Raw genomic sequence first — 72,089 nt, 5'->3', positions numbered from 1 at the left:
CACGCAAATTCTGTCCTTTTTACGTTTTTATGTTAACTTTAATTTGAAAGTAGTTTCTATATTTACAATCAGAGACAGTTTAATTAAAAACAATAACTAGTTAATAATTGAAAATGAAATTAACCATTTAAATTACAGTTTGAAAAACAAAGTATTTCTTCTAACACACAACATTTTAAAGATCTGATCACCATATAATCTTTAGGGTTTAAGAAATGAATATAAAGAAATAAGTTAGGATTAAGACTTAGAGGAAACAAAGAAAAGATTGACATTAAAATAAGATTACAAACGTTTATCTCCAGGCACAAAAAAACGTAACCGTCGCATGTATGCTTAGCGTGTCATTCAGAGATGACTGGATCTATAATGTACTTGATATCAGTATGTGAAAGCAGAGGCAGAACTAACTCATTACAGATTTTCAATATAAATTTGGTATATCTTCAATAATTTTCATTCTTTTCTTATTTTTCTGTTTCACATGTCTCCAGATATGTAATATTTTTTTTCTTTCTTCTTATATTTTACTTTCTTTCTCCATCTTTCCCACAATCACACGACGCATGCCTATGAAGGTGCATCAGCTACGTATTTACAGTAAAATGAAAAGTAAACTGTAAAAAAGTATAATGTTACGCACTCACATTCACATACACAAACACAAAATATGTTTGAATTGTGGCTGATTATTTTTTACACTGTAAAAAATAATAATATTAACTTAAAACTTAAAACTGCTACCTTATCATTCCGTAAACTGAGTTATTACTTGGAAGTTAACAAAACTCCTTTTAGAACTCACTACTGGAAGTTCGGTTAACTCTAAATTGTACGGCAACACGATTGCTAACTTTATTTTTTAAAATAGTATTTGTTTAACATTGTATGAGTCCCTCATCACAATCTGAACATGCTTTATTTTTCTCTTTCTGTTTCTGTCAGTTGCTTTCAGAGGTTAAAGAGTCATAATCTTACATAATCTATCTGAATTAGACACACACATTGTCATAATCATGTCGTAATTAAAAGTGTTGACATTGCTATTAGTATCGTAAAGCATATTTATCATATACGAATATGGCTGAGAAATAAATCCACATTTACAAAACTTAGATCATGTGAGGGCGATGATTGGCGTTAATATTTATTATTTCTATTCTGTTTAATACAGTCAGAGACACATTCTACATTGGAACGCAAAGGGTCCGTTTTATTAAGGGCACATTAATGTACAATCAAATGCACCTCATAAAGTTTTTATTGAGAGACATAAAAACATTATGACTTTCGTCTCAATAAATACAACCGTATACAAATAGTACATCCTGTGTCAAACTTACAAGACCACCTTTACAAATAGAAGTCCTCGAGATAAAAGGAACACAGACAGTTTATAAAATATGAGAATGCGCAAGAAAACGCGCTTCGCTATTTTACAGCATGTTATTGCATTTATTTTACGAGGACTTACAACTCAGTACTCTATAAAATAGCCTACTTTACAAGGCCAGAGTGTATGGCATTTCGTAAGGAGTTCTTGTAAGATTTTACACTAAGCTGGGATAATTTGCCATGCAGACACCTACGTTGTGAGCGGACAGTGAAATAAATGGAAGGATTAATCTTCCCATGTTAAAAAAAAATAGTCCGGAGTCACGTCATGTGCGTGGCGCATTAAAAACATACAGTTTTTCAGAACAACAACGGAGTATCATTATATATGTTCTTGCAAATATACTACACTCCATGATTATGCTAGTGAAATAGTCAAAATTAAACATACCGTTATCAGCGGATTGATTTACTCGCTGTATTGGTAAATATGATCACGTGATTCATGTAACCAATCACTGAAGATGAAGCCAGCAAAAATACTATGATTGTTCAGAGGCAAGGTTTCCGTAACAGTGTAACCTTTTATATGGCTACGAAGGCACCCTAAAATGTCGACTAGTTCAACTCTTAGCAATTATTATGTGGACTCTATAATGGGACACGAGGCGGAGGACATGTATGGAACGCGTTACATGCAGAGCTCGCACTCCGTGTCAGCCAGGCCGTCAGGTGTGGGGGAAAACGCTGATTTTTCTTCCTGCAGCTTTGCTCCAAAGACAGCCGTGTTTCCCACGTCCTGGTCCTCGGTCCACCCGCCGTCCACGGCCGCAGTCTCCGGCATTTACCACCCCTATGTCCACCAGTCTCACATCGCCTGTTCAGACAGCAGATACGTTCGCTCCTGGGTAGATCCAATCTCCAACCATGTCTCTTTTTCCGGTTTTCACCCGAGCAGCCGACAATGCGGGACAAAGGCTGAAAGTTTGCCGTCGAAAAGGACCGAGAGCTCGATGTTCGAGGCAGAGGCTCCAGCAGCCCCCGACTACAGAAGGGGCGCCGCGTCCGAGTGCGCGGAGAAAGCCACCAAGGAAACCGCTGGCAGTGAAATTGCGAGTCAAAACGAGCCCAAAGACGAAAAACAACAACTTGACCCAAGTAAGTAAAAGAAATTGCCCAGTGATTTACAACCGTCAGAACTGTACGACCAGGGTGTGTAAAGCTGGAGGTTTTACTAACCAATAAAAGTGTCTGAACTCTTACCATGGGCCCAAAGAAATGTACGCGGTAGTAAACCGGGCATTTGGAACAAACTGTGATATCTGCATCCACATCATTTACGAAATAAAACAAAATAATTTATTTCGTGCAGTTGTAGCTACTTATGAGTACGTGCTAACTGTGTATCTGCTCTGGTACCATTTTATTTATTGTGTTCTTCCTCTTTTGCAGGCAACCCAGCAGCAAACTGGATCCATGCACGTTCAACGAGAAAGAAACGTTGTCCTTATACAAAATACCAGACACTTGAACTGGAGAAGGAATTTCTTTATAACATGTATTTGACGAGAGATCGCCGTTACGAAGTGGCACGAATTCTGAATCTGACCGAGAGGCAGGTTAAAATCTGGTTCCAGAACAGAAGAATGAAAATGAAAAAGATGAACAGAGAGAGGGGGAGTAAGGACCCTCAGTAAACAACAGTATGTGCGGGCTGATCGCTTTGCTGTAACGGTTCTCTCTGTAAATGTGTATTATGTTGATAATCAAGGTATTGGGGGCGTCTTTTGTGCGTGTGAGTATTTTTGTCAAAGTGTATTTGACCTATCTTAGATTGGAGGTGTAGCTTATAATGAGTCTTAACATAATTATAATTTGTGTGTTCTTAAAACAGATGTTCAGGATGTCTTTAGTCCAGAGCATTTACTCCGTCAACTACTGTGTACGCAGGCATTATGCATGCGATAATCTTAGTTACTTGCTTTTACATTTGGCAGTAATAGACTAATACATCTGAACAGTGTTCAGGGCATGGAAGGAATTGAATTGCTTGTTCCTGAAGCTTGGAAGCTTGAGGATAGCACACTTTCCCTCGCTGTCTACACCGTACATGTATTATTAATTAAGCAGGCTAAGCTACGTTGAAGTGACTTTGAAGTTTTCGAGACTTACCGCGTCGCTATTAGACATATTTAGGGCCTGAAAAGTCTTTGGGTATTAAGGTAATAGTCTAAGACCCAGGGCCCTCTGTTCTCAGCATCTTGTTAAGGTCTTTGTTCGCAGCAGTGACATGAAGAAAACCGTTTTTTGCAACACTACGTGGCATCATGAATGCATGTATCGATTTCTATAGAGGGCCAGTTCTTATTTAAATCCACAACAGTGTTAACCGTGCTGTAAATATCTAAATTAATTAAGTAAAATAATGTTTACATCATACAAACCTTCCCTGTTTTTTTCAATAACCTGTGCTTTTTTATTTCTAAAACCTGTTTCGTTTTTTCAGACAAATATTTGTACATGAAGTACAAGCGCAAAGCTATTTAATCTAGCTATTTATTATAACGTTTAATTGAGCTGAGAGCAGCATTCAGCGTTTATTGTTAGAGGAGCCTAATAAAATATTCACGATTGAGAAATTTGTTTTGTAGAGAACCCCAACTTATTTAAAACTTACTTTAGAATTACTTTAAAGCAGGAAGAAACTGGGTCCAATAAAGCCATAGAGATGGCTAGACGTCTGGTCTAAATGAGTTTATGGTCTAAGACAGTAATTGCACTCTGCTTTGAAAACATTCTAGTTGGGTGTTTGTGTCTGTTGCTGACAAACAAAAATGCAGACACTTTTCGACGGGGTGTCTGTCCGATAAATTATCTGTCGGTGAGACTGAAAAGAAAGCGACCCCCAACACACCGAAAGTCACGTTTATTCACCAAATACATTTCCACTCAGGGGCGAAAACACTTAACTTTGACTGTCGCTTAAAATTCCAGTTACTTACCATCAGCATTAAAAGCACGACTCATTTTTAGAACAGGGTTTGTGAAAGCGATCACTATATCAAAAAGCATGTGTTTATTCTAACTAGTAAAAATGCAATAAAATAATTACTGAAGTTTTTGTATGGAGAAGAATAATGTTCACATTACACTTGAAACAGCAACATCTGTGCTGACAGTTCCAAGTAAAACTTTTTGTTTGAAATCTGAATATACAAATCCATCTACAACAATAAAATGCGTGTCATTAAACCTTATCAATTAAAGGAAACTAGAGACAAAGTTTGAATTGTTGCCGCTAGAGGGCAATATAGTTCTTTTAAAACACAGGCTACTACCTTCATTGGGTATTGCAGGGCAAGCAAGCGTCTTAAAAGCTGCTGCTCAAACAATGTTATCACGTGTTTACTAAGTTATTATACACATCTATTCTACATCTTATGTACTACAACAAAATAAAACTAGGCAAGTTGAATGCAACTGTTAATGGCTTATATTTGGGATACTGAGCATGGTGTCTGTTCTGAGTTTTTAATAATTTTGTGATATTTCAAGGTAAATCCAATATAAATAACTAGGCCAGCAAATGCGCTATTATACATAGTGAAATGTCATTGCAAATGCAATGTGACTGGTTAGATTTAACTAAATAGATAGAGAGATAGATACATAGATCAGATGTTTGTTTTTTTGTTTTTTTAAATACAGTGACTGAGGCATGATAACGATCTTGCTCAAACTTAAAACGGGACATGTTTAATTTATTTTAACACATTTTGGTTTAAGTATGGCCGAGCTAATTGTTGGTCAATATTGTTCTGTCCTTTTTCTTTCATTTAATATACATGGCAATAACAACAAGAATGAGTAAATAGCCAAATAAAAATATGCCACAAATATCAAAAGCGTCAACATTTTCACAATGTCCCATTCACAACACACTGCAATGGTTACCTGGACTTTCTGCTGCTTCTATTGTTCCACTAAGAAGTTACTTTATGTTTCTCTTAAGCGAATTAGTGATTTTTATTGTGGAATAATTTCCAGGCTGCTATTATATTTAATAAGCAATTAATCTTGAATGTTGTTGCACAGCAGTGCAAAGCATGAGTAAAACTATAACTGTTATTTTCTGTATTGCTAAAACTTAGGTACAACGATGTATTTTATTTTATTCTTATATCTTATCTTTATCTTTATCTATTTTATCTTATTTTACAGTAAGTAGTTTTAAAATGTTGTATTCATTTTTAGATGGTTAGTGACTTGACTGAAGCAGTTAGGCTGAACCTTACTATCTAAAATCTAAAATATCAACAATTTTGTGAAAGCTCTTAAGCAATTAAAGGCCGTCTGTACAATATTACGTTTCTTTGCTCTATTTTTGAACTTGTCTGAATAAAAAGTTTAAGTCTAGTAACCCATACGTCTAAATAGTGAATTTGTATCTCATACAATTTCATATTCGTATCATATCGTTAACATTGACGTGTGAAATAATTAAAAATAATAATTCAATGTAAACCAAAAGCATAACGGTGTAATATTTCACTTTACTACTTCAAACAAAAGTTTGTCACTTTTTCGTATGTAAACATTTTGTAAAATGTAAATATTATTGTTCTGTGGTAATTTAACTATTCTGAACATTTGGAAGTTTCATACATTGACCATGTAAATTGAGTTGAAAATTATGCGTTGGTCCAATAAAGAGCAGTCTACTCTAGGCTAAATTTACGCCACTGTATATACCGTACATAAAAAAGCAAAATGTTGCCCATATTTGCATCAAGATGTCAGTGTAACTGAGGGCGAACGCTGCTGGTCATGCAGCCACCCTCTGCTCGGTGATCCTGGTGTTAGAGAAAATGTGTTTTAAGGTGTGCTTGAGTGCTGTAATTGCGAACAATTGCTCCCCTGGCTGTGGAGCAAATGCGCAACTACTGCAGCTCTCAGCATAACGACAGTCTTCGATCACATGCGACATGCGACATTCATAAGCAGCGGTGTGGCAGTACAAATGAGATTGTATTTGCCAAAGCAGTTCCCTCCCTATTTCCATAAGATGAAATGCTACTGCGTGGCGATGACGCTGGGCACTGTAGACCGTTCCCAGTCGTGCAGGAATCTTATCTTTCCAGGCAGGTCGCGGCACAGGGTGCGAGTTATCAGCCGGATTGGCGTGGAATTACGTGCCACATCCACCGCTCTAAATTTATACGAACACGATAAGTTAAGGAGACAGCAGCTCTTAACTGCGCGGCGAGAGGCCGGCCTGCTACAATACCCTGACTGTAAATCGTCCGGTGGCGATACTGGCGCAGCACCGGCGCGCCTAAATCAGAGTGCAGCTCCGTCTCACACACAGTCCCCTGCGTGAGACTTCAAGGTTGGTTGTCATTCAATCTGCTTTCAGATCACGCACGGGTGCACTGGAGCTCGCCTTGTTTTTGTAGATAGCAAGTAGTGAGCAGGCCTACAAGTAGACCCTTCCGCCCCTCCAAACTGAGGCATTTTGCATACATACTATTTTTTGAAATACGAATACGAGTGGAACTGAGTACATTGTTGTTGTTTCCTCAGAAACGTGTGGAGGAAGCAGAGACAGGCAGACATGTTGGTCTCGGCAGCTAAAGATGAGATTTAGGCTTCATAATTTCGTTTTTTCCATGCTGGAGAGAGAAATGAAAAGGAGAGGAATTCTCTTTCTCTCTCTCGCTCTCTCTCTCTGTCACACACAAACACACACATACTTCTTACAGCAGCAGTAGCAGTTCCATCATGAAACTTGTATATTGTATATATATATATATATATATATATATATATATATATATAGAGAGAGAGAGAGAGAGAGAGAGAGAGAGAGAGAGAGAGAGATAGATAGATAGATAGATAGAAATTATTTATCTATATATTTTCTATATAATTTGATCTGTTTACCATAGCTTCTATTATTAAAAGTTTAGAATACATTTTTCTCCAAAGTTTCTTTACCAAAGCTATGTTTATTCTATGTTACAAGAACAAGCAAGATATATATATATATATATATATATATATATATACACATACATACATATATACACAAAGGAAAGTTTTTGTTTGTTGTTTATGCTTCGAAATATGTTCAAATAAGAGCATAACAGCTTCACTTTCCTCCATCTCAGAATTTGTTTCTTTAAATACACTTTTATGTTAATTTCACATTTCTTCCTATGCAAAAACAGATAGCACAGCTTCAGCCATTATGTTTAAAAGCGAGAGGCTTTGCAGCAGCCCCGAATTCCTTTTTGTTAGAAGACAATTTACAGCTTGGTAATAGACCTTTTTATGGGCCTGTATCGTCTGTCATTGGATGCCACTGGTCATGTGCAGGAGGCAAGCGTCTTCATGGCCCCCTTTTCCTGATTTCTCAAGCGATTTTTTTTCCGCATTCTGCAGCTAAAGCGTCCTAACCCAAACACTTTTCTCTGCTCGCATATAGGTGTTTTATAATGATCGGACTTACAAAGTGAGCTATACTCGAAAAGGCAGCGAGGGCCTCTATAGCTGTAGAAGAATTAGTATGTGCTGTCAGACGCTCCATAGGTCCTGAATCTTGGTGTTGAATCTTTGTTGAATCTGCTGTTACACAACAACCAGAATGCTTCAGAAAAGCAGCAAACGGCGAGAAAAAACAGAGGACATGGATTATACAGCCGTGTTGGGTAAGTTTAAACTTCCAAAAATTCTATTCTTGTCTAGTCCACATTTAGACACACTTCATTTACTCTGAACCAAGAAATGCATACTATTCATAAAGATTACATTACATAAAGTCATTAATCCTTTATTCCTTACAGCAATTAGATTTACCTATTAAAACATATTTTCGATTGTTTCAATATAATGTTAGAACGAAACCACGAAGAACGAAAACAAACGATTTGCTTCTATTGCTTTTTTAAGAGTGGCAAACGTAACACAGAGGCTAGTATGTTATGGATCACAATTACTGTATAACTGGGTGTGGGTTTTAATATCAAAGGGTACTATTATTTCTACTATTATGATCCAATGTTTTGTTTCTATTCAACATGTAACATTCATTTGAAGACAAGTCTGTTGCATGTCACAGGACCAGAAGACATATAACCTAAATTGTGTACAGTTATTTTAGTACAGGTATTTTTTTTTAGTTATAATGAGATAAAGTGTTATTTAAGGAAAAATAATTACTGATATTATTCATATTATATGTTGATCATTGATACGTAACTAGTATAATATTAATATAAATAATATTAATAATACAAATAACAGTATTATTATTATTATTATTATTATTATTAATAATAATAATAATAATAATAATAATAATACACAAATTCACAATTTGTTGTAAAAATTACACAATGCCACTACTTGTTGTTGGGTTTTTTTTTCATTTCTCTCTTAGAACTAAAATAGATTTACTGTATAATTTCACTTTGTGTTTGTTTGGTCAGCTGTTTTAAGGCTTTTTATGTTTGTCAGTTGCTAAAATGTAATGGTTAATATTTGATGATTCAATTAGCATATTCTTAGTATAATCGTGAATATTTAGTTATACGCGTAGAATACTGAACTAGAGAATACTGTGCACTAGTTTAATAAATGCTTCACCATCAGTGAGAATGGTGCAGTTTTGTGGGCAGTTGTGAGCTGCCTAGAGATGGGGGCTGCGGAACAAAGACAGTATTTCACCACTGACTGACAGGCAGCTGCAAAAGTATTTACAGCCTTACTGCAATGCGGCAAAAGAAGGCGCATAATCGGAGGCCTGCTAGTTAGGGCACAGGCGCCAGCTATAAACCAACGTGCTTTCTTTCAAACACAAATCTCAAGTTGAAGGACTCGTATTTATTATTTTTACCTTTAAAGTGAATGTAGTGTAGTGGTTTTAACATTGGAAGCGTATTGCTTAACTGAATATATGAATTAACCTAATGTCTTGCTGTCACTATCTAGTAACCTATGCACAGGTTTATAAATAGTAACATACACACGGCTGTTGTAGGTCTATGCCAGTGTGATATACATCATATTTGTATTGACAATTTTAACCTGAAATGCAATGCAAACCTGCAAGAAGAAGGTTGTCATTTGTTGTAAATGTCGTAATCATCGCAATCAAGTGCCAACAACTGTTTTTTTTTTCATGATTTTGATTTTTGCAGAATGGCAACAGGTTATTGCAATGGTGAATACTGTACTTCAGTCTAAGTTATCAAACAACAGTTTGTCTTATTAGTGGGCTTACGTCATTCCTATGAATGAAGAAAATCATGTCTGCAGTTTGTCATGCGCAAAAGCCGTACAAGCAATACCCGTATTAGCCGTCAGACGGCACTGTTGTCCAACAGTCTGGGACTTGCAATGGCTGTTCTGCGTCGTTTGTTTCCGAGGTCATGTCTTTAGATTGTGGTTGGCTGGCGAAGGCATGTGACCGTGCTTAGCTTTTTCCCTCAAAGTACAAAAAGTAAAGGTAGCGATATTTATTTCGTAACAGTTAAAGGCAGCCAGTTGGCTATGTATTGATACTTAACAGCCACTAAGCAGAAAAATCAGTGATTGCAACAATGAAAGGTGGAGAATTTCGAAATACAGCCTAATTAATTTTAGGACTGCAGTTATATTGCTTTTAATTGGTAGACTGCATATATTTTAAATGTGCGTCTCTTTACTTAACCATGTTTGTAGCTATTATACACATGTCTGTTTTTGTAAAGATTTTTCGACTTTGCTTTAAAAGTTTTAATAATGAATGAAGTGATAGCTAAAATATTAAATAGCGAGTGTTGAAAGAGCTCTACACGTGATTCAGAAATGTGATTGTGTGATTGCATGTGGATGTCCTTCTGTCTTCATTTAAACTATTATGTAAAAAAGCAACTCTAAAATATCAACAGATATCATCAAGCCCATGTGGCTTTTGAGGGCAAGAAGTCGACATATGGGGATACAATGTGCAGTTCAAAGGTTCTCACGTTGGCTGCAGCCGATTCACACCAGGGTTGCGTTTTATTGCTTTATTGCCTTAAATTTACAGTGAGTAAAACACTCACAGAAGTTCACACGTCAAGCTTCCCAAACGCACCTCATTTGTTCCGGAGAAAGGGCTATGCGACGTAACAACCGAAATAACTGAATGAAAAAAACACATTTATTTATTTAATTATTTAGTCAAGGCAAGTCAAGTCAGATTTATTTGTATAGCGCTTTTTACAACTGTTGTCGTCACAAAGCAGCTTTACATAATTAGCAATTAATAAAAGACAGAGACAAAGAAGAAAGACGAAATAACGTAAGACATGAAAGACAAGAAATAATTTATTTATTGCCAAAAACGTGTAGTTAGTAGTAGTTTACTGTATAAAACAAAAACTTTCTACATTCTTCTGTAGTGAAACATTTTCCCCTCTGAGAGCAATGAATGCTTTTATTTCCTCTTGACATCAGTGTAATCGGCATTATTGAATAAGTGCAACTTCCAGGGTTATTTATGGCACCCGCGCGCTGTCATGAATGGCTGTGGGGAAGCACGTGATACCATTAAACTTTGTTTTATGGCCAGGGAGTTGACAAGCCAAAATATAATTCACATTGTATATTAGAAAGGCCTTGCAGTCGGTTTAGAATAGACCTCAGTGCCGGTGCGGATGCCTGAATTAGTCCTAGTTTTCTTGATCATGGATATAGTCGCTTTTCCGCGCGCTTTACGTGACCGACAGAGCTCTCGAGGTAAGTCAGTTTCCAATACGTGTCACTGAACTTGTGATGGGTTAAACTGGGTCATTCTGTTCGCTGTAGTTTCATGTCTGTATCTTGCAGTTTCCTGTCGGATTAAGCTACTCGTTCGTTGTGTGTTCTGGTGCGTTAACACTAGTTGTGTGGCTACCAAGCAAAAATAAACACGATGTAATGAAAGTGACGTAACGTGATTGTAATCCAGTAATTCGGTTTTGGTGCTACGTTGTGAGAGAAAATTATAATTGAGGGGATCACCAGGGATCCCTGTGTACCACCATTAGTTGAGATATATGAACACTTGGTTAATTTAATCTTGAAGAAAGAAAACACTGGATTGTTTTGTTTTATTTTGACTTGCAATAAATGGTGATCATGTGTATGGTTCACATTAGTCATGGTATGATATGAAATAGGTAGATTCGTTTTTTGTGTTCATATTTTGAAAAGGCTGTTTATGAAATTGTTGCTACTAGATTAAAATAAATACTTCAAATATAACCGAAACTGGTTAATATACCATGATAGTGACGAACAAAACGAAAATAAACGAAATTACTCACATTAAATCAACAAATGTTTGTTAATAAGCGATATATATTAGAAATATGTTTTTTTATTTTCTTTATTTTAATACGTATGCCCTCTAGCGCCCCCACTCCCAGAAAAGAAATATTTCGAGACAATGAAGTACATTTATTAAATAAATTAATACATTTATTATCATTATAATAAACATACATTGCAAAGTATTATTATTTATACACATGCAATTCATTTACTGAGTAAATACAGAATAGACCTGAATCATTGAAAATGACATGGAATTGCATTGCACATCTAAATACAAAAAATCTTTTAAAGAATGAGAATATGCCTTTTTCAGTAGCGACATTGCTGCATTCCAGTAATGGGGAATCAAATACTGCAGTGTTCATGTGTCAACAGATAAATAAAAGCATAAAACGCAATGCTTTTAAAACTTTATTTTAATTAATGGTGAAGCTTATATTTCAGTTTAGATATGGAATTAGTATTGCACACTTTTTTTTAAATAAAAAATGAAAAAGATAAAAGATATGTCGAAATGATAAAATTGCAACTCAAAACTAGCTACAGCATAGTTATAGATAATGTATGCCCTCTGAAATAGACAAAATTAAATTTTATTACAGTACGAATTTAGCCTATGTAAAGTAAAGTATGTAAAGTTTTTGTTAAAGACGTGTGGCTCCTGTTAAAGTTTAAGCCAGGGGTCACGACAAGCGGTGGCTTCTCTATTCTTTTGTTCATCAGTAACTCGGCTTTGACCCGCATGAACAAGTCGCGCGGCAGGGTGAACTGCAGGTCAAGCTGTCTAACATATATTAAAGTGAAAAGCGCTTTAAACAGTTCACCTCCATTTACTTATCTTCTTTGAATGTCTATAGACCCACAGAAATTAAGCCAAACTATTAGACTATTTGTTATATGAAACCTATTTATATTAATTCTGCTACGACATTTAATCTAGATGATTAAATTAGCATCATATTTTTATGCTGTTCGATATATACATATTTAGATCTTTGACAATATAGAATATTTTCACATCCTTATGCGAACACTGTCAATTCTAATATAAAACCGGTATCTTCATAAAAAATACACATAGTTACAGTGTTACCAAAAAACCCACACAAAATACTTTATTCGTTGTGCGATTCTGCAGTATTGTGGCGGGAAGGCACGAGGAGGTGGTTATGGAGAGGTCATGTAGAATTCATGAACTTTGATGTTCTTCCGATGCTGCTGTCGCTCCGCTCAAAAATAATGAAACTTTGTGATGTTTGTTGTAAATCATTTGGGTTGACCTTTCGGCCTTTGCCCGTTTACTTATGTGTCCAATCCATGCTGAGGAGTAGATAGTGGCTAAGTGAGGCCGTCTGATTTACTTTTGGCATAAAACGTAGCACTTGTGAGAAGAACAATTATTTATTCTCTTATTTATACATATTTCCTTCTAGTACATTATGATGCGTGGTACAATTGCTATAATTCATGGATAAATTAATAAAATTGATAAAATTACTGACAAACCCAGTGTATGTCCGTTACTTCTTGAGTTTATTATCGGGCCACGTTGAAGTCAGTGAAGAGGTCCTGAAAGGTAATGTTTTGTGATCAGTAATAATGACTTAAAAATAATAAAGCGTTAGCGGCGAAGTGTAGACCAAGTAGAAATCGGTCCCTTATATCCCGTCGTCTATATATACCCTGTAGAACCGAATTTGTGTGAAGAAATCACAATCACAGATTCGATTCTAGGGGAGTATATGGTCGATGCAAAAACTTCATTTTCTCATTCGTCCTTCGTTAAATATCACTTATTTTACCCATTTGACAAAAAAAAAACTTCGGATGCATGAGCATATGCTTTCTAGAATATATATATATATATATATATATATATATATATATATATATATATATATATATATGTGTGTGTGATGTGTAACTTAACCTTTTGAAGACACTATTTAATCAGAATATGCATAATATTAGATAGCATCGAGCACAAAATGTATATTGACCTTTAAAACGGCGTATGTCTTTAATCGCTATATCCTGATTTGATTGAAGCTCGGATATGTTCTAACTTCTGCCCCTACAAGAATATTGTGGTCATTACATAGTGGTTCAATAACACACTAGATATGAAAGTTAAAACTTTATCTCAATGTTACAACTTTGAATCTGGCAGTTTTTACATTGTGTCAGGTTTCATGACTAATGGACAAATAGAAATGTTCCAAAATGACTTGGAATAAAATATTTATTTACTGACTCCCACTACACTTATTACCCCTCCTGTGAAATTACCATTTTAGAGATACGAGGTTTTTGCCTGATAGCGACGATATGATTTCCCATATTTGTACACCCAGAGCCTCTCCACGTTTTACCTCCGCATTATTTGGAGTTTGATTGCTGATTGGCACCCAGCTTTGAGTGGGCCACAGCAATGAAAAGGACTGGAACGATGAGACTTCTGTAACTTTTCAATGACCTCTTCATCACAAAGACGGTCACCATCAATTGTCTGCTGGCTTTATTCGCTTCTTTTTGTGCCTGAAGTCGTTTTGTATCTTCTATTTGTTTACCATTCAGAATCCCTGGCTTGAGTTTGATTTACTATGGTTGAATATTAATCTTGCAGATGAAAATGGATATCTATAGTAATGTGCATCTTAGTGTTTCATATAATATGAATATCTTTATGCCTCGGGACTTCTAACGTGATAACAGCCTGAACAGACCTTTGTTAAAATGCTCTAATTCTATGTTGTTCCTATCTGCATATCACTGTGTGTATGCCTTATTGATGTTCCTCGATTGAATTTTGTATTATCATCAGTCTTAATTGTGATATTTTGCAAAGTTTGAAAAATTTGCTTCTAGGTGTGTATGGCTTCTTTTGCGTTAATAGGGTTCCTTCGTCTCGATTGGCCAATTCGGTCACATGGGTGTCCCAACTTTATTCAGTTGACAGCAAGTAGGAGGGCTTTATGGAGGGAGGAAAAAAAGACAACTCGAGAAAAATTAGTATTTTCTACCTTCAGAAATTAATGGCCATGAGTTCGTACATGGTAAACTCCAAGTATGTGGATCCAAAATTTCCTCCTTGTGAGGAATATTCGCAAAACAGTTATATACCTGAGCAGGGCACGGGCTACTACAGTCCATCGCAGGACAGTGATTTCCAGCATCCAGGGATCTACTCACGGTCAAACTACTCGGAGCAACCCTACAGTTGTAACACTGTTCAGGGCTCAACGGTCCAGCCGCGAGGTCATGTGCAGGAGCAAGCCAGCCACCCTAACTCCTTCCCCGCACAGACCGAACAGTGTTCCCCGGTCCAAATATCCGGGCCGAGGACTTGTGGCCAACAGCAAAACACAAAGAACCAGAACGGGATACAAAGCAAGCAACCTGCCATAGTTTATCCTTGGATGAAGAAAGTCCACGTGAATACGGGTAAGATTCACTCTCTTTCCTGTCTGTTTTCAGAGCAGTCAAACTCGGCGATATTTGGCACACTAAAATCGTTCAGTGAAATATTTATGGGTTCTTCTGAAGGGGCCGACAATTACACTAGTCATAAATTTTTATTGCTTAGGAAATAGGCCGCTGGCTGTATGGGCTGCCACTGCGCTGTTGAGGCGTCTTGGACTATCGAATTATATTATTTATTCATGAAAGCCATCGGAATGTCTCAGTGAACATGTGGACATGTAATTTAGAACTGAATTCAGTATTTTACATTTACAGCAAAACTGAATCGCGTACATAGGTATTAAGAAATAAGTACCTCATCTGGGAGTAGAGCTGTTTTCCTAACTGGGTTCACTTGCTCACCCAAGTGTGTTTTTGTCTTTTCCAGTGAACCCAGATTACACAGGAGGGGAACCCAAGCGCTCCCGGACAGCCTACACGAGACAGCAGGTTTTAGAACTGGAAAAGGAATTTCATTTTAATAGGTATCTAACCAGACGGCGCCGCATCGAAATCGCGCACACCTTGTGTCTCTCTGAGCGACAGATCAAAATCTGGTTTCAGAACCGGAGAATGAAATGGAAAAAAGACCACAAGCTACCCAACACGAAGGGGAGATCGACGTCGGCTGCAAACCAGCATGCAAAACACGTTCAGAAGGACAACCAGACAGATATCACAACTTTATAAGTGAAGTGGAAACACCGCTCCAAAAGTACAGATGAACTGTGTATAATAGACAATGCATCATTTGCCTTTGCATGGTCCAAAAACATTACTTTTTTGACACCAGTGCTATTTAATGCAAACCAGAAGCACACAACCATTACCAAACAGTGTGAGTGGATGCGATGAGAGGACTGAACGCTGAAATATCTTCATTTCCACCATTGTACGTATTAAAAGGATAGGAGGGCACCACAACATCTTTACATGCTACAATGAGGTATAGTAGATAGTAAAGCTTGCCAAAACTATATAAAGCACGGAGTTTTCGTAAAGCTGTCCTTTATTACATATTTTTGTGTAGGCAACATTCGGGAAACATTCTTTTCTTTACAAATGCATTACAACAGAGTTTAGACTTGGATGTGAATTTGTTAAATTATTTCCTTAAGGAAGAACAGATTTATCGCTAAGGCCTGTGAATTTATTAAATTACCTTATTACTTCACTACCTTAAACTAAATGAAGCAATGAAGCTCAAATATTGACAAATGTTTTAGCGATTTCAGTTTCTTATTTACGCTTAACGAAAATATATTTTTTACTAGAAAAACGGTTCGTGAGCATAATCATGTTTACTTAAGAACATATAAAAACCGTATAGAGACAAGAATTTAGGAACTGCCCTAAACGTCACAAAAGTCCTAATATGCACTGTGTTAAATTCATAGAAATGCTGTGTAAAATCTTTACATTTGTGAGGAAACCGCAAGTATGACGCAGGTATGAAATCAATTTCATTTAAAAGAAAAAATCCCACCGAGTTGACTATACTATTGGATGTGTTTACGGCTATAAATCTCACTTGACAGTTTTGTAAACAGTGTACAATTAAGAAGCTGAATATCTGTCTTCCAGATGTCATCTAAATAATAGTTCTTTTTATTATTTCACTTTACGTTTGCATTTTAGATAAACTTTTAGATCAGGAGTACTTTATTTATTACATTTCAGAATGATAATGCTGAAAATGTTGTGTTTATATTCTACGTGAATTTAAGTGATCGTTCCTTAAATCTATTAAGTTCGTTTATGAAAAGTGCGTTATTTTTATTCTATATATTTCTGTATTGTGTGCATATTTTCTACAAGCACATTTTCTATTAAATGAGTAAGAGAGACCATTAAAAAAGGTTTATTCACAAACCATTCACAAACCGCATACTCTGTTAAATTAATAAATGATGTATGCTGTGGGGGTGGGGGTGGTGTTAAACTTGTTGCCATTTTTACAATTGATTAAAAAGATATTTTGGCATAAGGAGTGGGGTCAGCTCTGAAATGTGAGTTGGGGTATTCACGTCGTGATTAAAGATCGAATGTTCTACTGTCATTGTGGTGTCTTTTGTCTTCTTGAACAAAACCCGTGAGGCGCTCACACATTGCGAAGACGTCTTCTGGCTGAAGCCTTCACGTTGAGAGCACTGAAAAGGTATTTTTACAGAAGTTCGACAAAAGCCTTTCGGGTAGGTTCATCCAGAGGACACAGTTTCTGTTGCATTCGGTGCTTTTCAGCCGCGAGCGCTGACCTCTACACCCCTGACCCACAAGACCTACAGGCCATTCTCAACCAGACGGTTTTAACATTCGGTTGCACCAGTATGGGAAACCAAGGAGCCAAAAGTTTTACAAAGGCAAATTAATAAATACATAAATTAATCAATTAACAAACAAATAAGTAAATAAGGCATTCTAGACCACGGGCACATGCAATCACACTACATATATACGTATTTCCTGTAGGAGCAGTAAATTTAGATAAAACTAGTAGGAGCCTAATTAAGAGAGAATAGGCCCAGACTTTTTTTTCCAGAATGCCGTGCAGTAGGATGCAGGTGTGTATCGAACACACAATAATCCGTTAATTTTATTTAAGGTAATTTTCTGTGCCTTTATGAAAGGTTTATGATGTCCATTGTTGTGTGGTGTTTTAGTTTCCCAGCCGGAGAATTCACCATCCCGGGAATGTTCATTCATTCAAAAATCATGTCTGATATCTTAGAAATGACTTCAAGGACAACTATGTGGAGCAAACATCTTCTCCTTTAAGCTATTAGAAAGTCTAGATAAAATTGCATTAAGCTTTATATATCATTTTAAACTTATAAGTTGTGGTCGATGAGTCTGTCCGTTCTCCCTTTTCTTTTTCACATTTTTACTTGTATATGTGTGTGTGACGGAGGTACGGATGTAGGGGGGAGTGGACACACGCACAGCAGGGGGAGAGAGAGAGAGCGAGAGAGAACGAGAGAGAGAAAGCGAGAGAGAGAGGATGAGAGAGCGAATATGAATACATATAACAAAACATACAACGATGAAAGTGGGTGAAGTCATATATTGGCACGAGTATGGATATCACCTTTGCATGGCTTCAGAAAAGTGGTAGCAAGGTCCAGAGTTGTTTGCTAATTTTTGTTAATTCTCCTGCTATAATGGCACATTTGTGCTATTTGTATTGTATAATTACACTTCTTATTGGAATAAGCACAAAGAAAAGTATCATTAACACGTAAGTTCAATATAGGTCGCTTAAAACCTACCCTAGACACGTTTTTGTATCCTATTGTTTTTTCTTAATCAACCAAATTAATGTTGTCCTTCAATGTTACCAAATGCATGATCTAAGATTAACAACTCATAAACCTGGCTAGTTCTGTAATGTATTTCTGAGTGTTGACCTACATGTGCGAACAGAAGAAATGGGAGCCATAGGCAGTTCCATTTGCAATGACACTGCGCCGACTAGCCCCGCCGCTCTCACAATGCTTCTCAAACGGCCATATTTGATTTCCAGCTGTTCGCAGAAAATGTCTTCGCCTAGCAAGACAGCCCGTTAAGATGTATTAAACTGCGCTGTCGACATCTGAAGATAGACTTTTTGTGACTATATGGTTCCGTTCTATATCTCTTTTTTTCTATTCGACCACGTGATTGTCTAAATAATTAATGCAGCACGTCCCCTAGAAACACGGCGTCGTCATTAATCGCGAGGACTCTATCAGACTTGAAAACTGAAGAGATCCAAGAAAATAATATCCAAACGGTCCGGTACCCTACGCAACAGTAGACTGCACGGTTGTATGGCATTTCAACCAATGGAAGCTTGGTAGGTAAACATTTACGATTATTTTTGAGTAAGGCGGTGGGTAAACATATATGTCAGAAATTTGATAAATAGCGCCCTTTGATAAGTGTGCGGAGCTTCTTCGAGGACAGCCTGAAGTTGGAATAAGCATGGTAATGACTTTGTAGAATACGTTAGGATCACATTCATGTCTAAACCTAAAAAAGCGACAGCTATTCAACTCTTGCGGTTTTACCATATAACAAATGCTGTAGACTGATTTAGAACACATTCATTTCAGTAGAATAATTGCATTTACGAATCAGAGATTTCAGAACAAGTACAGCAGTGTTGGGTTGTTATTTACACGGTGGTAAGGGCTTTATGCGAGGGCCTCTTAGTGATTTATAATCCGTCAAAGATGCAGCTCTGTCCGGTTGGACTGATGGCTATTTGTTGGGATGCGCTGTTGTGCGTTTGGTGAGATGACTGTAAGAGGGCTAAAACAAATGTATGAAACAGAAACATAACACTAAAATGTAGGAATTAAATGTTTATTCATATACAACAAGATTGTCTTTAAATGTTGATGTTAATATTTTCACAACAAAAGCCTTGAATTGAACAATTACACAAAACAGTTAAATGTGCACATTTATTTGTATTTGTGCTAATGTGCAATGATGAAGTTATTCTCAAAAGTAGTGCAAGTTGCTGGAGTGGAATGATGGAGATCGGCATCGTTGTAAATCATGCTCAGTAATTCCTGAAAGGGTGAGAGGCTGTTGGGGGCCGGGCGTGGACTGTAAATCTTTCACTTTTATTACCCCGTGAACATATGCTGCAAAGGGAGAGTACGCGCATTCTCTCCTCAGGACAAGCTCCCGCTCGGCCGCCTTCCCAACTCGGTCCATCTCCATCCCTCCTGCAGCTAATCCACCATCCAGCACAATTGCTGGAAGTAACGATATTATGGTAATAATAAACAACAACAACAACAATAATAAAAAATACTGATAAATAATGAATTTCAAAGTAATCATATAGGACATTACTAGACGAAATCTATGGTATACCCATGAGAAGAATAGTATAGAGTTTGTAATGATTGTGATGAATCTCCCCAGCTGACGGGGTCATACATTGCTGTCATTGTATGAGCTATAATCGTCAAACAATATTTCAATGCTTTCGAAATATAAAAATGTATAAAAAATTAAGAGCACAAATAGATTTATATATCGACAGAGAAAGCGCAAAACATCAAAGTCTGTAAAGATATAAATTATATTCTTATTTTCGTAACAAAATAGAACATCGATATTGTTATACACGTGAAAAACACCCTCAGCCGGCTAAAAGATTACAACGAACCCTCCCTACTATTATTTGTACTATTTTATATTGTTATGTCACAAAGAAATTGAATAGAAATGCCTTTTTATTTATGCATGTAAAAGTGGCATATATTATTATTATAACCATTCCAAGGGCAGTGAACCTAAATACTTATTGAAATGCATTTAAACCCTTAAATAGTAGTTCTAAAGAAAATGATGTAAATTTACAGTGGTGAGGAACTACTACAGGGAAGAAAAGTGCTCTTGCTTTTAATAAGCTTTTGTGAGGTAATGCCTGGTTGGAACAGGAGCCTCAATCAGGACAATCTGCTATCCAGATCACGTGAACAAATATGCTTGTATTTTAAGGCAGTGCCTTTATTTGTCATGATAAAGGTTTCCCAAAGCCCAATATCCTAATGTTGACTCAAACGATGATCCTGCTTCTGTAAACGTTCGCTTTTTGCAGGGGGAGGTTTGACTGCCAGCGATATTTCGTTTTTGGAATAAGGATACCTACTTGGCTTTTTATTGGTAGCTGAGTGAGTGGCTTCCATTCTTTCGGGAATACTGTCTGCATTGGTATATGGAAATGTCTGAAAAAGCGCAAGATCAGGTTTAGGACAGTACCGTGCACAGACAAAGGGTGAAGGATATATCCGAGGCACTGCAGGGAAAGATATTGAGACTGAGAAGCACGGCTGTATGATAAATTGATTCACAGGTAAGCAATTGCATGGCAAAACGCAACCTTTAAGCATGAGCTTTACATTACGGCAACAGAAGAAATATGATTTATTCCATTCAGAACAGCTGATATTTATTAATGTCGCTGCAGCTTTAACTAAGCACAACTTAAGGACATGTAAGAATTTCGTACAGTTAGTTTACACTTTTGAGCAACCATGAGCACTTTCCAAAGGTTAGCTAGGAAGATTGTCTGATTTATACTTTTGACGTTGGATTTTAGCTGATTTTGCGATTTGACACAAAAGAGACAAAATGCAAAGGGGAAAGAACTGGTGCAACTTCTTGTTTTGTCTCATAGCTAGCGGGATCGTAAATCACTTTAATTTGTTGTCTTATCCTCGGAGTAATGTTAGACGTGATATATAGGGTTTATGACATATGCATCGTTAAGTAGCAATGTTACCATATTCAAATGAATTAAATTGCTATATTTCAGATTGTGTTTTTGTTGCGATTACAGATTAAAAGAAAATAGTAATCCAAAAGATCATCGCAATGGAACAATACCCTCTTTCCAAAAACAGAGGAACGCGTCATTGTTTTTTCTTTAAAACAAAATAAATTCTACTTAATAAAAAAACACATTTTGTAGTAATTTATATATTTAAAATATATATATATAGTTTTTTTTTTACATTTTACTACTTTGCTATTATATAATATAGTTTTAATTGCGTAACTGAAATTTAAATGACCTACTCTTTCTACGTTTGTGTTCCTTTCTACGCTTTAATGCATTTACAGTGACTTCAAATACAAAATCAGAAGGTTCTGTGCTTTAGCTATGCATTATTCTTCTTTTTATCAACACGGTAGACGATTAGGAGTTCTTTTTTTTGCTTATCATCCAATAACACATGCATTTAATTCAGCTTTAAATGGTTTTAATGTAACATTTTTTCCATTTTTTCTTTTACAAGAGACTGTTTTAGCGAATCATAATCGCTGTCTTCCATAGCTTCAATGAACACACAAAACACTCTTACAACTCTCTGAAATAGCTTCACCCGTCCATTTTGTCTCCCGAAGGCTTTGTAAGGGCGCAGTGTTGCCCCTACTGCAACAGCAAGCCAAGTAAATATTAATGTGTAAATATTACTTTCATCATGTTAGTAACAAACAAAATGATACAAAACATAAAAAGAAAGCCGACAGACTCCTATTAATATTTTCGAAGTTGGACTTCTGAAGTCCATTATTTTAACTAACCATTGTGCCATTATGTGCACCAAACTTACCGTAACAATGCGTGGGCGAAAACATTGTAGCCTGAGAATGGCCGAGCTTGTTAAGTAATAAAGGTAGCAACATTTATCCCATTGAGGAAGACTTTGAACATGAAGAACCAGCTAAATTGCACCACTTTTTCAAAGCTGTTAGGAATATCTAAAGATGTTGCAGTCTGGGATAAAAAGCCGTAAGTAGTAGTATCCATTTCCCTCGATTTTTCTGCCCATGCCATATTTTCCCAGCGGGGCGAAGAGCAGCTCATGTCTTGTTTGGAGATCTAGCTTAGCTGAAGAGCTTAAATATGTCATCTTCACAAGCTCTTTCGGATTTAAAAACACCGGAGGAAAAGTTGTGTGCTGTGGATTGTATTGTGACTTACTTGAACCCCTTCCGCCCGTTGTTCATTAATCAGTGAGTTATTGTGAAGAAGCCAAAGGTCATCTAAAAGGCTTATGAGTGCTAAATATTTTGGCCAGCTCCTCTTTGTGTAGAATCGCTTATGTCAGGGTTTTCTACTTTTTTGTAAACCCCTGTTTTAACATACATTATAAATGCATCAACAAAAAGGAAAAATAAGGCGTAAAGAAAGCATACATTTATGTATATTTATTCATACAATAATGGATTAAATATTTATTATATTTAACATTTTAGCAATAAAAAATGTCAACAACAATGGAAGAACTCGTCCACGGACATTCTCAGAGAAAAATAAGGACAGTGGAGTGCGAAGCACGTAAATAGGCAACGAAAAATAGGATATGACATAAAAAAACGCCCTAGAAGCTTGCGAGTCTAGCGCTAACGAGCATCGTCCAGTAATAATGTGAAGTTTCGAATAGACATAGGTGATCAATGAATTGTTTTCATCCTGCAGGTCGTGGTCCAAACAATGAGGAGCGCTTGAGGGAGAAGACAGAACAGCGCGATACAGTCCGTGGTAAGTAATTCTATCCTTTTATTAATCATATAGTTCATGCGCAATTTAATATAACATATTACACATTTCTATAACGTACTGCATGCTTTGCATAAAAAACACTGTAGACGGCTGTCTGAACATCTGCTATAAACAGGTTTAACTATTTCCTCAGATTACTTAATAGAAATGGCATATAACGTATCGTTCATTTAAATGGCATTAATTGCCCACAATAGCATTTTCTCAACAATATAAAAAATTGTATTAAAATAGAACAAAACAAAACAAAAAGCATACACATCCCAAACGAGAGCAGAGGATACCAGCTTCAAACCGTCTTCTAGATTTTAGAGCAGATTCTCTTCATTTCTCCTCAAGTCCATTTCATTTTGGTAAAATTGCAATATAATGCAGCATCACTTTATTTCAAGACAACGATATCTTGTGTTCTGTGTGAACTGGACTAAAGTGGCTGGTTTTATAGTGGAGACCTCCTCGCTCTTACTATGGGAATATAGCAGAGTAGGACATTCTTTAACCCGGCCATCCACCTACGCTTTTACATCGGACTGTAGCCCGTCTTAAGGAGGTCTTGTGCTTTTCACTCCTGTGGTAGGCTTGGTTTAGCTGACCGGTCATAAATTTTGTGGGGGTCGACGATGACAGGTGCATTGATATGCAATGCGCAGAGCTTCAGGCCTTCTAATAACTACTGTATTGAGCTGTTCTGCCACAAGTTAGAGTCATTCTGCTGTTGGTCTGGAAAAAAAACACAATAAAATATGGCTTATGAAGAGAAGGAAGGCCTAGTTCAGCCTGTGCATGCTGAACTGTAACGCACGTTGTGCCTGAGCACGCCACGGGGCTGGAAGGAGCAGATTGCCCCCGAGCATTTGCCATGCATTTGTGGGGTTATTAGCATAGCTCAGTGACCCTCCCACCCACCATCACCCATTCTCACAACGCAAAACATCGGAGCAAAGCCGCGCGTTTATCATCAGTTATAAAAGTTACTTTCGAAAAGTAGAGCAAAATGCATCATTACTAAAGGGATTGGACAATATAACTAGGCACATAATTATACAACCAGACACGTATGATAACAATGATGCATTTAAGGTGAAACTTCAGTAGTGTTACTTTATATTGGAATTACAACCAAAGAACGCTCCTGAGATGTTTGGCTGACTTTGTCGTTATAATTTACAGCCTGGCCTTTGGGTGGTTCAGATAAAGTTCACATACAAAGAGTGTGACAGCAACAAACGGACGATATAAACACAGAAAAGCCTTGGTCCCTCAAAGAATGCAAGATGCAACAACACCAAAAAACGATATATGTCAAATTATGCAGATATTCTGAATATAATTAAAGATGATGTTGTATCACCTTACACCAGTCTATATCAAACCTAAAGCAGTTTTTAATTTCTGATTAACACATTTGTAACAATATCATTATTTAATTACTTTATACATCTTTTCACTTTCTTGTTTTATATCCTTAAATGAAAGTGTCAGTTGTTATTCATACCTAGTGTTAGGGCAATGAATCAGTAAAGAAAGGGATATTGTTCTGGTCAAAAGTGCTGATTCGCCTTCTGTCTCCTTTAGACTCGGCTCTATGGGGAACTTTCAGAACAAGTTAAAGTTTAACCTCTTTCTTGCATTCTCGCCTGAGGATCTGAAAACGAAAGGTTAAAGAGGTGGTAACAGCAACGGTCCGAGAAGCCTAATATACATCTGGAGCATTTATAGAAACGATCAGGTGCATAAATGCACTAGTACATCGAAACAAAAATGTATGAATGTGTTTTCTGTTTCCAGAGCACCGAGTAGGCCTCGACTGCAATTAATGGCTGTACGCGCGGATCCAAAAGAAACTAAATCAAAGCAATACGGCTTTCATTTTTTACAGGAACACAGCTTCTAACATTTCTGTTATGCATACCCCAGCTTAGTAGTTTAGGTGAAATTGTTCTCCCTCTGGTACTTTTGTCCAACATCGGATGATATCTCTAAGCTGAAAACTAAAGTATATTTTATTGCATGTATATTATGCGATTATACCGGAGCCCAGAACTCAGCATGTATAGTTTTAAGTTAAAATATCCCTAGTTATAAATGTTATAAATGTGCGTCTGTCTTTGCAGGTCAACGCAAAGAGAATCAGTGGGAAGCCCCAATCACGTGACAAAGGAGCCCATGCCATTGGACAAGGGATCAAAGGCCCTCATAGATTAAAATCTTCACAATGCAGAAAGCCACTTACTATGATAACGCTGGACTTTTTGGAGGCTACTCATACCCTAAGTCTGACTCCTACACATATGGGCCTGCACACCAGTCCTACACCACCTCCAGCATCGAAAATGACTATCAGGGCCCGATCTGCTCCATTCAAACTACCGCGGTCCGGCCGCCAGCGCACAAAAACAGTGACATAAATGGCAGCTGCATGCGACCAAGTGGCAGTCAGGGCAGCCAACCAGAGAGCGTCGGTGACCAGCAACAAGCGCCCCCTTTAGCAGCCACCTCGCCCAACTCAAACAGTACTACCACCCAGAAAAAGAAATCTCCCAGCAACAATGGCTCCAACACTGCCACTCCAGTCATCACCAAGCAGATATTTCCCTGGATGAAGGAGACTCGTCAAAACTCAAAACAAAAAAGCACCAACTGCACAGCTCCAGGTAGTTCGAGCCTTTTTGTGGATGATGACGTGTAGGCGTGTGTGTGTGTATGTGTGTGTCTGTGGTGGGGTGTTTGGGCAGAGGAAGGGACTACTCCAGTTCATTAATGATAGTGGCTCAGATTCGCCTTGAGCGTTCACCAGTCTTATATTGCTTTCGGTGGACTGGAGGAGTAGACTGCTTTGAAATAATTGCATCGACATATACGTATGACAGGGCTAATCCCGAGTAGTAAAATCATGGATATCACACCGTGATTTATATCTGATATAGACGGCACACAGTGTGATTGACACACTGACACACACACACACACACACACACACACACACACACACTATACATTTGCACTGACCTGAAAACGAATGTCAGCCACTAAACATGTTTATTATACGGTTTTAGGAGACACCTGCGATGACAAGAGTCCACCTGGACCGGCCTCCAAGCGGGTGCGTACTGCCTACACCAGCGCCCAGCTCGTGGAACTCGAGAAAGAGTTCCACTTTAACCGCTATCTGTGCCGTCCCCGAAGAGTAGAGATGGCTAATCTACTCAATCTCACAGAGCGCCAAATAAAGATCTGGTTTCAAAACAGAAGGATGAAATACAAAAAGGATCAGAAATCCAAAGGCATAATGCACTCCCCCCTAGGACACTCTCCGGACAGAAGCCCGCCGTTAAGTGGTCCCAATCACGTTGGATACTCTGGTCAGCTTCCAAATGTAAACAGTCTCAGCTACGACGCACCATCGCCGCCGTCCTTCGCCAAGCCCCAGCAAAACATGTACGGCCTGGCCGCCTACACGGCGCCATTGGGCGGCTGTATACCGCAGCAGAAAAGGTACCCGGGCACAGAGTACGATCACCACAGCATGCAAGGGAACGGAAGCTTTGCCAATGCCAATTTGCAAGGGAGCCCTGTGTACGTCGGGGGGAATTTCGTTGATTCTATGCCAGCTTCTGGCCCTATGTTCAACCTCGGCCATCTTCCTCATCCCTCATCCGCCAGTGTGGACTACAGCTGTGCGGCTCAGATCCCGGGCAACCACCATCACGGACCGTGTGACCCTCACCCCACATATACAGACCTCACCTCTCACCACGCTTCTCAGGGAAGGCTGCAGGAAGCGCCGAAGCTCACGCATTTGTAAGGATTCCATGTGTGTGCCCAAGCGAAGTGTCGCTTTTTATTACCTCACAAGCTTAAAAAAAAGTAATTTATATAACTACACTCCGAGAGAGACACACCGTATTACCCCTGTATTATTATTGATATTACTATTACTGCTATGACTGTAATTATTTTTAAGCTGTGGTCCATTTCTCTTGACTGTTGAAGATGCGCAAGAGCGTTTGTTGTAAGTCGTTCAGATCCCGAAAGAGCAGTGCGCAATATGAAGGGAATTTCATATCTTATTACTTGAAGGTAAGTCCTGTAGATTTTACAGTATTAGACACCCATCTTTATAGGGATGGAATTTGTAGGGAAAAAAAATCATTGCCATTGTTAATTCGTCTGTTAGTCATTGGTACCTATGGATCTGTTCACACTTAAAGTGTCACTATTATTTATTTTATTCTGAGAGTGTATGAAAAACATTTATCTCTATTGAGTATTTATTATTTGTCGGTTTTGTAACGAACATTATTTATCTTTTCCTGTGGACTATTTATATGGACTATTGTAGACTCTTTATGCAACAGAATTGAGCAGGCTGCGTGGGCTTCGTCATCACATACAAACAAAGTGACGATGGGTGACTGGTGTAGTTGTGTTTTGTTGTTTTTGTTTTTTGTTGAAGGGGACGCAGCTACATATGTTATGTTGTACTGCAAGCGAGAACAAGGCACTTGACACCTTTTTTTATGCTTATATGCTAGGCTATTTTAGAAACACCAGCACGTTATTTTCACATCTTTGCCCTCATCACCCATAACAAAAGTTATTTTGTAAGTGAACAGTCCACACCCAAATTAATGAAATGGTAACGATATGGAAATGTTATATTTTGTTGTGTTATACATTTTGTAAATAAAGTGCTTAAATTGAATGAGTGAGCTCATAACTGCGTTGCAATCATTAATCTAATAAACGTTGGAGGCTTATCGCCCTAAATTGATACGAATAAAGGCAAGAGGATAACAAACCAAACTGTATTTCTAATAATGGGTTATATTACCAGCTCCACACACTGAATATCTTATCGCCTGCAGGACTAAGACGCCATTTTGAAATTATATCCATAGTAAACAAAGAAAGCTGCTGCTTTGTGTTCACCACCATCCAATTCACGCGCTTGCGCGAATAACAATGGGCTAACAAACAGCACATATATACTATTATATAACCTATTGTAAGATCAATTTAGGATTACAGATTCAATACTATTACAAGTTAATGTTGATACAATTCATGTAAAAAAAAAAAAAAAACACCCTGATGTTACATGTCTCTGCTTCCATTCACAGTAACTGTAATATACACATGTGGCCCAGAAGTAATACACCCAGAGAGGCATTCTGATTGTTTGCTGTAACAATGATGTATTAATAAAGCCTATACACGTGCCAGCTTATTTAAGCTTTAAAATACAAGAAAAGAGAGACTCTTGGTTGCTTTTGATTACATTTAATCGTCATTTTATCTAATATCTCCACTCACGCAAATGTATTTTCTACATAAATGTTTTTTGTTTGTTTTTTTGTTTTGTTTTTTTACAAATTCACCTTATAATGTGATAATAAACAGCACTGAGGCCAGAAGCACTGCACATTACTAAGCTTTATAGGCATGGCAAGCCTTCTTTAACTGAATAGCTCGCTCGCCCGCTTCCCCCTAGCGAGACATTTCAAAGCTCATTAATCAAAAACTCGTCGCTTTCAGCCTCGCCACTGATTCCACCTCCTTATGAACAAAGCTTTTGCATTCCCAACTCTAGAAACACATTTCAAACTGCGAGAGGCCAAACTTTGTGCTGAGAAAAGAGGAACGTGACAGCATGCTGGCGGTACGACCAGAGTGGTGGACATTTCAAAGCTGCATGATGGTGATGAGAGGCGCAATGGTTTCCACCGCAGTGGGTAGGTAAACCACATTCACAACTCATGCAGACTGGTTAGAATAAGGATGCGTTATTTAAACGCTTGCTAGCAGGTTAGACGGTATAATTATGTATGATATACAGTTGTTAATGCGCATTCCCAATAGAATTAAACGGCCAAGTCAAACGGCCTATTACAATAACATATTAAACGGAGAATAAGAATTTAAGATGATGAATTAGTTCTTCAAAGAGGATTGTTTTCTAAAATTATGCACTTTTCAATTCTTATTCGTTTCTCACGGTTACCGTTTCGGTCCATGACCAGTAATGGCAGCCATTTTCCTCCATCATTATAATGAATTGGCGTTTCTGCTATTTGCTCGAAATTCCCTTCCTCAGATAACACAGGCTTAGAAAATTACCCTGCTAGCCATGTGGCATCAGGTTATTCCTGACAGACGAGTCTTTTTTCCGAGGAAAGACAATGTGATGATTACAAGGCATGCTCTATGTAAAATATACAGGGGTGCATATTTCACTAAAATGTGGTTTTAGGACGCCTGGTTTTGGTGTTCGGTACATTCATTGCTCTTGCAAGCACTTGAAATGAAATGTATATAGATATCGTGTTGATGGCTTACTGTGGATTAAAGTAAAGGGAACATCAATTGCATGTAATAAAGAAATCAGTTAGGCCTAAACGTTACATGTAAGATGCTTCAGTTTTATGTGGAATTATAGCTTCTCGCTGTTTAAACTAGACATAGTAATAGACAGCACAGCCTGACAAATGAATGAGATACGACGGACAAAACCCTCATTTCAATGAATCATGTATGCATTATACAGCCTTAATGTTCTCGTTACCATACTGTAGGGTTTTGTTGGTTATTTTTTTTTTTGTTTTTTTGTTTTTTACAGAAAAAATGGCCATAGTAGTGTAGGTATTTTTTAGTTTTGGCAAATAAAATATCTTCCTAAACAGAAGGTAGACTAAAGCAAATTTGTTTAGAGAGCGTCCTGAAATCCTGAAAAGAATCTTGAAACATTCCAGCCATTTAAGTCGTTAAAGTATTCCATCGCATTTGTCATGTCATTTTTACATAATAAAACTACCAAATGAAAGTAGCTCAGATGAATTAGATCAAATATAAGTGTCAGGGCTTGTCTATTGCATAATATTTATTATCATATAACTACTGAAATTTGTAACCGAGCCTCTATGGGAGGATTCTTGTGCGTTTAACTGAAATATAGGCTATGTGGATTTCCTTGTTCTTCAATGATCTGAAGACGAATGGGTCATATGAGGCGTAATGCGTCTCTTGCTAGCTTTAAAAAATGAATAATTGGATGATGGGAATGACGTCTCAGTACAGCATTATATGCATTTTCCGAATACAGATTCGTAGGAGCTTGTAAAGGATCCGGCCGGTTGATTGAGATCTAATTTAGATAAATAGAATGTACATAAATTCGGGTTCGTTCATTTTGCGGAATCCTTGTGTTTTCTTATAGCTTGGTTTTCCTCACTGTGACCATGATAATCTCCCTGCTGCTGAATTGGACAGATTCTCGTGGTTACGCGGGAGCACAAATGTCTTAGTTATAAAATAAACTGGTAGATTAAGGCAGGGTATTCACTGGTTTATCTTAAATGGAACTGCTTGGCCTGGAACCAGTTTGAAATCGTTGTAATATAATCACACGACCTAAATCCAGTAGCGTGCTACTGAAAAACAGTACAAGAAAGGTTACAGAAACAGTGCAAGGCTGAATCGGTTACTACAGCTGTTGGGAGTATGACGCAACTTTACATCATCAATCACTGATTGGACCCAGTTTTCCTCGACAGTGGTTTCTTAAGGGTACACGAAGTATCCATTTAATACCCAAAACTAGCAACGTAAACAACAAGCTTAGCCTGTCAGTGCAGATGTTATACTACTTATTTTAAATTGTGATGCGTCTAAGGGAGGCCATATGTGCGATATGCCCCCTCCCCTTTTTTTTTTTTTTTTTTTTTTTGGTGTATTATCCATGCATTATCCATTAATGCATACCACCCCCCCACCCCTCCCAAGACACGAGAGATAGTGGCAGTGAGTCAAATCAAAACAAAGCACAAAACAAAGTAACAACATGGCGTTACTTCTTGGTAATTACTACATTAAGTTAATTGCTTTTACGTTGACTTCGCAAAAGTCTGCCATTCACTTTCCTATTCATTCCAATGTTTACATGTAATAGTAAATGAACAAAGGGTCCCAAAAGTCCCATGCTGCTTTTAAAAACAGTGCGCAGGGTCTGCTCGCAGCCAGAAAGCAGAGTGCACATCCTTGCCTCTGATTGGGCAGCAGGACGGGGCCACGCCCCTTCACAGTGTGGACATTATTTACATGTAGAGTCTCGAAGTACAGTAAGTCATGAAGACAAGCAGCAGTGGCAATCATTCACCCTTTAAACTACCCGTCTCTAATAGATGCACCTCATGTCCTCGTGCTCAGCCTGTTACTCAGGCGCAGATTTGACTGTCAGAGCGAAAGTGTGTGAAGAGGAGCGCGAGGCTGAACCTCCACCGTCCCAGAGAGAACCTCGAAGAAGAGCAGCGCCTGCTCCTCTGGATCATGTTACGGAGATCCATTTAACGCCGGGTGTGCTGTGTGGGGTCTCAGGTCTGGGGGCTGAGCTGCACTGGCAAGGCTCGGCGCTCAGCTGTTCTGGACTCTGGGGATGCTGCGCAGACGCTGAGGACTCAGAGGTGCCTGAACAGTTCATGATCCCCGCGCGCTCAGGCAGCGAGCCCTTCTGTTTCCAGGAGAGCCGGAACATTGGGAAAACTTCATTCGCTTACGAGAGCTACCAAAGTTTTACAGTGTCTCAAAGGGGCTGTTTGAAAGACGCGTCTCGGTCAGAGGACTCTGGGGGTGTAGTTAGAAACACATTCGACTGGATGAGAGTTAAAAGAAATCAGACACAAAGTAAGTTTCACGAGAAGTCGAGAGCGAGATCTTCTATGTGGTTCAGTTGGTAAGCAAGTAGCCTACATGCAATGCAATGCTGTCTTATATATCACGTGCACGCTGCTTCTACTTTATTTGCCTTGTTTTACAGGTTGCTCTTTGGCTTGTGGATTAACCAGGACCGATGTCGTTACTGCGCGCACGAGTTTTACCACGCGGCAGCTCACCGAGCTGGAGAAAGAGTTTCACTACAACAAATACATCAGCAAGTTCAGAAGGGCCGAGATAGCGAGGAGCGTGTGCTTGAGCGAGACGCAAGTGAAGATCTGGTTCCAGAATAGACGGATGAAGCAGAAGAAGAGAGAGAAGGAATGCCTGATCCCTCTCTGCTCCAGCCCGGACTCCCCGCCTCGCGCGCTGGCGCCCAAAGAGTTCATATATGTTTGAACACTTTCACACATTTCTGCCTGCAAGACAGAATGTGTTCTCTCACTAACTCGCTTGCACTATGCACCATGTTGCACAAACATTGGTTAATATTGGTTGACTGCCTTAAGCTCTTATTGCCTTAATACTGTGCCTTTCTTGGTGCCGAGGCTGTCAATAGGATGTGCCTCATGTCACTTTGTGTGCCTTTGAATGTTATTTTAAACTCTGCTAACCTAAAATGATTTAATTCATTTACAGGGAGAATGTATGTTTTCTTTAAGGAAATTTGAAAAAGTTTGCTTTCAATATAACCTTAAATAATGGATAACAATGGCTTACAGAAAGAGTTTAAGCCTGTACATGAACTGAATCTTTACAGAATGTAGTCATAATAAATATAAAGAAAAGTGAGTCTGGCGTCATCATATTTATTGCCCATTGACTAATGCTGTCCAATATAAGATGATGGATGTGGATGGTAAGGATTATAATAATGTGTATAGATTTATTTATGCTCATTCTAATGCTTAACTCCATACACACACACCTATCTATGATCATACTGATCATATGACTAGTGAAATATACTAGGACCCTGATGGGCATAACATATTTACCTATAGAATAGGGAAATATGGGCTCTACAATATTACTCCTAGTCATTGCCACTCAATTTTATAAATGAAATTTATTTAAAAGCACATGTTAGGGGAAACAACTGACAAAAAAGGCCACTCACAAAAAAGTGAAAAAACAAACTAGGCATCATTCTTTTCCTAAGACATACAGTATACTGCAGTTGGTAAAGGGAATGATGTCTAATTTGTACATATATGTACAACATTCCTCTATATGGATCACTATTAGTGGCTAATGTTGAGTTGAGTGTGAGAGCATCAGGCTGTGCTAGGCTCAGCTGTCTAACAGAAGATAGCTGGCTAACAGAAGATAGCATCCTCTTGCACTTGTCAACCCAGCTAAAAATAATTACCTCACTGCAAGGATGAACAACTGAGCATGTGACCCAGAATACACACTTCTGGAATAATGTACAACACACAAACTTTTTTTGTTGCTGGACTGGATATGATTATTATGTACAAAACAGTATGAGTGTTTTTGTGGTGGCATTTTGTAATGATACCAGTATACCATAATCTATTTCCAATGAAGTTCACAAAAAAAAAGTTTTTGGTGTCAGTTTCCAAAGACTATTCTATAAAACAACCAGAAATAAAGGATTCTTCCTGGCACTAAAGCCTTCCCTGAACTACAACACAGAAAAAAAATCTCACAACTGTGAGACATTCTATACCAAAGGGTGCAATGAGAACGCACTGCAACTCAGTGGTAATCATTTTAATCTCTCATATCTACACCTCTGATCAGGGTGTGTGGAGAGTCTATTTAAACAAAATCATAAAGTTTGAAAAACTCCAATGATATAACAAGACTATTTTTCAGGTTTACCAAACACAGATAATCAGTCATGGGGGTTAATGCTGTTAAACCAAAACATTAATTATTTGATTCTTTCTTTAATGCAGGGCAAAATGGAATTCAAACATTTTATATAAAAAATAGAGCCAGTTTAATACTGTTTATTTTTACATCCTTTTATGACTTCATTCATAGAATTAAATGTGTATAGTTATGTTGTTTGTAATGGTTCCAATGTTGATGCCACAGAAAAGTATCAATGCACTTCTGAGTAGGATTACTGTGCACATGGGTAAGGTCAAGGTTACAGTCTTTAGTGTTTAACTGTTAGTATTTAGAGATTACATTTCAAATGCATTAGGCACATTGTGTAATAATATTGGTTTAAAAAAAACTGAAAAAAAAGAAAAGTAGGAGAGGGATTTTTCACTATACTGAATCTGGCAGTCCTATCATTTTCTTTGGAGATGCACAACACCTTCAGAATGTATTCAGCTCAGCAATAGTTGATGATTTATACTTATCATTAGGAGATTTAACCTAGCAAACGTGATGTGGTGGCTCCCCTCATATGAGGCTGCCCCATCCCTCTCTCGCCACCTCCTCCAAACTGACAGACAAACTGATCACGCGGGAAAGCTGCCATCAATTACTGCAGCAATGTCTATACCGCTCCACACACAAATACCTCACACATTCCCCTCTCCCTCACTCATATCCATATGGACATCCTTTATAGCATTTTCCCAGGGAAATTATGACGGAATAAAACGCATCTTCATTTATCTTCTCCTGCGCTGTGCCCTGTGATGAGAGAGATCCAGTCTCTTTGGGTTTTACAGTACATCATCATATTAGCCCTCCACCATAGTGAGAAATGGATTATTCTGGAAAATGAACTTGGCTTTACTATAAATTACAGCTATAGATTCTGAGAAATGTGTTATTTTGTTTAAAATAGTATCTAATATAATTAGGGCTCTAATTTATGTAAAGCTACAAGTGTGCCTATTACAGTAACAGGGTTTGGAATTTAATCTGTCCACAAGATAAAGAATGATTCCCTGTGCTTTTCATTTGTAATCCCAGACACGTTATTCCAGTAAAGCAGCCTGTGACCATTAGATATGAAAAATGGCTAGCGGACAGCTCCATTCACGAGTTTGGGTTTTAAAGTTAACAGTCCCTTCACGAATGTGAGTAAAAATGGGTAATTAAACAACTTATCATGAGCAAGAGACACCTTAAGCATATGAGAGTAGCTCTGTATAAACGCTCACCTGAAGAAATCTTCATCATGCTCACTGTCCTGGCCAGGTAGCTTCCAGCTTCTTGTTGCTGCATGACTTCAAATCACGTACACAGTCTAACACACTTAAATATGCTTACACTATATGGATACTATATTGGGACACTTGCTCATTCAATGTTTCTTCTGAAATGTATGAAAAAATGCTTTTAGAGCATTATTATTATTTTTATATAAAAATGTTACAGTGGTCATTCAGCAAGATCTTATAGTATAATATGCATATGCATAGAGTAAATGTTTAGACAGAACTGTATAATATATTTACAGTGTCATGTTGGATGGAGCACGGTACATTCTTAAGTGTTTAAGATAATTTATACAGTCAAATACACCTCAGCCACTTTTACACATTTTCACATTTCTAGCCCTCAAGTTCAGCCTTGAAATTTGTTTTATTTTAAATTACTTATGTAGTTTAAAAGAACCAAGCAAAAGGAATTTTCTCATTTAAGAAGAGTGTGAATGCCCCAGGAAATTATTGGAGAAGGCAAATTCTTTTATATAAACACTTTGCAGAGCTATAATTAAGAGGCTATGTATATTTAATAGAGAGAGAGAGAGAGAGAGAGAGAGAGAAAGAGAGATGCCGATTCTCCAAGCAACAGTAAAACATAGCCTAATGGCTACCCAAATGCCCACTGAAACTGACAGTTGTTTGTGTAAAGAGTATTGATGCGTCTGCGGATTACATACGACTCTAATCCACATTAAAACCTCCTGGTCTCTCCCAGGTCTTATACAGAGGGATCTTACCGAGACCAAGGGAGCTCATCATGGTGGGAGCTGAAGGGGTAATTAGTAGATGTGGGCAGAGTCCATTATGATCCATGTTACAGTCACAGAAAATGGCTGAGAAGTCCATACAGTTGCCTATACAGCATCCCAAGAGCGGGAACTGATTGCCTTCATTAAGAAACCTGAATCTCAGTGGACTCATACAATCAATGATAATACAAACATGTGCTTACACACACACACACACAACATAGATAGACATAGTTAGGGGGTAATGTGTTGTAATGGTGAAAAATAGCATGTATTTTTGAACATGGAGGTTGACTATGGTGGATTTGTGCAAGTATTTGTCAGGAGAATAGAAACCCACAGCCATAATTCATAATTCATGAATTCATAAGGATTGGGTACTTGCTCATTATCTGAACAAGTATCTTAAACGCTGCAGTATGGTAGTGCACAGATAATTTAATGATACAGCAAAATCTTTGGTAAGACTAATTGTCAAAAAAGAAAGAAAGAAACGAAAAAAAGGGTTGAGGGGAACGGTCTACTTCAGACAGAACAACAGGGATATTGATATGTAACTCAAATTCTGTAACCATTTGTTCAACAATATGGAAAATAATCCTTAGTGATGCCATGGTGACAAATTCACACAGTTTCAGCATGATGTATTTTAATTTTAAGTGTCCTTACACACAGATACAGATATGCAGACATTTGCTCCTATATACACACACACAGTCCTTTTGCAGGGTTAAATTATTCTGCTCAGTAGCAGCAGCCATTTGATTTCATTTGTAGTGTGTCTAGTGGGCAGCGGAGGTGAGAGCACCTTTGGCTGCTGAGGGACTGGAGCAGCACACATATCTAGTGTGTGGAGACACAGAATTGACAATGCATTTATCTTTGAATAATGTAAATGTCGGGAGACTGCAGCAGTGGCTGTGGAGGAGAGGCGAGTGCAGGCCGCGAGGGGGGGGGGTTGATGGTGGTGGTGGGCCTAGCCTGACAAGCTGCTTCCTGGCCCACATCCCCCCCCCCTCCCTACACTATTCCCCTGCTCGCCTGAGGCCTGCTGCACCTCCTCACAGCTCATTTCCACTGAACACCGACAGGGAATTCACACTGAGAATGCCGCCAAACCCTCCACTCACTTCTCTTCTTTTTTTTTTTACTCTCTCTTTTGCAGTCTCTTCATCCCTGTGCTGTATTTTGCCTTGCCCACTCTTTAAGGCAGAAACATGAACTCCAGCTGTATAAAACTAAAAAGTACAGAAAAAAAACTACAGCAACAGTATTGTAACGTTTGTTGCAATTAAAACCAGTTTGTTGTCTCTGTATACAATGATTACAATAAGTAGAATGTATTTCTGTGTGTATTGTGTGATCTATGCTCAACATAAGTCCACTTTGACTACTGACTTAGTTTTTACATTTTTGTCATTAAATGGAAACTCTCCAAATAACATGCTAATTCATCTAACATCGCCACTTACAAAGTACACGTTTTTCTTATTTATCAGAAAATATTGCTTTATTTTCACATGGAGGGTACCTGCATAGTCGCTATGCAGAATTTGGAAGGTTGAGGTCAATGCACCCTGCAAGTTACAGTAACACCACATAAGTGAAGGAATGTATTCCACAGTTCATTCCCATTTTGACCTTACTTTTCCTCCACACTGAACGGAAGTGCAGTTTGACATAATGCAAGCAGAAGTTCATGTAGTGTTGTACTTGTGTGCATATCGTTGTCTATGCCATCTTGTGTTTGTGGTTTGTGTGCCTGTGTGTGGCTGTTTTGTATTGTATGGTGTGAATAGTGAAATGGATGGCTGCTGGCAGGCAGACAGTGCTGCTCAGTGAGGCAAAGTGCCAGTAAATTGTTTGTCTTCTGCAGTGCAATCCTATAATTCTTCTGGGAGCAGATGACATTGTGCTTGCCAAAGAGAATAATGATAAATGGGCTGAAATCAAACAGGGAAATTTTGGGAAGCATCCTGAGCAGCAGGCATAATCTGAATGTGCTTCTCCACAGGCTGAGTCCCTGTAGCCACTCAGCTTTGTTCCTGCCTTAAAAGGTGTCTGACCTGTCTTTTGACACACTACCAGAGGACATAGACAATAGTGCAAACATTTACATTCCATATCTGTGCCATTAATCAGCATCCAGAACAATCTGTATTGTTTCCTGACAGGGGGTGCAGTTATACCCGTATAACACTATGTATTCTGTTCATCCTTCTCTTTCTTAGACACCGGAGGATGCTCTGGTTAACTATGTGAGGGGTTTGTTGACCCAACAGACAGAGCGTGTCTGTGTGTGAGAGTGAGAGGCCATCTGCTTGTTTCTGCCTACATTGTTCTACCTCGTTTTTGTGAGGGACTTGGGTAGCCTATTCCAACCTATAGAAAAAATAAAGGCTTCAAAAAAGAAACATTTTCTAAGCTTAAAGAACCACACAAAGGTTCTATACTAAATCAGAGCCAGGTTAAAGATCAGTTAGCTGATCTAATCAGACACTGTGCTAGATGTCTTCTAAATGACCCACATTTCTCTAGAACACATCCAAGAAAATAGGAGAGGCAGGTTGTAGACCATGCCATTAGAAGGATATGATCTGTTTCAAGACGAGTCATGTCTACTGGGGAGCAGTAACTCAGTGAGGTGTGTCCAGCAAGATCCCTAACACAGCAGGAGACGCCTCAGGCTCTACAGGGAGACAAGCACAATGCAGTCCATTTAACACACCACTGCAAGCATACAACCACAGACTGCAGATCTAAGCACACAAGAGAACCACTAAATAAATAAGTTTCTTAAAACGTAGTTGTTACAGATTTGGTGCAATGCAAAATGGCAATGAACAACGGAAGAGCAAATCTATTCAAGCTTACTGTACAATAATAAACAGTATAAAGTCCCAGACCCACACTAACTTAATTCAATTCCAGTAAGTATTCCTTGTGGACAAGGAAATTGTTTGCTGGTACATTAGAGTGCAAAACATATTTATTTATTTATTTTTGTGTGCGCTTATGTGCACAAAAAGGGATCAATACACAGGTTGTACTGCAAATAACTACACTGCTCTCTCTGTATTGCCCAGTTATATATGCAGTCTCATATCACAAAATATAGCACAGAAAAACATTACTGGTACAATGTAGTGTTAATATCTTAAACCCAGTGCTGAGCAGTATTGATCACCTTGTATCACATAATCACGACACCTGATATTTAAGTTTATATTTAAAAAGTTAAATGAACCTATGCTTTTTCCGTTACCACTGAAGCAATTTGTTTTTATAAGTCACATTTTCTTTCTGGCTTGTTTTTGGGCTATTTTAAAATGACACCAAAGGTGGGGCTTAAAGTATACAATATTAAAAGAAGAATGATAGCATGAAGGAAGAATATATTTTAAGCTTTTATGTAAATTATTCTATCCAATTAACCTGAAGCACCTAGTAAATGAGTAAAAACTGTCTTTCCCCACTGGTACTACCTGTTTACATTTTGTTTTATTTGGTTTACTGACCATCTCTGTATTTTTCCTTTCTCTGTATTACCAGAACTATTATACTGTGACCTTAATAACTTTAAACCCAGACATACTTTTTTTTGGATATTGTTTGATAATGACTATTCTGCCCAGTCCTCCTCAACAGTTTCAAATCCCCTGGAACAGCAGAACCGAAGCATGGAAAAATTCAGCACCTTGTCATGGACAAAGATCACCAACAGCACATTCATTAGAGGTATTCTGTTAGCCTTAGCCACAAGGTTTCACATGAAGCTGTTTATAAGGAGCATGTGTGCGAATGTGGTGCTCAGGAGGCTCGCAGAGTTCAAAGCTCATGCACATATGTATGTGCATGTGTATATCCTACGCACAAAACTGTCGTCTATTGTTCGCCATGCTGTGGTGTGTAGCCTCTGTGTGAGCCCTCACCTTATCTATAAACCACCCACTGATGGAGAGAAATCATTCACCCTGTGCATTCAATACAGCCTTCTGACCTGTCGACTGAACTTTGCCTCAATACAAAATACACTACACAGTTAAGCTAATAAAGTCCATCTATAAAATTCCCTTTTTTCCCATCTATAAAATTCCCATTTTTTCAATACACTTTGTGTTTGTGTACACAGTACAGTATTACCATAGACCAGAGTGCCTACCATAATTCATTAAGAACAGGCAAAGGCAAGGTCCCACAAGTTTGTCAGTGAGGTATCAGACATCAGCGTTGTTGTTTTTGAATAAAGTTCTGTTAGAAAGTTGTGAATGGGCTAATCTGTACAGTGTTGAGGGCAGCAGTGACAATACCACCACATCATCAACACAAATATGTCCAAATGTTTGTGGACACCCCTTTTGATGAATGCATTCAGCTACTTTAAGTTGCACCCATTTCTGACACACGTGTGAAAATGCACACACACAGCTTGTCTAGTCCCTGTAGAGAAGCACTTAGGGTAGGGGTAAAAAGCCCCCTGCCCTCAGCATTGAGCTGTGGAGCAGTGGAACTGTGTTCTCTGGAATGATGGTGCTCCATCTAACACTTTTGGGATGAGTTGGGGATGAGGTGGGGTGGTGATGATCCAACATCCAAGTCCTCACAGTAATGCTCTAAAATCTAGCAGAAAGCCTTCCCTGGATAGTGGAGACAGGATAAACATTTTGTTAGAACTGTGACCTCGAAAGAAACAATAAGTGAGCAGGAGTACCAATTATTTTGAACATATATGGTATAAGCAACCAACCCTGAATCCTGCAGAAAAAATGCTAGCTAAGCACCCTCTTATTTTCAAATTACAGTTGAATTTTCCACAGATCTGGCAAACACATAAGAAGCCTGTAGCTAAAAAAGGGTAAAAGAATATGATATATGTGAGATATGCAATTAGGATAGAAATAACTTTACCATCTTGTAAATTAGCTACTCATCAGTCATTAAAAACATGAATGGCAAAGTGTCAACAGTGACGCATTCCCTAACATATAACACTGCCTGTTGATTCAAGAATCTGTTCTGGCGTGTCTCTACACACCTGCCCCAGGACTCTTACAATGTTGTAATGGAATGGGAAGCCTCTTTTAAATCAACTTTATGCGTCTTATGAACGTAGAACATCTACAAAACATAGCTTGGGAGAGAAGAGCACAACCTAGCAAGGGAAAAAATTAACAGGCTTTTAAATGTACCAGATTTTGAAACATGCTTTTGGTCATCTACTCGTATCTGTGATTTTTAAGATCCATCAAATTCACTTTGAAGACCCTCTTTCCATTGTGTGTTTTTCCAATTACTGAGTTGTGTGTGTTACAGAAATTAAACCTAATTGAATCACTTTTTGGGTGATATCATTCTGAAGCAGTTAAACAACTCACAGTGAAATGATTAATCAAATGATTTAGCCCCTACCTAAATGTATCCATCTGCCAAATTCTCTCTTCAAACATGTCCTAACTGATCAAAAACAGTGTCGTTAATTGAAGGGACATTACGCATTCATAAGTGATCTCTGATGTGTGTGTTTCTTAGTAACCCTTAGTTACAGCCTTGCAGGGCCATTAAATTTGGATATACAGTATTCTCTAGCAGTCATACAGGGGACTCTCTGTCTAGAGTTAAATGGGAGTCTTATAGATTTTTAGAGACAGAGAAGAATGTGCAGTCTTATGTCTTGGTGCAAACAGAGACAGGACTGTATGTCTGGAGCGGAGCTGCAAGCCACTGGCAATATTGTCTCAGACCTTGTGCTGCTATATAAAAAGTCCTCGGACACAATTTAATTTCTGTCAGCACTAAGGCAGTACCAACACAATGGATTTCTTTTATGCTTTAGCTTCAGCATCTGAGCGGCTTTGTACAGCGGAACTGCATCACCATCCCTCTCCCATCTCCCGCTCTCCCTCCATCTCTCTTGCTCGCTCGCTCACTCACTCACTCATTTGTTCTCTTTTTCTCTCAAATAAAAGGACTGCATAAACACAAAAGCTCCAACATGCAGGTTTAAAGATAAACACAAGAAAAAAATTACGCACTGATGTAGAGATAATTCCATGTTGATTTGAGCAAAATGCAACTCTCCCTCTCTCCAGAGTGTAAGGTGGCAGATGTAAGTGTGTGGACTGTCATAGTTAGCTGTGTGCAGTAGTTTAGTGTACTGGGGCGAGTGTGTGGGGTTCAGAGCTGTGTGTGAGCAGCCCAGGCACTTCATCAATCACTCCTGACATGCTGCACCAAAAATCGATCCCACAATTTGTGTCCAAAACTGTATAATAACAGCCCACATCCCTCCCCTCAAGTCCTGCATTTACCACAGAATCCAAACGTGCTGCTGGAGACCGTAAGAAGAAATAGAGAGGAAAAAAAATCTCTGAAAGACGTCACAGAGAGAAATACTATATTTTTCCTCCTTAACAACCAAAAGTATATACTTTCACTAATGTGTAAGGAGCAGATAAATCTGAAATGCCAGTGTTTTATATTTGAGGGGGTTGAGGAGAGGGGAATAAAAGTGCTCTAGTTACAGTTGCAGATGTTATCAGTGCACTCCTTCATCTCTGTGAGTGCCTGTGCACTAAAAGCAGTGCTGCAGCCAACACGGCCCTCGCTATTGATCTGATTACAGCCTGATTAAGTAGAGTTTTACTCTGAGGTATTTTCTCTGCCTACAATAAGGTCAGTCTGCCTCTCTCTCCCTCTCCCTCTCTCTCCCAGCCATAAGTGATATTACAGGATGGAGCAATGCCTGGTTTCCATGGTTTTCAAAACAGCTTTCAGCAGTTTTGGGCCTGCTCATAGCAGCATGAAGAAGCTTGTCCTGTAGAAAGAATGTCAGCAGTATATATATATATATATATATCATTGTCATTCTCTTTTGTGCTCCTTTAAGGATTTTATCATTCAGAATTTCTGAATTTCCTCATGCTCCAGTTTTCAAAATCTGTAGCAGCTAAAATTCTTTCAGCCTTTGTAGTGGAACTCGCAACTCGGGTCTCTGTTTTTGAGATATTCTGCAGTCATCTTTCATGCACAGCTTGCTTAAGGTCTTGTTACAAATGTTCTCTAATGCTTCGGTCAGGCGCCTGCGAGGGCCATTCCAAAAGCTTCAGTTTGTCAGGTACACCACAATGGTGCTGAGGTATAGCTTAAAATGGTAGATCCACTTCAACCCACTCCATCACTTGCATCTTGCATTGTCTTGTTGGCATGTCAAGTCATTTTGTATAGTTATCTACCAATGGAAAAAAAAGGGATACGGTCCTTCAACACATCTACAGTTGTTGCTAAGCAACAGTGTATAACATTTACATTTGAGCAATTCAATTTTGATAGTCAATGTATTAATGCTAATGTCATTTTGGGCCAATTACAGCCCGTTATAGATTTGATAAATATTTGCACAGTTCAAACATCTGTTTTACAACAGCCAGTAAACTGGGGCAAAAGCTGTGCCCACATAAGCCACCATGACCGATCATGTTAAGATAATACCCCCCCCCACCCCCGAGCATAACATGACTTTTTATTCATAATAACAGTTCTTCTCTACCATCTTTTCTCTCTTTGATGATTGACAGCATCCCTCTTTCTTTCTCAGGCTACACCTTTCTGAAGCAGTGTGCATGAATGACTATGTATATTTAAGTGTTTGTTTGTATGGGTGTGTGCGTCTGTGTCTGTGTGTGTGTGTGTGTGTGTGTCTCTCCCCAATGTGTTTGGATCAGTGAAGCGGCTGGAGGTGAGTGTTGTCCCTGCATTTGTCTTAATTAATCTTTAATGAACCTCAATCCCCCTCCCCCTCTCGTAGTGAGTGTGGGCACATAAATGAAACATGAAGCTCAGCAGTATTAGTCTCAGTGTGTTCATTTGGGGCCAGCAGGACATACATCCTCCACCTCAGCCTGTCACACTCTCTTACTGCCCTTTTATTGCTCTGCCACACACTCCTATTTAATATTTCATAATGTGCTTATTCTCCCAGCACTCCTAATCAAGCATATTCAACACGACATGCATATTTCTGGCATATGCATGTGAGAATTGTGGATTTATTTCAGGAGGAACAGCACAATGGCAACCTCCAACATTAAGCTGTTACTCTTGTTTTAGAGGGAATAAAGTTTGAGAGTTGTAGAGTGTTATATTGGCACTGAGAGCAGGTCACCTCTACGCTTTAACAGACCTAATAAAGCGTGTTGTGCGTTTCTGTGCAGGGAGCGAGCCTCCCAGCGCGTGTCTGGCTGCTGGTGACCTATGAGAGCGCTGCTCAGTGTGGGAGCACAGAGCTGAGCGAGGGGGAAAAAAGCCTGCGGCGCTGTACAAGCGACTGAGATATGGCCAAATTCCTTGCAATGTTCCGGACGTTCCCCAGAGCCACTTCCACCCAGGTGTTCTTCTGCTTGTTCTCCCTCTCTCTCTCGCTCTCTCTGTCACACACATGCACTTTCTCTCCTTCAGTTTTCTCTCTTTCTTTCGAGTCAGTGAGGACTTGTGCCAGTTCTGTCAAGACTTTGTCACTGTGCTGGACTGTCACGTCTTACCAGATTCACTGCAATACACAGCAAAATCAATCACCAGCACTACTATACAGCAGGAGAGTGAAATTTATCAGTCAGTCAGCGACAATGCGCAGGAGCCAATCTATTAGTTACCTCACATCAGCAGATCCAAACATACCAGTCCCAACAACTTCTATCAATCATGCTCAAACCACAGCCTATATCAACAGAGACTTGGACCTCTATAAAAAGTTCCTGTTCCATTTTTATCAAACCTTTCTGAAAATAGGAGCCTATATTAGCTTTATAAGTTAGAAACATACAGGGAAGCTACACTTACAGTGCTCAAATGTAGTGTATAGTTCATCATCTTTTTTACACTTCTTCATGGTCAGAGTCCCGGGGGGTCCACAGCCCGAAATCATCAGGCACAATGCAAAAATATCAAACACACTTATTCACTCACGCCTATGACCAATTCTCCCATCATTAGGAGGTGGGAGGAAAACGGAGCATGCAAAGAAAACCCGCACAGACTGGAGCAAGGATTGAACTCACAACCTCTTTTTTTCTTACACGCACGCACACACACACACGCACACACACACACACACACACACACACACACACACACACACACACACACACACACACACGGGTGGCCTTGACAAGATGTAATTACTTTGTAATTATTTTCCATCCCTGATTTCAGCAGAGACCTGGACTCTGATAAAAGGTTCTGGTGCTAAGTTAACTTGCCTCAAAACTGTAATCCCCACACTACGAAAAAGAAGACTTTCTACAGTCTACATCAGCAGTGGCCTGAACTCACCTAGGATGTTGCCAGAATTGTAATACTACAGCAAGAAGCAAAAAAGTAAACTCTTCACAAGGAACCACACGCACACACGTCTTTTTCAGCTCCATGCACGCACTAGACTCAGAGAAAAGCAGAAAACATCATCCCTCGGCTAAAGGTTAAAATAAATAAATAAATAAAATAACTGAATGATAGATTATCTCCTGTAAGTAAAAGCTACCTGATGTAGCTGAGATATTCTAATGGAGTGAGACAGTTCTAGCTTGGTAGTACATCATGTCTCGCTGGTGGTGATTTATGGTCCTCTCTGTAGAATGTGATCTCTCTTATGGTATGTGGTCAGAGTGTGTGCTGTATCGTATGATGCTGCAGGTTCAGATGTGGGCTTATGGAGCGGCAGGAGAAAAAGAGGAGCTGGTTCCCCCATTGCAGTGCACAGGGGTCAGAGTGGGTGAGCTATTGAAGCCAGAGGCCCTACAGTAGGTGAAGCAGAGGACACGTCTCCAACCCTCTCTGCGTTTTGATAGCACTGTCAGGAGGCCTTCCATTCCGGGCAATGTGACAAAAAGGCAGCCACAGGGCCGAGGGGCTCCGTTTCAGCTCTTAGAGGTCCTGCAGGGAGGGAAAGACCGGAAAGAGAAAAAGACATAGAAGGAGTAAATGAGATAAAGAGAAGGGGAAAAACACAGATAGGAGGCTGGAATATGAACAGCATTTGTTTTGTATAGCAAGAAATAACTAGGGGGACAACAACGGGTTTCTTCATACCCTCAAGCAGTCGTTAGGTATTACCCCAGTATACAGTATCACAGATGAGGCATTGGTAGAGGGCGTAGCTCTGTATTAGAGTCTTTATTCTATGTCAGGCAGCATCAGTTACCTGGCATCTCACTTGTCCTGTGGTTTGTGAAGCTGTTCCCCTGCTGGCTAACAATCATGCACCAGCTTATGCCTTTAGTTAGCCTTCGATATTCGGAAGAATTGCTGTGTGACTGTTCAATATTTATTACATGATTAGTAAAATGTACTTCACTTTACCTGGCCGAAGTATATAAAATGTGACAGTTCACAATACTGCCATAATTCTCACCCTCGATACCACTGAACTGTTATGCAAACCCAGTCACAATACACTTATCCAAGTATACTGAAGGCATAACCAGTATTTGTTTAACACTGAGCAACTGCATGCATCACCTTGTTCACAACACCTTGTTCCTCAGGAAAACTGCATGTACAGTGTCTAGTCTTTTTAGACATTTCAGAAAGTATACATAATTGAAATGTAAGCATGGTGACTATACAGTAATGATCTGAGCCACCTTGCATTAATAATTGTCACTGGAGAAAATGAACATTTATGTTCCATTTATGGCCGTCTTTGGTCGGTCTGTGTGTGTGTATTAAGCGTAATCAGGTTATGAATTATTAAGTTTTACTATGTTATAAAAATATGAAGTTGCGGTCAGCCATTTTTTTGGTTCTGCTTGTTCTTTATAACGTCACAAATCACTGCTAAATGGATAGAAACAGAAAATTTCCAAAATTCCTTGAATTTGGGTAACACAATATTGGAGAAACCTACATTGCAATGTTTTGTTGTTCTGCTATACATATATTGCAATACTAGAAATTACTAAAAATACAGCAATTCTCACCAGATTTCACAAGAAGTCAATGAGCCAACATGTTGTGCTATTCACAACGCACTATGTATATTCAATTTTGGAGTAAAATAAAGGATATTGGGCAAAAATAAATCTGCCTCTGGTGGATTGGTCATAAAAAATGAGAACAATGTGGATTTTCCTTTTGCAGTAAAAATTTAAAATAAATAAATAATAGTTTGAAATTAAAATTAAGAAGGCTTTTTTCCACCTGAAGTTATATTATATATTACACTATATTATTATTACATAATAATAATAATAATAATACATATATATATATATATATATATATATATATATATATATATATATATATATACACACACACACACACACACACACATACATACATATATATACACATACACATATGTATTATATTATATTACAAATAATAAAAATATATTCCCTGTTCAGGGGGTATTCCTACCTTGTGCCCAGTGATTCCGGGTTGGCTCCAGTAACACTGGGCACAAGGCAGAAGCAAAAAAAAAAAAATGGATAGATGGACGGGTATTCTCAAGGTGTTTCTGTATCCAGCTTTACCCCCCACACAGAATACAAAAAAGTACTGAAAAGGCCAAGCAGATTTAGCTACACAGTGCAGTGGATCAATGTAATAGCGCAATAATAAAAGCATAAAACTGAGTTATTAGATGCCTGATTTTGTTTACATAGAGATAAAGCCCTTGAGAGTAGGTAAAAGATCCACCACCTTACCGTGTAGCTTAGGTTTGTTTTACCTTTAATTAGAATGTATTTTAGGATATTATAATCTCTGAGGCACCTTGTTTGCCAAACCTTGATTCAAACAATGTTATTACACTCTGCACACACAAACACACGCACACACAGACATGCTCACGCCGTGCGCGCATGCTCCCTCACAGTCTGAGTGCACACACAGGGGGAAATTATAATTAATCTGTTAATGACAGTTGGATCTGTCATTAGCTGGGGGAGTGTATAATAAATTGCGGTAATAAAAATTAAGATTGCATGCATCATTGGGGCCTTCCGAGGGTTTGTTTAATGTAGTTACAAAAATGCCAGCAGCTGATGTGTCCTCCACCACTGCACCCAGAGAACTCTCCATTACGCTTCTGACTTTACCCATCACTGCTCACGCTGGGCAGGGCACCACTCCTTACACCTTTCCTTCTCACAGTCTCTCTTTGCTTTCTTTGCAACTTCACTACTTTGACACTTACAATCTGGAATTCTCCTGGAAATAACTCTTAGAAACCAGGCATTGAACTAGAGGTCGCTTCCAGTAAAGCAGATTGGCTTCTAGCTTAAACATTAGATTCCATGGCTTCCTCCATGACACCACTGTCCATTCCTATGTTGCATTTTTTCAACTAGACTAGAGTTGGTGGGGTGGGGTGGGGTGGTCTTGGCCCTGAACGCCCTGGATTTTGTCAAAGATACTGCAACACATAGACCTTTGCGTGTTGATGGAAAATGGAGTTCTCAAATGGAACCCTCATGTTTCAAGCTGCAGAAGCCAAGTCAGGGTCAGTCATTACTGCAACCAGCAGGGCTGGAGCACTGACTGATTGGACATCATCATCCTAAAGTGCTTCAACACAGACAAATGAGCGCGAGCCAGGCCGGGGTTAAAGGAGCACAGGCTACATTGTCTCTTTTCCCCCGCCCGCAATCCGTACTTGAAAGATTAGCAGAGGGGCTGAGCTGTGCTCACACAGTACAGTGGGGAACTCTGGGAACTTCCTCTGCTTTGATGTTGTACAAAGGCTCTAGTGTGGGGTCTACGAGGCCCTTACACACACACACTTGCAGAACATAGCCTTCCACTCAAGCCCCTGAGCCATACAACAATAGTAAATTAGCATTGCATTTTAAAGGAATTATCATCTTGGCTTTTGTTAGTACACCCTGGAGAAGTGAGCTCATTGTGAGCACAGGACATGTGCCTTCACAATTGTGTAGCTTTCGGATTACAAGCAGATTAGCTGCTGTTAGCATCTCAATGAATCCTAACGGCTGTTCCTTTGATGTGACATTTAGCTGCCGGGGCAGTGAAGGAAAGAGAGCCTGCCAGAAGATCTAGAGGTACACCATGATTGCTTCTCCAACAGCAACATTTTTAGCTAGTGTGCATATTCTCTCCATGTAGACACAAGGAGCATATATATGGATACTGACTATTCAACCATAATACATTCTAAAAATGGTCAACCAAGATTAAATACTTGCACCAACAGAACATCAAGCATGGACAAAAGTTAAAGGGCCTTTCATTCTTGTCTTTGTAGTCCAGCCAGCTCAGTCTCTATTGTTGGTGTTCATTCCCATCTCTGGGAGAATGTTTGGAACACAGAGCTCTAGGTTCAGAGTTTGGAGTTCAGGCCTAGCCTACAGGCAAGGCTGCCGCACATGTATCCTGACACCACTTAACCCTGAAGGCTCCTCCAGGTCATGCTGCCACAACATTGCCCTCTGCATGACACTGGCCAGCGCTGCCCACAGCACAAAGACTGGCCTGTGGGTCTCAGACAGCTCGGGTCTCCCGCTCACACACTCGGCTCAATTACCAATTGCTCATATTTACCCATAAGCTGTGAAGTCATTACCGGCCAAACTGACCATAGCCTCAACCCTGCAGAGGTCATTTGCTGGACCAGACACTGGGGTCATCGCAAACTATGACTGGGCAAGATAGCCCCCATCAATCGTCAGTGTGATGGCCTCAGCCAATCAAAACAGGGGAGAGAGGCACCAGATGAGGAAAGATTATGATGAAGCTGGAGGTGTTGAAGTGAGTGTTTGTGAGTGGTCCATAATGAAAAGACATAAGGGCTAAGTGCATTAACTATCTCTGCAATAAATATTAAATAAATACAAATGTATGAACAAAAGAGTGCAGCCAAACATCAAACAGAGAAGAAATTAATAAACAAAAGAGGAAATAAATGAATGAGAAGTAAAGCACAACAAGTACAGATGCTTCCAGATAGGTGGAATGCATAATATAATTAAGCAACTAATATCATACCATGCTCTTTGGCATGTATACATATGCTGGGAAGGCCCGGTTAATCTTAAATTGGGGCACGGATGGCAGGATCGTCGGAACACAATTTTAAGTGACATCTGCATGTAGCTCTATAAGAAAGACATTACTAAAAAGTATAAAACCAAGAGTGTAAAAAGGTGTAAATCACATGCTATGGCCTCTACATTCATCAGATCCTAATCACATAAAACCCTATAGGAGGTACTGGACCATGTGGACAACACTCTCTACCACAATGGTTTCCAACCCTGCTCTTGCAGAGCTACCATCCTTTTTTAAGACTTAGATCCAACCTTAATCAATCCTACCTGATCCAATAATGGCTCTTTGGTTGACTAGGTGTGGTGTGTTAGAATTGGGTTAAAGTTGAACCCTGCCCTACCTTTCAGTTCTCCATAAAAAGGGTTGGAGACCAATGCTCTATCGGTGAAACAACAACTGAGGGACTATCTAAGAAGAGTGGTGTTCCATTCCTCCAGTACAGTTCAAGAGACTTGACTGAAGCTGCTCTGGTGGCTTCTGTGGTATCTCAACAAAGACATGTATGTATGTTCTTTCTTTTTTTCTTCTTTAATTTGTCACCTGTCTGTACATACATTAGGCAAACAGAAAAAATATGAGAAAGGCTCAGGGTACAACATACTAGCAGAGCTAGTGAGCAACACTAATTTATGTTTACTATAAATACACTGTATATAAAAAGTGCTTTGTTGTGCTATAACTCGGACTCTTTATATGTGGCTGAGGATTTAAAGGGGCAATAAAGGATAAGAAAGGGCTATGTGAGTACAGTGGTGTGTAATGAACTCTCAGAGGACAAACACACAGACAGAATGGGGTGGGGGGTAGGGGGGATGTGGGGTCCTTGGGATGCTCCAGTCAGGTTTCAGCCTCTTTTCCCCTTCTCACTCCATCTTGCTCTTTCTTCCCGCTTCAGTTTCCATGGTACCCACAACAATTATATCCCGCTTGTCTGGCAGTTGTGTTGCCCTATTCAAGTTTGTTTGCTATTTTCCTCTCTCCCTCTCTGTGGTGAGCTGTATTAATCATAATGGGGAGTGTTATTTATCACCTGCCGGCCCAGAGATGATCATTTTGGCACCACTGGGCAGGACAACAAAACACACGGAATTCAGAGAGGCGCATGTATACACACACAGACACACATGTACATAAAAAAAATCAGTGTGGACTTAAGTGTCCTTATTCAAAAACATAAATACGTGCATATTCAGTATATCATCCCTGTCTCATAAAAATCTCCCAAACGGCAACTTTACATGAAGTGGAAAAACATTGCAACTTTTAATGGATGTCAATGTGAAAGATTTTCTTTCAAGACATTTTGGAGCATTTTTATTGGTCATGGAATTTACATTGAAACAATGTAAAGGACATCTGCCAGACTCAATGGATGTCAAAAACTTGTGTGCTTTGTCATTTCTATACGGAAATGAATTAAAACTAACATTTTACACATGCTCTGCTTTGGAGGCTTTGCTTCCCTCTATATTTGTGGTGCTGTTTTTTCCAGAAATGCAGCCTAGGCTTTGGAACGCAGCTTTTATATATGTAAAGTGGAGAGGGCAAAAAATTAAACACCCTTTACTGCTGAGATAAACCGTTTCAGTAATACTGAACCTACTGGGATCTAATAGCAACAGCAAATTATAATCATCTTGTTATTAAACCACACAAACCGATTACTTAAACCTCACCTATAATCCTATCTAGGTGAATCTCTACTCTTTTTATTTTTACACATTTAGACAAAATATAATCATTCTTTTTAATTAGCGCTCGCAGGCACTCCATTAAAATTCTAATTTTCTGCCTGTGCCTCGATTGATCTGGTCAGGCTGCTGTGTAATATTGCGGGTGGTGTGTGTGGCGTGGCGTAGCGTGGCGCGCAGCTCCTGCAGTGTGTGGCTGCAGTGGGTGGTTTTGCGGTTTGCGGTGTGTGGGGCAGGCTGTGGAACTGATGAGGTGAGGAGCACGGCTCCCCAGCACCGCGCCACTAATCACGCCACTGTAGAAACTCATACATCACTCCGCTGCGCTGCTGCCAGTGCCACTCACACTCCGCCACATCACAGTCCGCACCGGACAAATGACGGCCAGACGCCTGCCTGTCTACACACAGATGGCTGTGCATCTTCACACAGAAAGAGCTGAGTCTGCCACTTTTACACTTGTTTCTACTCTCTCTCTCTCCTCCGCCTCTCCCATCCCCCACTCTCTTCCTCCTCCTGTTCCTCCTCGCTCCGTCAGTTCTCTCCTCCCTGGCTGCTCTTCTTGCCCTGCTCCTGCGCAGTAGGTGGAATAATGGGCGTGGGGATGGATGTGTAATAGTGCAGGAGAAAATGACTGGAGTTATTTGTTGGGTGGGTGACACACGCGGGGCATTGTCCTTACAATAATCATCAGCCCAGTGCCAGTCTGCACGACGAGAGCTGCCATCGCCACTTTACATCTCACACACACACACACAGAGAGAGAGAGAGAGAGAGAGAGAGAGAGAGAGAGAGAGAGAGAGAGAGAGAGAGAGATGTGGAGTGATGTGGAGAGTGATGATATGGGGAGAAAAAAGAAAGATAAAAACAGCATGAGCGAGATGGGTCGAAAATTGGAAGAAAGAGGGAAGGAGATATACACACACACACACACACACACACACACACACACACAACACAAATGTATGACACACACACAGATTCACACACACACACACACTATATGTACAGAGATATGGATAGTAAGAAAGATGGATGTGAATGTGAAGCATGTGAGAGCGAAAAGGCGAGCATGGAGAGAAAAGGAGTGAGAACAGAAAAAGAAAACAGGGCCATGGAGAACAGAGAGGGAGAGAGACAGACAAAAAAAGAGAGAAAGAGCACAGAGAAAACGAAGAGTGAATGGGGAGCAGGAGAGAAAGCAAAAGAGAATGATGAGAAAGAAAAGAGACAGAGATTGAGAATAGAGGACAGTGATAAGAAAGAGAAAGAGCAAACAAGTAAAAGGCAGATGATAAAGAGAGAGTGAGAGATACTGTATGTATATAAATAAAAAAAAGTGAGAGAGAAAACGAGGGAAAAAAGAATAGTGAGGGAGGGAGAGCAAGAAAGAAAAGGAGGACAGGCAGAGAGAACAAGAGAAAAAGAGAGGAAAATGGAGAGAGAAAGTGAATGCCATGAAAGGGGAATTGAGAGAGGAAAAGGAGAACAGCAAGAATGGCCAGAAAAAAATCTCCAGAAAGAAGAGAGAGAGAATGGAGAGAAAATGGAACGTGAGCAAAAATGTAGGTGATAGAGAGTGGAGCAAAAAAAGGAGAGGAGAGTGAGTGAGATTACAAGAGAAAGAAGAGACTGAGGCAGAACAGTGAGAGAGAACTGGATAAAGGGAGAGGAAGAGAGAGAGAATGGGAGAAAAAGAGAAAGAAGAGACTGAGCGAGAGAGTGTGAGAGCGATAGAGCGCTCAGCTGCAGCCGTCTCTGCACACACAAACCTTGTATGAGGCTGCCTATTGCTGCTTACAGTGAAGGCGCCTCTAGAAGCCATCCAACATCACAGCATTAGCCCACAACACACCGACACATCAGCAAAATCAATGAGATGCTGAAGACCTGCAGTAATGAAACTTCAGAAGCAGAGGGGCTAGAAAGTCAGGCTCTCAGTGTTATCAGTGTTAGCATTAGCGACGTGGGCAGGAGCATAAGTAATAGTGCACAGTGCATCTCAGGCTGCTCATTAAGCACAACACTGCACATTAGAACAATCATTGAATGGCCATCATGGGCGCAGTAACACTGCTTAATCTGAAAAACAACTCAGTGACCTTGTTAGCAGCCTGCCAAGAGCATGCTTACTACATGCGGTACAATCGCCCTGAACCGTTGATGCTGGTTTTATGCGGCTTGCTTTTCTTAACCATAGGGAAACAAAGACAAATGGTCTATGTCTCAATGCACACACACACCAGTCTACTGATACCATGAACACCACAAAAATGCAGTGCCTTGCAATAACCATCTTACAATGAAGTACAATGAAGTTGAAACCGGCAGAAAAAAAAAAAACTCATTTCTGACCTGTTACCACTATGGAAAATCATTCCAATGATGCACAGTAAGCTCATATATATTGGATATTTTCTACAGACTGAAGTTCCCTCAGCGCAATATGAAAAGTGGAGAGCGTCTCTGTGCTGGAGTGCATGTGTTCGGTTTGCTGTCTGATTGCGTCTTGTCTGAGTATGACAGGTAATTGTTGTAGGTCTCAAATGACAGAGAGCTTCAGGAGCAAGTCCCTGTCAGTCAGACTCACACATACACTCACACATGCGCACACACACACACGTACACACACACACACACACGTACACACAATCAACAGCATCGCCTCTGGCATCACATTAACAACCCACTCAAGCTGTCAACACAAAAATATACAGTGCACACGATCATTCAAACAATCGCAAAGCATTATTCATATCATAAACTTCAACATTTCATTCAATTTGATGCTATAGCAACACCACACAAAGAGAAAAACACAAACTACACATAAAAAAAAGGCAAACAAGAAAAAAGCACTAACTGAAAGCCTCTAATCAGATAGCAGGAACTGCAGTTTGGTTACATGCTTGGCTACGATTTCCAAATCGGTAATTTGATTAATTAGGCTACATTTCATAACCCTTCAGGTGTTGCGTTCCATTTGATCTCATTTTCCAGTTCAAAACAATTTCAGTGACACATGAGCCCATTTCATGATAAGTGGAGGGAGACACAAAAAAGCAATATGCAATCACAGAGGACACAATTTAGGAGGCGTTCTATAATGTACAGATATCCAAAAAGAAAAACTGTTTACATAGCTCTGCGATAGAAAAATGAATCATATATGCGATGAAGCATGGCTGATATGAGAGCTACACCTAAATGACCTGCGTGTGTGTTTAGTTTTGTTTACCCTCGCGAAGGCTCACTGCTGCCGCCGCCGCGGGTAAAGCTCATTTCAGCTGGCCAGCAGCCCGTGTAATGATACAGTGATGGCGTTCTAATTGGACGGTTTTATAATATGAGGTGTTGGGGCTGAACACAGTTAGATATGGGAAGTAACACAGGAATGCAGTCGGTTATGAATATACATGAAGCCCAGGCTCCATATGGAACACCTACAGATCAGGACAAGAGCCATAGATGCCATCCATATAGGAAATACAGAGCACAAACAGATTAGTAGATTACATTATCATTTCATTAAAATGCAAAGCAAGCAATACAGAGCTATGAGACCAGAATCAGACTAATAATAGGTGAAAACAGGCCACACACACACACACACACACACAAAACACTACCAGATTTTCTGAGATTACTCTTATGGTTCATGGAAAATCATTGCTAATTTAAATTAAGTTTAGGTTTTCTCCATTATTCAATCTGTTGTATGGAAAAGTGAGCTCTTCAACTTTCTCTAAAACCAAGCTGACATTGTCATGATGGTAGGAATAGTAACCAGGCATCTGAAAAGTTTAATGACTAACAGTTTTGTATTTTTATAAAAAAAAGTAATGTATTTTTTAAAATGGCAAAAGAAAACATATTTACCACTATTTTGTTTTTATCAACAGTGCACATCAAATTCAGAGGATGTGTAGATTCAGAACATGTGCAGATATCATCTCAGAAAGTCATCAAAATGATTATATGCTTTTCTGGTTCCCATCATCACTGTAAAGCACTGACTTAGCATGATTCACTACAGGTTACCATTTATTTAAAAATATTTTAAGGATATAATCTTAATTTTAGGTAAGTGTCAAATATTAGCATATACAAAATGTAACAAATTAGCATTTTAGTTAACCATAAGCATCCTCATGCAAGCGTGTAGACAACATATATCAAGACATTCATTTAAAAAATATGAAGATGAAAACGGTTGCATGAGGATGCTAGCTCTGTATGGGGCGACAGTACTTCATAAAGAAAGACATCAAAACATCACAAAGAAGAAACACAGGTTTGATCACAAATTCCAAATCACAAAATTACAGATTATAATGTAATATTTGTAAGAAAACAGTATTATATGTCGAAATCTGAAATCAAGTGCTCTCTGTGTGTCGACGTAGTATTATTACTTACTATACAGGGAGTAAGGAGGTACAGAAATAGGCATGCGTTGTGATGTCAGTATTGTTATAAAGCTCTGTTTCCCGTCTACACGACAAAGCTGAAAACAGAGTTTTCAATAATCTCCACCTTGGAGAGCAATTTCAAAAAGCTCAGTTTACAGAGACCAAAAATGGCATTTTTGTGTAAACGAATTCCAACACAGAAAAAAGCCTCCCTTTTTAACCGTATCTGGATGCGTTTTAACAGGGCCTTAATTTGTAGTTAGCTATAGGCTGAAATAAGAATAACTGGTGTTTAAGTTTAAAAATTACACTGTGTGGTAAACACATGCATGCCTTTCAAACCTGGTGCATTTTGTCTTCTGTACTTTTTTCTTCTGGGTGTTACTGGACCTTCTCACTGATGCTACAAACTAGCTGACACTCCTGTACATTCAGTTGACATCACTAAGCTATGTGAAAGTAAGGCTGGTACTGCAACTTCACACTACTTCAAAAACTATTCTTTAACATCTGACACCCACATTATTGCCTACTCCTGGATAATAGAGCCACTTTACTACTAAGTTTAAAAATGCTTGCTGGGCTAGCTAGCATGTGGCATTTCTTGAATATTTTTGATTTTAACAAAATATTAAGTGTACATTATTTTCACCCTACTCCAAACAACTTGAAAAAGTAAGGAAGTCTATGACACAAAATAAAATTGGAAAAAATTAGGAGGACACTGAAGAACATTACTTTAACAACTCAAATATATTCAAATATCATAATTCGAATATATTGATATTCACAGAGGTGTGTCTAAAGGGATATCGCGCAATACAACTGACCCCTTCTGGTGCCTTCCCAATGCCACTGAGCTACAGTACTGTAGTAATAAAACAATACCCAACACCATAGGATCGGAATGCTGCTTTGGGTATTGGGGTTCACCTCAATCATTGAATTCCAGCGTTTCAATCAGTGCCATTGCCACAGGTGTATAAAATCAAGCACTCAGCCATGCAGTCTGCTTTCACAAGGAGAGGGCTCAATGAATTCCAGCATGGTACTGTCAGGATGCCACCGCTGTCAGTTGGTGACATTCTTTCCCTCCTTGATATTTCACCATCTACCAACTGCAAGTGTTTAGAGACCACATGAACCACGCTGGAGGCTTGAGAATGGTAACTTTCTGATACGATCCTATCATTAAGGACATTGTATATCTTTTCTAAGCCATATTTACCACTATTTATTTCTGATAATCTTTCCTGATTTCCCTGACTGGTTCTTGGTCCTACTTGTGCCACCTAAACCCTGAGAGATCCAGGTAAAACATGTATGTAAGACAAAATGAAGTGTCTTTGGAAACTGACAGTTTTCAAAAATGCCATTGACTTTTCACCACAGAAATAAAATGGCTTAGGCCCTGTCCTCTGCTAATGACCACTACTGAATCTCGGAGGTCTACTGGACCTTCTGAAGGGGAATCCCGACTTTTGACTTAAGAAAACCAGCATAGAAAATCCAGCTTTGTGAAATCCACCCCCCAGTGGGTTCACAGCATAGGACTAGGATGAGTGAAATGAGTGATGTGAACACATACTTGCTCTCAATATAAAATCCCAGCAGAGGGAAAGATTTTCAAATGTAGATGAGTGAGCTGGACCAGCAGAGGAAGTGTGCAGCTTGAATGGCTGAACGCGTGCAGGGAAGCTAAGCAGCGTGTACGACTCAGATAAACACACATTATCAATGACAACAGAGGCACTGTGTCCAGATACTGAGAGATACTGTCATACAGCCAGGCAGGAGGCAACACACACAGACGGCATATTCCCACCTCAAGCTACTCCCTCATGCCTTCACTACAGGCAAAGGGAAGAGCTGGGCTCCATATTTCAAACCTTCACTACCGCATAGTGCCCTCGTTCTAGAAATCACTTTCACACCCCACTGTTCTTTTCACATCACTTACAAATTAATCACATCATCTCATGTGATGTCATTTACATGCACAGCTTTCAGCTCTTAATTTTAATTTTCTCTTCTTCGCTCTCTCTACCTCTCTCTCTTTCTCACACACACACACAGGCCACCGTTTCACAGGCCTGGCTGGAGTAAATTGTGTGAAATGGCAGGTTAAGAAACCCCCTCAGAATGGAGGCAGTGAAGGGCAGTAAGTCAGCAGCATGGCAGGGCAATTCCTATGAGCGCTATAATTAATGTATGCCTCCCAACCATGCAGCAACACACGCCTGGATACAGCTGAGAAACAAGCTCCTCTGTGACTTCTGTAACTGCTGTGCCGTAACATGGATTTATTTTTAGATTGCACGCAGATTTCGACATCCCCCGAAGGTTCTGGTAGAGTTTTGAGCTAAATTTGAATTATTAAAACAGAAAAAAAATGGAGCCGATGCAAATAACGGAAAGCGTATCAGAGGTACAGAGAAACAATGCAGTACAATTTGTGCTTATAGTTAATTACACAAACATGACTCTCGTATCATCTGCCGCCCTTAGACTCATCCCTCAGACTGGCAGGAGCCCAAGGAGCAGAAACAAACTTTCCCGACTGCTTTTAAGATGGATCACCTCCCATTTATTTAGACAAACATCAGCGTATGAATCGAGGTAATTCTTTTGATGTGCCCTTCCACAAGCCTCATCGGAGTTTTGCTCATGAATCAGCAGAACGAAAGGTGCCATGGCAGACTGTGGGCTGCAGAATGACATAAATCATGTAATTATGGTGTCAGTGTGGCGTTTAGCCTCCTCTCTGTTAGCGCTTGATGAGAGAGATAAAACCTCTTTTCATCTCTGCACTTAGCTCAAAGTGTTTATACAGGGAGATTCTTCCCTTAGAAAAAAAAAAAGAAAACACACACACATGCACACACACACACACCACTTTCTGATCATACCACTTTTCCCAAAGATATTCTGAAAAATGAATTGTTAGCATCCCAAACAGACCCAACAAAAATTAAGATCTGACTACCAGAAACCAACACAACTGAAAGGTATGTTGAGAAGCTCCACTTCAGCACTACAGTATTAATATTACTCATGTTTACCTTTAGGCCTGTTAATATAGCTCCTGTTGTTGACTGACAACAGGAACTTTCCACTCTTTAAGACAACACTTGACTTTTCAGGACATTTTTCATAGCTTCTTGCACATAATGAGCATATAAAAAGCACACAGGCTTATTGGGATAGGTAGTGACTGAAATGCGATAAATGCAGCCTGCTCAGACAGTATTCGAGGCAGGAAGGTCCCAAGTTTGTATAAAATGCTGCTTGCCAAGATACCTTCATCTTGCTGATTTGAGAATGCAACGTAGATGTATTCTTCACTGCCTTACATATCCCATGATCCTCTGAGTTAGCATTTTTTAAAATGTACGGTTCATTGGTTTTAAGAACTGCCCTTGAAAACGGACAGTCTAGTAATTTTGGTAGAGGCTAATAACGGCTAATAAAATCTAGAACAAAAGTTCTAGGAAATTTAACTTGATTCGATTTCATTTTTTTAAAGTTACAAATCAATACTTTACAATACTTAACATATTTATATCAATTAAACCCTAATAAAAACACACAGGCCCATGGAAGAGCCCTCTGCAATTTTGCTTTAGAACCAAGCCTCTTCCCGCTTTGGTTGACTTTGGTACGAGTGTGTGTGAGTGCGTGTGTGTGTAGGTTTGTGATTAAATGAATATGTGTGAACAGTAGTAGCTCCCCACTGTCAGACTAGACGCCTCAGCCTGTGTGTGAGTCCGCCAGCGATGGATCTCTCTGGGAGATAGAGAGAGCAGGAGTGCAAAGGTCTTCAGCAATACCCTTGAAAAGCATCTCTCCTGCTCTCCCACACACACTTTAACACACTCCAACAACACTGCACCACACTGGCGATGGGTTTAAATGGCTATAATTTCACCTCCTTAAAATAACAGTTTGAGAACTATTCAAGCTGGAAGGGGGGTGGGGGGTAGGGGAGGGGTTCCTGTAATGCAGTAAAGGATTTTGACTGGTTGATTCATACAGGATCAAACTCCTATACATAGGACAGACTGAAAAGGTCATGGCCCAGATATACTCGTTAAGCAGTAGCTGCAACACTCAGTTACAATAACAACACAATCTATAGCTGTGTCTACTGCCAGGCTTTATTACAGGATGGGATTTGGGCTTGTATACAGCTTTTCGATCACACATACAGGTTCCATGTAGCAAATGAGTTGTGGATTGTTTTCCTAAAGGAATGAATGTGGTGCAAAGGTTTGCACACCCTGATACAAATACGCTACTGTCACCAACCAACCACATGGAGTATACAACAACCACTTGGCAACACCTGAGCAACCATCTGAGACACCATAGCAATCACCTGAAATACCAAAGCAAGCACCTTGCCACACTATGACAATCACTTACCAACACCATATAACCTGGGGCACCATGGCAACACCATAGCAACCACCTAGGACACCATATTAACCACTTACCACAGAAAATCAACACCTTAGCAACCTCTAAGAAACACCATAGCAAAAACCTTTCAAAACCATAACAACTAACTTATAGAATCCTCTGACAAATCCAGTTCCAAAAGGGCTCATCATGCTAATGGAAAGAACAGAGCAAAAAAAAAAAAAAAAAAGAGAGAGAGAGAGAGAGATCAAATCAGAGAGACAAGAAGAGTCAGAAAGGGTTAGATGAAGTGAGGGAGATTGATGGAGATGGTAAGGAGAAAGAGGAGCAGTAGAGAAAGGTAGTAAAGAGGTGAGGGAGCGATGGAGAGACGGTGCGGTAGCAGGTGACCCCCTGCAGCACATCGTCACTAAGGTGCAGGAAGGAGAGGGAAACGCTCTAATGAAGATGGATCATGGTGATGTCTTTACTTTTCATTCTGTTAACAGCCAGCATATGGTTATATTACCACCACAGCTCACCTCCCCCCCCCACCCAACCGCCCGCAACACAGGCCCTCTCTGCCTACACACACACACACACCACATTCTGCTTGGCTTGTTTGTCTGCCTCAGTAATGTATGCTGGAGAAAATGTGCCAGTGTAGTAGTTCTGCCCTAACAGCCTTTCCCTGCGGGACACAAACACAGCCCTGCCCAGTTCCACACAACTAAGATGTGCGAGTGTGTGTGTTTCATGCAGAGCTGAGGGTCTCCAGTGACGTGATGTCCTCTATCAGGCCGAATGTCACTCTGTGCGCTTGCTGCTGCTCCATATCCCACCGGACTACATTGAGGGGGAAGAAACAACCCCTCCTTTCCGCCCCCCCCCGCTCTTGATCCGTTTCTTACTCCCCTCCCTCATTCCAGTGCCACCATGCTCTATGCAGTTTGAAATGCAATGTAATGAAGGTGATGCTCTGTTATAGGGTAGTTGTTTAATGTTTAATCTGTAGCCCAAGATGAGCATTTATCACACCTTGTTCTTCTTTCTCACTGATTGTAGCCTAAGAAGCATTAAGGCTGCAAAGAGACCAATTGATTAAGCAGGTGGAATCAAGTGTGCTTAGCGTGATTGGAGAGAAACCCAGCAGCCATTCAAAGTCCTTTGCATGGACGACGGTAGATTTCTGGTTTACAAGGTTGAACCATAGTAAGAAATGCAAAACTCATTTAAGCTCAAAGTTAAAGACGGATACAGACTTGAGTTTGTTTTGATTGTATTTCCTATTTTTTTCTAAAGCTTAAAGATACAGACAGAATGGAGCAGTGCAACTGGAAATCACGGGGGGCAATGTAGCCAACAGTTTAAGCAAAATATGGCCACTGCCACATGGACACGACAAGGAAGACAAAAGAAAAGAAACTTATAGTGGAACCTTTTATACTGTTTTTAGCCGTTTCATCGGCTGCCGCTTTTGTCTGTTTTTGTAATAAGTACTTCATCACGGACTCCTCCACTGTTGCTTGTTGTTGACAGAAACCTTCGACTTTGAATTGCCCACTAATGGCTGTATTGCTTTGCTTCACATCCATATCAACAGAAAGGATGCGCAGGAGTATGTGGGAAGTGACTGTCTTATTGTTTCTTAATTTCAGAACATAAAGGCATTATGTAAGTTTAAGAGTTTGCCTTATACAGAGACTTTGCCTCAAAATACTTGAGACAAACATAATTAGTTTTTTCTTTTTTAACATGCTGGGTGAACTAATATTCTACATTAAAACCATACCTATTTTTCTTATTTGTACTTACCAAAGAAGACTGCTCTAGACTATGCAACTGCTGAACTGCGTTGGTTCAACGCTGGTGCTGCATTATGCCTGTGCAAACAGCTTTTCTATATGGTACAGTGTATATTTTAGGACATCCTAAGACTATAGCATCAGGTTTCAGACATCAGACTAAACAGTTTCAGGTCTCGGGGGGGGGGGGGGGGGGGGGGGGGGGGTAAAGCTTGTGTGACATTCAGAATTCTGTTTTTCTTGGGATAACAGAGAATAGAAACTTTAATAAAACTGCATTTACTGTGCTCTGATCACTGTGCTTTTCCTTTAATCCAGGCTTGGGTACTATGATATTTCAGAAAACAAGCATGTTGCTATTATTATTATTAGTTGTAGTGGGAGACTCCTTAAGGGCTCTTCATAAGGGCAATTCTATGTAGAACAATCATAAATGAAAGAACCACTGGATTCTTTGATGCTTCTTTGTGTTGATGTTCTTTGAGAGTTCCTAAAGGGATATAGGCTGAAAACCTTATGTAGATGCTTCTATTTATAAAGTTTTGGAAAATTGTTTGTTTCAGCACCAAAGTCAAAGATCCCTTTTTAGCACTACGTTGAACCCATTTCTGCTTTCAAAAGTGAACCATTTTCTCAAGACTCATTTTAATGTCTGAGGCTTGAAAAACCCTCAGCCTCAAAAGTTGGTGTAAGCCCAACTGTCCTGGTTTAAAGCTAGTAAAGAGATGAGCTGTAGTCAAGCGAGTCACAGTGACCTGTCAGAGCAAGTGGCGTGTGCAAGTGTGTGACACATCTGATTGAAACCCTACCGGCCATGCCGCGCCAGCTGTTGCCGTGGTTTCAGTGACATCAGCCATCAGTTCTCACACCACAGGTTTTGTCTAGGGCTAAAAATAGCTAAGTGGCTATGTCAGCTAGGCCATGTGTTTACTCCTGCACCAGCTGAGACCAGCTACAAACGTTGTGCTAATACCAGTTGCTTTCAAATCTCAGCCCCAGCTCAAATCTTTGTCTCAGCTCTGCCCGACTACCAGCAGTTTACACAAATAAGTAATAAATAATGTCTTTTTGACATACCTGCAGGTTTAAAGCCCATATCATACAGTATATTGAGGCTGAGGTGCAGTAGCATTCAGTGTGGCTTGAGTGGCAGTGAGTGAGTGAGTCTGTGCGTCTCTAAAGCAGATAAGCTCTCAGCGATAGAGTCAGGGAGAGGGGAGGAGGTCAGCTTCATGACCTGGTCATGTCTGAGGTTCAACAGAACGACAGCAGCCCCAGGCTGACAGATTCACCCTCTTCTTCACCTCTGTAGGAGAGGCCTAAAAACACACACACACACACACAAAATCATGCGCGCGCGCGCGCACACACACACACACACACACACACACACACACACACACACACACACACACACACACACACACACACACACACACACACACACACAAAATCATGCGCACACACAGACCCACTGACAGGACTGAACTCTAGTTATAATAAACAGCACCATTGCTTACACCATCCAGGAAGGTATCGTAGCCTACACATAGGTTATTATAAATACACAATGAAATGATGCATCAAACCGACTGACATCACCACCACCAAGAGCGGTTAGTCTCTGTGTTAGATCTTGTATAAGGTTTCAAGTGATGCTTCAAACGGCAGACTGGTTTTGACAGACCCTGTGTTATACTGTCCCTCTGCTTAAATGTTTTAAACAGGCTCTTGTCGACCTAGCCTCTTCATTTTACCCTTGGGGAGGAATCTCCCATACCTTTTAAAAGGCGTTTAAAGACTTGTATATTAGCTCACATGAAATTTATTAGATGGCCCATTGGAGAATAGAAGACAAATGTTAAATTCAGCAGCAGAATATGTCCAGACATCACTGGGAGCTGAGGAAGTTACCATTTCCAAACTTTTATTTTTAAATACAGAGCAATTACAAAAATGCTAAGTTTAAAACTAACACATTCCAGATCAGTGTTACAGTGATGGGCAGGTCTAGCATTAGAAGGCCTACCCAAGGGCTCTTATTGGACAGCTTATAGTGTATTGTGTTTTGTTGGATTAACTGTCTCCACTGTCCAGGGAAGACTTTCTACTAGATTTTAAAGGACTGCTGTGATTGCTGTGGATGATTACCACCCCACCTCATCCCCAAATTATCCCTACATTTCTGGATTGAGCACAATCATTCCATTATGCATTAGGCATGATGCCAACAGATTCATAGTTTTATTCTATTGGCAGCAGTTTTCTACAGAGATAAGACAAGGACTGGGTTTGTGGAATTTCACATCTGTGTCAGCAATGAGTGCAGCTTAAAGTGTCCACAACATGATATGTCCACAAACATTTGGACATTTGACCTTTTCTATTGCTATTAAGCAAAACTCAAATGTCCACAAACATTTGGACATTTGACCTTTTCTATTGCTATTAAGCAAAACTCAATCGGCAGACCTTGCAACACTATCTTTTAGATGTCCATTAACACACTCTTAAAATAGGAATATTTAAGGGTTTAATAGAAGATTTGAATGACTAAGCAGGGTTATGTGAATGGTTAATGGGTTCCTCAAATTGGTAGGTGGTGCTATGTAACACAGAACAGTGTTCTACTGTCATGCTTTATAGAATCCTTTTTGCTTAGAGTGTAATTCATATAATAAAGCTTGCTCAGCTTGCTTTTGTTCAGAAGGACAGTAACCTAATGTGTTTGTAACAACCCACTGTGTGTGAGAGAGAGGAAAATATGCAAACAGGTGGGGCACAATGAGAGGCTGGCTGAAGGATGGAGCCAGAAATTGGCGTAGAGCGAAGAGAGGTTTGTTTGGAATGTCCCTGTATGTAGTGCATGAGATTTATAATTTTCATCGCCATCATATTTCCCATTAGTTACACTACTCCCTCCGCTCATCATTATCACCAGCTCTCTGGGGCAATGAGTGCAGAAATCTAGTTAATATAAAAAATTACTCATAATTTGCAGCTCAGAATGATGGAATTTAGGACGAATCCTGAATCGTTAATTAAAAATCAGACTAAGAGAAGAGTAAAGTAAGTAATCAAACGACTGCCTCCCTTTACATACAGTGTCTACATGTTTAGTAATATTCCTTTTTATCATACTCATTAAAGCTGTAGTCATACCATATGTAGCGTCCATTCAAGCTGTAGTTAACATTACTTCACATTGATGTATCATTATTATTTTGAGTTTAAGATCACCTTCTAATTTCCTGACACCCATCCCAGACCACTGCAAGGTGTTAGGGTAAGCGTGGGAAAGCAGAGGGTTAACAACGGGCTGAGTGGAGCTGAACTGCGAGCAGCAGTGCGACCGGCCCCTGCGGGTCATGGCACCAGGCTCCCTCAGCGAGCAGCGCTGCTTCGCCGGACAAATAATGGCAGGAAGACCGAGCCTCCACTAAATCATGCCAACCAGGGAGGAGGGGGCCAGGAACTTGACCATTTGCGCGTGATGTGTAAGCTCCTGTTTCCTCCTTTCTCCCCCATCCATCCTCAGCCGAGCAGAGCAGTGCAGTGTGGAGAGAGAGGTGCTATGGCCCAGTGATTAAGCCTGAATGTTGGGCAGCAAGCTGAAGAACATAATCTTAGACAGGCTTTACACAGAACGCTTCTGTGCCTCTAAACCCAAGACAATAGCATCAAATATGAAATAGAACACAATATAAAACAATGAAGCCATTAGCATTCGCATTTCCTGTCTGAGAAATTGCGAGGAAGCCCGACGTTTCAATGAAAAGAAAAAAGGAAAGTCTTCAATAGACGGAAGTTATCATCTTGTACCTTTCACCACTTGACCTGCTTCTTTAAGTGATGGTATTGTCTTGGCCCTCGATGCCTGAACTTGGAAATCATTCTTATGAGGGTGAGCAGAGCGAAAGAGGCAGAGATAAAGAGAGAGAGGGAGAGCATAGTTTGCCAGACAGTGTTTCCTTGTGCTGGATGAGGGGATCTTTAATAGGGCATTCAGAGGGTTTTGATACAGCAGTAAACGAGCAGAAACAGAGCAGGCCAGCCGGAGGTGAACCGGAGGGCATTAAAATGTCAGCTCATTTACATAGCCATGTGTCTTTCGCTCGCTGGTCTAGACTTGCATTATTGATTTTCAAGGTCGCAGTCCTCGTTTAAAGCTCTGTATTAAGGGCAGATAATGAGAAGAGGAATACATGCACACAGAGTAAAGTGTAATTGCATGATTTTTTTTTTTCTCTATTACTTTGCCGCCTGGGAGGTAGACACACAGATAGTTGGCCTAGATTAGATAAAGCTGTGTGTGTGTGTGCGAGCGCATATGTGTGTGTAAGTGTGTCTTGATCCTCCCAGTCTTAGACAAATCCATATTGCTGGATAATATGGAGGCTGCTGTTTCTGGCTTGCAGCGATGGGAGCCGATGACCTTTTACTGTCAGTGTGCAGCATGACAAACGAGCATGAGCTGCCTGACCGTGTTTTCTAGGAGTGTGTGAGAGTTCAGCGCTTGGTCAGGGAGCACAGCGCAGAGCCACACAGCACCCTGTGCAGGACACACACATTTTAATTGATAGATAATGGTACAGATGTATGGAAGGGGAGTCTTTTAGGGCTGCATGTGTTTGGGTGTGCAGACTGCAGGGTAGGGATTATGTTACAGAGTGGATAAAAAAAAAAAAAAAAAAAAAGTGTGTGTGTGCGTGTGTGTGTGTGTGTGTGTGTGTGTGTGTGTGTGTGTGTGTGTGTGTGTGTGTGTGTGTGTGTGTGTGTGTAGGAAGTTAAAAGTACTGCCGGCTGGCCCCTGGCTGGACACAGTGTCTGATTCTTAAAGACAACTCTGAAATAAGCCATCGCTCATCTCTGGCCATAGCCACCTCACCACCTCCCTCTGAATGAGTGTGTTTGTGTATATGTGATCCTGTGCTGGCTCTGTTCCTAATTGTAAGGCTAGTGCGTAGTCTGAATGAGAGGCCGCTCAACCAATTATAATTAAAGCTGGACTTAGCAAGTGAATCAGTCTTTGTCAGACTTTGCTTTTTTTAGTCCCTCCCCCTTACATAGCTCACAAGGTTCCATTCACAGGCCGTTACTGTTTTGCATCCACTGTGAGCTTCATATGAAAACTTAGGAGACTCACTCATCACACAATGACCTACAAAAGCATGGTGTCAATCAAATCAATCAATCAAAAAACAAGCAATAACTGAGGTAGAGCAGGGTAATATGACCTCAAATCAATATCACGATTAAGTGTAAATTTTTTGCCTTAATTATGATTAATGAACGATAATAGAAGCAGCTTGAGTTGCTCAGTTGGCTCTGCGTTCAAGTTCTCCTGCATTTTGCTTCTATCTAGCAGACTGAATGTGGCAGAGTCACCTGACTACACTGGCAGTAATATGTGTTTACATGAACAACGTAGTGGGGGGGTACCACTTTTTTTTTTAATGAATTAACACAATTGGAAAAACAAATTGAAATAAATGACATGGCCAAGATTATGATGATTAGAGGTTCTAAATGTCACTTTCGATTAATTGCCCAGCCCTAGTTTGAGGAACCATATATAATGAGTTTAGCCTTTCCCTGCCAACTTGCCATCCTGTGTTGGGTCAACGGTATAAATCATAGAAATTTGGTGATAACGGCCTATTACAAGGGTGTGTTAAGAGGTGGGAGGCATGGGGTGTGTGTGTGGATGGTTTGCCATGAAAAAAATAAATAAATAAATAAATAAATAAATCGCATCATCACTGCTTTTGGGGTCAAATTGGCTTAATTCAATTACATTAACATTAATAATAAATAATGCTGTTTAGTTACTGGCAGGCAGGTGAAAGGCATGTTTTTGGGTAAAATATTAAATGCAGGCGTGTCATAGAAAAAAAAAAAGCAATAATAAAAAATAAAAAAACTGTAGCAGTTATCATATATCATATATAAGATAAATACGCTAGTACTGTCTAAAATAATGTTGCTACCAAGATCTACATGTTAAAGATAGAAACATTATTCCTTTTTTATAAACATAAATTAAATCAATATTTATATATATATTTGCTAAATAAATACAATAATAATAGCAATACATCTGTACTGTCCTCAAAAAGTGTTTACTCCATGTACCAGAAAGTGCAAAAATGCAGAAACAATAGTTAAATAACAAACATAGTTCTGGCAGTTCTCAGAATTAGCCAGGCAACTTCAACCCAGACTCTTGTTTTTCCTGAACTTCAAGATTCAGTTATCTGGCTAACCAGTGCCAGTGGGCCAGTATCAACTGGTACGCAGTACTGGAACTTCTACATTTTACTCTTCGGCATACCAGGACTTTTTCATGCATACAAGGATTTTTTACAAGCTGATGGTACATAAATATGTTTTCACACTAAAACCAATGGCAAAAGGTCAAAACGACCGACTCAGACCTGTCACCTGAAGTGTAATACATTAGGTAATTACCTAAGCAAATAACTCTGAAATTATGTAATTACTGTAATTATTCAACAGTGTTAAAAAAATAAAAAGAAACTGTAAGTGTAAGGGTTAAAGCCTATTCATTCATGATGAAGTCCATTGTAGACATGAGCATTAGCACCGAAGAAGCTCTGAGAGTAGAGCTGGAGTACTGGGCTTGCTGAAAGGAATTTGGCTGAGTGTGGCCAAAGAAGCTGGAATTTGGCTGAAGCTGGACACAGTTCTGTGTGAGGGGAGCTCAGCTCACATCTGCTTTCCATTGGCAGCTGCACAACACGGAAGAGACTCTGTCCCCTGCGCTCTTTAGCAGTGTGTACAACCAACTGTCTGGCAGATACAGATCCTGATTTCTGGAGTCCAAGTCATACAGAACAAAATCACAGCGTAAGCCACCGTGCTGGGTTCTGCCTGTTAACAAATCCTCAGCCTGTTCCACAATGCACTGCCAGAAAGCTACAGACATTGTTAGCAGACTTATCAACATCACACACTTCTAATAAAACAGGGTTCTTCAGTAAAGGAAGTGGTTCTGAATAGAACTATGACAACTCCAAATCCCATTTAAGCAAGCCAGTGGTACTTTAAGTTGTCATGGTTCTTTGCCTTGTTAAAGTGTCCCTTAGAGTGGTGGAAAAACTCTGGTAGATTGTTCTATATAGAACCCAAAATAAGGTTCCACTGTCGTTAGAACTCAAGAAATGTTTGTTCAATTTTATACAGAACCTTTATTTCTTAGAGTGCATTGTGGACCGAAGTTTTACAAAATGGTGAAAATGCACACATACACACACAAACACAGTGTGATGCAAAGTGTGTGTGTGTGTGTGTGTGTATCCAATTATTTATGTGTGTTGGCGGGTTGGCTGAACGTGCACCTTTTATAGAGAGCGGAAACTGGACTTCCACATAATCCGTCTACTCTGACATGACCAGCGCACACACACACACACACACACACACACACACACACACACACACACACACACACACACACACACACACACACACACACACACACACACACACACACCTTTCCCCCAGCAGGATAACACAGGAACAGCTAACTGTGCAGCTCATTGCAGTTTCTCTCCTCAGTGGGGGAAATGTCAGGTTGAATTGTTGAACTGGTCAGGATGGAGTTTACTAAAGTAGCAAAAACTGACTCTTATTACTGTCTTTTGTCTAACAAGCCTCAGACCAGTCCTGCATAAGCACACTAGAGGGACTTCTAAAGCAAATGTGTTGACAACACTGACCTCAGTCTTATGATCTTCATTTCAACAGTTTTACCTTTTTCACATTTCCCTTTTGCACTTCTGTCAGTCTCTGAAGTAAGTAAATCCCACTCTGTCCAGTGCTTAGCAAATACCACAGTCGAGGGTAAGAAAATATCAATATTTAAAAGTATCACAATATTACTGGTGCAATACTGTATTGATTCAAACACAAGATGGATTTTTAATTAATAGTATATGTGCAAAGACTGGTGGCAGACAGTGGTTCACTTTGTATTCTGTTTAAACCCAGACCGCTGGATAGCAGTGTTGTACTCTGATGGCTGGCAATGATATCTCCCAAAAAAAAAAATTAAAATAATAATAATAAAAATCATCATGTCTCATGTAGGAGATGAGACCCACTGATGCTGGCTGTAGCTTTAGCTAATCTTAAAGAGCAACTTCCTGATTTAATCGACAGCATTCGTGGCGAGTAGTATAGTGGTAATACAACATACTGCAGTATTTAAAAAATGCTGGCAGTTTTTCCAAACATGGACGGTATTTTATAGTTACAACATGTCTGATGTGTCAAACTTCTGCTCTGTGTCTGTCTAGTACATGGCCAATATAACCTCATTCCCCTATGTGCATTTAAGAGCCACAGGTAGGGGGTGATGTGGGCACTCACTGATTGGTGATGTAACGCTCTGAAACTGGATAAAGTTCAAATCAAGAGCAAGCAAACGTGGCTGAACCAGTTTACTAAAATGCTTAAAAACACGCCTAACACCAATCACTCAACTTTGTGCTTTCAGATATGAAGCTTTATTCTCAAAAGTGTGAGTTTTGAGCCTCCACTGGAGCACAATGTGCGCTGGGGTGTTTACACTGCTACCCAACCTACCTAAGCCTAGATACTCGGCTATGAGTCCAAACACAGCAGAACCGGTCTCATTTCATCTCCGTCACTCCCAACACCAGTCTCTCGACTTCACTCTCTCACACAAGCTTGGTACTTGTGTCGGTAGCTCATCTAAACGTTTAGAAGTGAGCTTTCGGTCAGCCGGACCTCTGTGGTAAGCAGGTTGTTATCCTGCAAACTGAGCTAAACATAACCAACTTTAAAAACTTACGCTAACCAGCTCTCCTCATTCAGAGCAGGCTAACATGGTAATTGATTGACTGATTTAAAACACTGTATCTCGTGGTAATATTTTGAGACAGTTCGATTGTATAAAAAAGTGGATACTGCCCAAACCTAAACAGTATACTATATATATATATATATATATATATATATATATATATATATATATATATATGTATATATATATATATATATATATATATATATATAAATAAACACACACACACACACACACACAAACACACACTTTTACATTATAAAATCTGCTTTTAAAAGTACTCCTTTAAAGCAACGCTGTAAAGCACGGTACTAACTGTATCTAATGCAGTCACTCCAAAGAAGATCAGCCATAACTGACTACATAACTATAAACTAGAAAAACTATTTAACCCAACATGGACCATGACATTTACATGACCATCTGCAGAGACCTGAAATTTACTTTAAGTAATGTTTATCTTATACTTTCCAAATGACATGACTCATGTTGGCCACAATGTGTCAATGTGTTCAATCAAGAACTGATGAAGTTCCTTAAGTTCCATGTCTAGCCATTGCTGTTTAGAACTGTGGCTCTATGAGACACAACAAGGCCGACTACATCATTTGTTTTGACTAAACCAGAAATGTACCAACCAAGATGCCTGAAACTAACGGGGGTGGCAGCACGGACATGCAAAGGGGGTCTAATACCAACCACAAATCTCAGGAGTAGCAATTGTTTAACTAAGCTAAAGCATCTAATAACGGTTTCAATTCTGACAGATTCATTTCTTTGCTCTAACATCTGAAAAAAAGCAGGAATGCTAGACTTGGCTGCATAAAGGCTACATGCTATGTATGTGCGTGTGTGTGCATGCGTGTGTGTGTGTGTGCTCTGAAGATGAATCCCCAGTGTCCAAGTACTGGAGTGTACACTGCTGTACAGCACTTAACCCCGCTAAGCCGCAGCATTTGTGAGGATCGTACCATAAGCACCGCTTTCCCTCTTAAGCATTCTGCTCCCACAGAGTGCAGGATGGTTTAACAAGGCCTACTCGC

The 72,089-nt window shown here is 39.6% G+C and overlaps 4 protein-coding genes across 4 annotated transcripts; all 4 read left to right on the top strand.

Annotated features, from left to right (window-relative positions):
• Positions 1-1,883: 1,883 nt before the first annotated feature.
• hoxd9a (homeobox D9a) lies at positions 1,884-5,755 on the top strand. Its single transcript, XM_072685106.1, has 2 exons — positions 1,884-2,493; positions 2,788-5,755. The coding sequence occupies exons 1-2, from the start codon at positions 1,947-1,949 to the stop codon at positions 3,030-3,032; spliced, it is 792 nt and encodes a 263-aa protein (XP_072541207.1). The 5' UTR covers positions 1,884-1,946; the 3' UTR covers positions 3,033-5,755.
• A 7,847-nt stretch (positions 5,756-13,602) lies between these two features.
• Positions 13,603-17,188, top strand: hoxd4a (homeobox D4a). Its single transcript, XM_072685818.1, has 2 exons — positions 13,603-15,123; positions 15,530-17,188. The coding sequence occupies exons 1-2, from the start codon at positions 14,655-14,657 to the stop codon at positions 15,829-15,831; spliced, it is 771 nt and encodes a 256-aa protein (XP_072541919.1). The 5' UTR covers positions 13,603-14,654; the 3' UTR covers positions 15,832-17,188.
• A 5,905-nt stretch (positions 17,189-23,093) lies between these two features.
• On the top strand, positions 23,094-27,109 carry hoxd3a (homeobox D3a). Its single transcript, XM_072685816.1, has 3 exons — positions 23,094-23,191; positions 25,327-25,866; positions 26,269-27,109. The coding sequence occupies exons 2-3, from the start codon at positions 25,428-25,430 to the stop codon at positions 27,015-27,017; spliced, it is 1,188 nt and encodes a 395-aa protein (XP_072541917.1). The 5' UTR covers positions 23,094-23,191; positions 25,327-25,427; the 3' UTR covers positions 27,018-27,109.
• Positions 27,110-31,339: 4,230 nt separating this feature from the next.
• On the top strand, positions 31,340-32,662 carry LOC140561008 (homeobox protein Hox-D1-like). Its single transcript, XM_072685817.1, has 2 exons — positions 31,340-31,891; positions 32,025-32,662. Exons 1-2 carry the CDS (start codon positions 31,393-31,395, stop codon positions 32,318-32,320), a joined length of 795 nt encoding a protein of 264 aa, XP_072541918.1. The 5' UTR covers positions 31,340-31,392; the 3' UTR covers positions 32,321-32,662.
• Positions 32,663-72,089: the final 39,427 nt, after the last annotated feature.

This window comes from Salminus brasiliensis, chromosome 8 (genome assembly GCF_030463535.1).
Source record: "Salminus brasiliensis chromosome 8, fSalBra1.hap2, whole genome shotgun sequence".
NCBI lineage: Eukaryota > Metazoa > Chordata > Actinopteri > Characiformes > Bryconidae > Salminus > Salminus brasiliensis.
Note: the sequence above shows the minus strand (reverse complement) of the source record. Positions and strands in the feature narration are given on the sequence as shown.

Coding starts and splice junctions, on each gene's coding strand:
- hoxd9a (XM_072685106.1), top strand. CDS start 1,947: ATGTCGACTAGTTCAACTCTTAGCAATTATTATGTGGACTCTATAATG. Junction 2,494..2,787: donor AAAACAACAACTTGACCCAA/GTAAGTAAAAGA, acceptor CCTCTTTTGCAG/GCAACCCAGCAGCAAACTGG.
- hoxd4a (XM_072685818.1), top strand. CDS start 14,655: ATGGAGGGAGGAAAAAAAGACAACTCGAGAAAAATTAGTATTTTCTAC. Junction 15,124..15,529: donor GAAAGTCCACGTGAATACGG/GTAAGATTCACT, acceptor TGTCTTTTCCAG/TGAACCCAGATTACACAGGA.
- hoxd3a (XM_072685816.1), top strand. CDS start 25,428: ATGCAGAAAGCCACTTACTATGATAACGCTGGACTTTTTGGAGGCTAC. Junction 25,867..26,268: donor CACCAACTGCACAGCTCCAG/GTAGTTCGAGCC, acceptor ATACGGTTTTAG/GAGACACCTGCGATGACAAG.
- LOC140561008 (XM_072685817.1), top strand. CDS start 31,393: ATGCACCTCATGTCCTCGTGCTCAGCCTGTTACTCAGGCGCAGATTTG. Junction 31,892..32,024: donor TAAAAGAAATCAGACACAAA/GTAAGTTTCACG, acceptor CTTGTTTTACAG/GTTGCTCTTTGGCTTGTGGA.